The sequence below is a fragment of the Lycium barbarum genome, chromosome 1, assembly GCF_019175385.1.
Source record: "Lycium barbarum isolate Lr01 chromosome 1, ASM1917538v2, whole genome shotgun sequence".
Taxonomy (NCBI): domain Eukaryota; kingdom Viridiplantae; phylum Streptophyta; class Magnoliopsida; order Solanales; family Solanaceae; genus Lycium; species Lycium barbarum.
In genome coordinates this window covers 158492836-158564437 of record NC_083337.1, presented here as the reverse complement: position 1 = coordinate 158564437, position 71602 = coordinate 158492836, and the positions used below count along the sequence as shown (strand labels likewise).

At 35.1% G+C, this 71602-nt stretch overlaps 6 protein-coding genes across 12 annotated transcripts; 4 read left to right on the top strand and 2 right to left on the bottom strand.

Annotated features, from left to right (window-relative positions):
• Nucleotides 1–15969: 15969 nt before the first annotated feature.
• Nucleotides 15970–18495, bottom strand: LOC132600606 (uncharacterized). Of its 4 annotated transcripts, none has more exons than XM_060313892.1 (3): nucleotides 18339–18495; nucleotides 16456–17169; nucleotides 15970–16200 (listed from the first exon to the last, which is right to left on the bottom strand). In XM_060313892.1, exons 2-3 carry the CDS (start codon nucleotides 17080–17082, stop codon nucleotides 16117–16119), a joined length of 711 nt encoding a protein of 236 aa, XP_060169875.1. In that variant the 5' UTR covers nucleotides 17083–17169; nucleotides 18339–18495; the 3' UTR covers nucleotides 15970–16116. The 4 variants fall into 4 exon arrangements, with proteins under 4 accessions (XP_060169875.1, XP_060169902.1, XP_060169885.1 ...); XM_060313919.1 differs by having other exon boundaries at nucleotides 16456–17154; nucleotides 18339–18483; XM_060313902.1 differs by having other exon boundaries at nucleotides 16456–17174; nucleotides 18339–18480.
• Nucleotides 18496–24400: 5905 nt separating this feature from the next.
• LOC132600628 (uncharacterized) lies at nucleotides 24401–25882 on the top strand. Its single transcript, XM_060313930.1, has 2 exons — nucleotides 24401–25216; nucleotides 25653–25882. Exons 1-2 carry the CDS (start codon nucleotides 24551–24553, stop codon nucleotides 25734–25736), a joined length of 750 nt encoding a protein of 249 aa, XP_060169913.1. The 5' UTR covers nucleotides 24401–24550; the 3' UTR covers nucleotides 25737–25882.
• Nucleotides 25883–28116: 2234 nt separating this feature from the next.
• LOC132624627 (gibberellin-regulated protein 6-like) lies at nucleotides 28117–29291 on the top strand. The gene is made up of 3 exons (XM_060339394.1): nucleotides 28117–28380; nucleotides 28473–28506; nucleotides 28749–29291. The coding sequence occupies exons 1-3, from the start codon at nucleotides 28279–28281 to the stop codon at nucleotides 28928–28930; spliced, it is 318 nt and encodes a 105-aa protein (XP_060195377.1). The 5' UTR covers nucleotides 28117–28278; the 3' UTR covers nucleotides 28931–29291.
• Nucleotides 29292–33038: 3747 nt separating this feature from the next.
• LOC132600586 (uncharacterized) lies at nucleotides 33039–41111 on the bottom strand. Of its 4 annotated transcripts, none has more exons than XM_060313880.1 (8): nucleotides 40917–41111; nucleotides 39432–39690; nucleotides 38290–38361; nucleotides 36843–36910; nucleotides 36493–36649; nucleotides 35365–35442; nucleotides 35161–35250; nucleotides 33039–33542 (listed from the first exon to the last, which is right to left on the bottom strand). In XM_060313880.1, the coding sequence occupies exons 2-8, from the start codon at nucleotides 39669–39671 to the stop codon at nucleotides 33351–33353; spliced, it is 897 nt and encodes a 298-aa protein (XP_060169863.1). In that variant the 5' UTR covers nucleotides 39672–39690; nucleotides 40917–41111; the 3' UTR covers nucleotides 33039–33350. The 4 variants fall into 4 exon arrangements, with proteins under 4 accessions (XP_060169863.1, XP_060169847.1, XP_060169856.1 ...); XM_060313864.1 differs by lacking the exon at nucleotides 40917–41111 and adding an exon at nucleotides 40821–40845; XM_060313873.1 differs by lacking the exon at nucleotides 40917–41111 and adding an exon at nucleotides 40707–40730.
• Nucleotides 41112–55722: 14611 nt separating this feature from the next.
• Nucleotides 55723–58443, top strand: LOC132600578 (protein EMBRYO DEFECTIVE 514-like). The gene is made up of 2 exons (XM_060313843.1): nucleotides 55723–56156; nucleotides 57853–58443. Exons 1-2 carry the CDS (start codon nucleotides 55800–55802, stop codon nucleotides 58174–58176), a joined length of 681 nt encoding a protein of 226 aa, XP_060169826.1. The 5' UTR covers nucleotides 55723–55799; the 3' UTR covers nucleotides 58177–58443.
• Nucleotides 58444–67181: 8738 nt separating this feature from the next.
• On the top strand, nucleotides 67182–69628 carry LOC132600569 (cyclic dof factor 3-like). The gene is made up of 2 exons (XM_060313833.1): nucleotides 67182–67468; nucleotides 68196–69628. The coding sequence occupies exons 1-2, from the start codon at nucleotides 67313–67315 to the stop codon at nucleotides 69387–69389; spliced, it is 1350 nt and encodes a 449-aa protein (XP_060169816.1). The 5' UTR covers nucleotides 67182–67312; the 3' UTR covers nucleotides 69390–69628.
• The last annotated feature ends 1974 nt before the right edge of the window (nucleotides 69629–71602 follow it).

Below are 71602 nucleotides of genomic sequence, written 5' to 3'. Positions count from 1 at the left end.
ATAAGCAATGAAGCGGCGGTCTACCTAACAGACATGAAAAAGATCATTTTAATTCTGTTAATAAAGCTTAATATTTAGTAATAAAAATAGAATAAGAAAAAATATAAGAAGTTGCAAAGTTCTACTTCCTCTTCCCAATTTATGTGGCAGATTTTGAGAAACAAAATCTGTTTAGTTTGACCATGAATTCGGATGTAGAATCTAAGTTTTTAGAAAAAAACTATAAGTGAAAAATTTAAAATTGAAAATATTAATAGACATATGAAAAAAATTGTTTTAAAATAAAATCATCTGAATCTCGAAATTCAAAAGATGCGACATAAATTGAGACGGAGGAAATATAATTATGTTTGAGATAAAAGAAATGGAAGCAAATAAAGTATGCAATACGAAAAAGAAGAAAAGAGGAAGAAAGTCAGAAACATAGAATGGAATTTGTAGGGGTATCAAATGGGCGGGTTGGGCTGAAATTGGCTCAATCAAAATGGGTTGAGGTAATGAATGGGTTGGGTTAACATCATTTTTTTGCACGGATTGCCCTTCGTTTGGGGTGGTCTTTAAATTTTGCCCTTCATATTTGTGGTCTTTAAATTTTGCCCTTTGCTTGGAAAGATGAGTGAATACATAAAGTTCTGGGTTCGAACCCCCGCTCAGGCATAAAATAAAAAAATAATTTCGCAAGGCAGGACTGGGGGAGTGTATGCCGGATCCAGCATACAATCTTTAAGAAAAAGTTAAAGTTATGCCGGATCCAGCATAACTAAAAGTCATACAATCTTTAAGAAAAAGTTAAAGTTATGCCGGATCCGGCATAACTAAAAGTCTGCCCCTCAAGGCAAAGTCTGCCCCCTCCGGCAGACTTTTAGTTAAACATAACTAAAAGTCTGCCGGAGGGGGCATACAAAATTTAAACTTTGCCTTGTAAGGCAAACTTTTAGTTATGCCTTAAGGAAAACTTACGCCTTATGGGGCATACTTTTAGTTATGTTTTATGGGCACACTTTTATTTATGGCATTACTAAAGGTTTACCTTGAAAAGTTAAAAAAAAATACATATATATATGCTTCAAGGCAAAGTTTGCCCATAAGGCATAAGTTTGGTAATTCCTGAACAAGTTTATGCCGATGGGGGCATACTTTTAATGGGCAAACTTCAAAATTTAAACTTTGCCTTATAAGATAAACTTTTAGTTATGCCTTAAGGAAAACTTACGCCTTATGGGACATACTTTTAGTTATGTTTTATGGGCACACTTTTAATTAAGGCATTACTAAAGGTTTATCTTGAAAAGTTAAAAAAAAATACATATATATGCTTCAAGGCAAAGTTTGCCCATAAGGCATAAGTATGCCCCCATCGGCATAAGTTTGGTAATTCCTGAACAAGTTTATGCCGATGGGGGCATACTTTTAATGGGCAAACTTTTATGTCGGATCCGGCATAGACTTATGAAGGAATTATCAAAGTTATGCCGGAACCAGCATATTTATGCCAAGTCTGCCCATAAGCCATAAGTATGCCGGATCCGGCATAACTTTGCTAATTCCTTCACAAGTGTATGTCGATGGGGGCATAGCGAAATTTAAACTCTGTCTTGCGATTTTTTTTAAAAATTTTGACTGTGTGGGGGTTCGAACCTGAAACCCATGGGATTTAGCGAAGGGAAAAATTTAAAGATTTCAAATATGAGGGGCAAAATTTAAAGACCACCCCAAAAGAAGGGCAATTCTGCGAATTGCCCGGTTAACATTGACCAAAGTTACTTGGGTTAAAAATGAGCTGGGTCATGTCCCGCCCAACTTGACCCAATTTTTTTGAAGGGGGATTTTCTAGATATTTTTCTTGAAAAATATTTGAGCGGAAAATATTTTTGAGGAGGAAATATTTTCGAGAAAAACATTTTTCATGAAAATATTTCCCTTCATATCAAACACACCACAAACTTATATGATACAAGAAAATGGTATACATTTTTTTTTAAAAAAAAAACAGAAGAAGGTAAATCTCAAGCAATAAATCCAAATTTAAATAAATCTTATGAATGGACTAGAATTGGCTAGTATTGGGCTAAGTTGAAAATCACTTTAAAATGGATTATGGTGGGTTGAGCTAAAATCAGCCCAATATGAAATTATCTTGAGCCCAACCCATAAAATTTTGAGTGAGCTGGGCGGGCCATCATCTTTTGTCCACTTCTTTTGGGGTGGTCTTTAAATTTTGCCCCTCATAGTTGAAATCTTTAAATTTTGCCCTTCGGCTAAAACTCATGGGTTCCAGGTTCGAACCCCCACACAGTCAAAATTTTTAAAAAAATCCGCAAGGCAGAGTTTAAATTTCGCTGTGCCTCCACCGGCATACACTTGTGAAGGAATTACCAAAGTTATGCCGGACCCGGCATACTTATGCTTTATGGGCAGACTTGGCATAAGTATGTCAGGTCCGACATAACTTTGGTAATTCCTTCACAAGTTTATACCGGGTCCGGCATAAAAGTTTGCCCATTAAAAGTATGCCCCCACCGGCATAAACTTGTTAAGGAATTACCAAAGTTATATCGGACCCGACATACTTATGTCAAGTCTGCCCATAAGGCATGGTATGCCCGGTCAGGCATAAATTTGATAATTCTTTAACAAGTGTATGCCTGGTTCGGCATACACACGACCCAAACCTTGCCTTGCAATTTTTTTTTTTTAATTTATGCTTGAGCAGGGGTTTAAACTCAGAACCTCATGATTTCTGCGTGAACGCTCAGAGTTGCAATGCGAAGGGCAAAAATTAAAGACCAGCAATATGAGGGGCATAATTTAAAGATCACAAATATAAAGGGCAAAATTTAAAAACCATCCCAAAAGAAGGGTAATCCGCGCAAAAAAATGGTCCATATTTGACACCCCAAGGAATTTGTATCAAGAAGACTACAGTTAAAAAAAATTTTATAAAAAAAAAAAAAAAAAAAAAAAAACTCACATTGAGAGAAGACATGCAACAACAAAAAAAAAAGTTAAACAGAGGAGTGCCAGGAACAGAATTAGCAGCAATGAAGTTACGTACGATACAAATGCGAGGAGGAAAAGAGTTCTTATATATATACTAGTTATGTGAGACCCGTGCTAAGCTCGGGCCCAAATTCAAGATATAAAAGTAGATATTTTAATTAAAGAAATATAATTTGTGTTAGTACAAGTGTACAACAACAACAATCATATACCCATTGTAGGCCCACAAGTGGGTAGTTATATGAAAGCAAAATTTTCATTATACTCCTTTAATATTTTAACTTCCATTTTGATGAAATTATTTAATTCAAATCAAATTCGAAGCCAGAATTTGACATTATAACTTATGTATCCTAATTTTCTGAAGTTATTTAGTTCTAAATAAATAATCTATACATAGTTAATGAACTTTTAAGACAAATACATAATTTAATTTGTGCAGCGGATGAAGCTGCTCCTCTCTTAATTAGAGATTGGGGGTTCGAAAATGGATATGGAAAAAAATCTTTGGAGGAAGCACTCCCCCCGAATAGGCGCGATACAGTGCGAATTATCTGGATTAATTGGGCTCAAATGCGGATATCGAGCACCAATCAGAAAATCAAAGAACGTGAAAAATGAGGTAGGAGGTTCAATAGCTTTTGAAAAGTAGATTTTAAAAACAAAAAATAAAAAAATTGACTTAAATAAATAAGATTAGGACCTAAAAATAATTAATTAAAAAGTTTTAAAAAATTTAAAAATTATTGTGAGGACTACAAAAGTCTCCAGGTTCGATAGCTTTTGAAAAGTAGAATTTAAAAACAAAAAACAAAACAATTGACTTAAATAAATAAGATTAGGATATAAAAGTAATTAATTAAAAAGTTTTTAAAAATTTGGGAAATTAGTGTGAGGACTACAAAAGTCCTCACATTTGCTCTTATATAATATAGTAATATTTCAAAACAGGAAAACGGGTAGAAAATGCTCCTTTACTTTGAAAAAAAAGATAAAAATATTCTTCCTTACAAATTTGGATAAAAATACTCCTCACATCTTTCAAGTTTTTAAATATACTCATGTCTTAAATAAAATCTCCAAATTTCCCAAAATAATGCGATTTTATTTTTAAACTTGCTCCATTTGAACCCGACTCAACTATATGAAAAATTCATATGCGACCAACTTGTTCTCGAGTCCTACATCTGGAGCCACTAGGCACAGGAGCGGGTAACCCATATGGGTTTTTTATTTAGTAGGGTAGCATTTAAATGGAACAGATTTAAAAATGAAATCGAGTTATTTTGGGATTTCCGTTAGGACAGGTATATTTAAAAACTTTAATGGCGGGAGAGGTATTATTTATCCAAATTTATAACAAATGATATTTTTAGCCCTTTTCCTAAAGTTTTGACCCTTTTCCCTTTAAAAAAAAAAAATGGAAAAGTCGTTAGTAATAAAGAATTCCATTAATTTTCCCTGTTCGGTTTTGCATCCAAGTTTTTGGATAATTATCCTTTTGACCATATGCACACTTCTGCCCCCATTGTTTGGGCCATGCATGATCCCTTTCATTTCTTCTGAATGAATTGTGATGATCATTTGATCCAATTACAACCCGCCCAAGTCCCTCAAGAAAAATCAATCATTTTCTAAAAGCTCTTACCTAAATTAACAGAGCGTCTATATTAATTTATTCAAGTAATTAAATTTATAATTCAAGTATTTTCCTCACCCTAATTCGCCTAAAATGCATCTTTATTTATTTATTTATTTATTTATTTTTAATACCAATTTATTTATACATAAAGAAAGGTAATTTATGATCAAGTATACTTAATGTTTTGGGAAAAGGGCATGATTTACCCCTCTACTTTGGAAAAAGGTTCATATTTACCCCCCTTATACTATCAGCCCATTTATACCCCTACCGTTACAATAGTTGAAACATTTGCCCCTATTTTTAAACTCCTGTCCCTGATAGTATAACGGGGGGTAAATATGAACCTTTTCCCAAAGTAGAGGGGTAAATCAGGCCATTTTCCCTTTGATTGCCGATTCTTTTATTTTTAGATAACGTTGCAGGTTTCCTAACTAGTTCCGATTTGCTAAAAGAACAATATACACAATAATTTTATGCAAAAGTAAGACATTGCTTCATCCAAAAGAAGGTTTTACAATGGACATATTATAACAACAATTTATCCAAACGAGGGCATTACATTACATTCATCCAATTTGAGGAAAGAAGTAGCCAAATTGGAGGCTATAAGTCATTCTCAAGTGATTAAAGTGTCAACTTTGGAAGACAAAGTGACAAAGATGTGGATGGTAATTATAGTTTCATTGGCATTTTTCGTGGGTTTCATTACAGCTCCAATGATGAAGTGATTGCCCTTATGAGACTAGTATTTATGTTTTTGGTGTAACTTGAAAAATATTATCATGAAGTTGTTTTAAATGTCTTTGTTTGGATGAATGTAATGTAATGCCCTCGTTTGGATAAATTGTTGTTATAATATGTCCATTGTAAAACCTTCTTTTGGATGAAGCAATGTCTTACTTTTGCATAAAATTATTGTATATATTGTTCTTTTAGCGAATTAGAACTAGTTAGGAAACCTGCAACGCTATCTAAAAATAGAAGAATCGGCAATCAAAGGGAAAAGGGCCTGATTTACCCCTCTACTTTGGGAAAAGGTTCATATTTACCCCCGTTATACTATCAGGGACAGGGGTTAAAAATAGGGGCAAATGTTTCAACTATTGTAACGGTAGGGCTATAAATGGGCTGATAGTATAACGGGGGATAAATATGAACCTTTTTCCAAAGTAGAGGGGTAAATCAGACCCTTTTCCCTAATGTTTTTGTGGGTTGAACCAATAGTATTGCTACAATATTCACTGAATTTGGTATATATGAAGTTACAATAATTTACTGGAATTTCATATTGCTAATTGAGCATGAAACTTTTGATAGACACTAAGGCTAAAAAAGTACTATTTGCTGAGGTTGAAAAGGATTGTGTTTGATTTCCTGTTTCACATTCTCTCATTGCCTGTGGGAACTGTCACTAAGCTTCTTAAGGAGAAAGGAATGAGTGGGTGCTTGCATAACATCTACGAAAGCGTAGGGAATCTGAATGACTTCTATATTAACTCGAAGGATATACTTTTAAAACCCGAGTGTCCTTTTAAAATCTGTTCACTTCCTCTTCAATTGCTTAATGACGTTCCGACTCAAAGGGCTGTTAATAAATGTTTCTTCAACTCCAGCTGCTCTTATGCTACCGATGACCCTAGTGCTATCTGTCCAACTTGTAAGTCCTATATGTCAAGAAAGTTGAATTATGTTGCTCCAAAGTTGAATTTGTAACTTAACTTGTTTTAGCCAACAGTTCCATATATATTTTCTTATGTACCATATGTAATTTTTTATTTAATTTGTCGGACAGTATTCTTACTTGAGAAAATTCACTATATCATTTTGAAGGCGCTGAAGTTGCTGAAAGCATCTTTTGAGTCGAAAGTAGTTCTGACAAGTGTATTCATTGGCCGCGTAAAAGAGGAGAAATTGCTAGTCGTTAAACATAATGGAATTGGATGTTTCAGTTTAGTAAATCGCCTTTTACTGGTTTTCTTTTGTTTCATTTCCATGATTCTGATTTGTAGATTCAGTTATGATTACAAAATCTTACTTTATATCTGGTTTGAAATCGTTTATGGGATGTTATCTTGGCGATTTTGATTGAAAAGAAAGCTAGCTCATGCAAATTATTACTCCATATTGCGTCAAGCCCAATTAAATTGACTTAAACCAATGTGTAGGTTGATTGGTGTTAGCATGATGTTAGTAATATTTGTACTCATTGTGATTGTTTTTGTTGGTTTTTACCAAAGAAAAAAGTTTTGGTGTGGTCATATTTAGTAGTGAAAGTTTGCTTGTTCAGCTACTATCTCTCTTATAGTTGCTTTACTTCTTTTTGTTCTACACTCCGCTAAAGAAAAACTTGAGCTAAGCCAGAAAACGTGTAAGCAAATAAATAGTAGTGGAACAAAATTCAGGTGGGGGAAATTAAAAGACAAGCTAAGCCAGTCAAAAGAAATTACAATAAGGAATCATGATCAATAAAGAGGCGGTCTATCTAGAAGACATAGAAAAATATCATTTTAAATCTATTAATAAAGCATAATATTTATAAATAAAAATACAATCAGAAAAAATAGAGAAGTTGCAAAGATGTAATTTAAGATTTTGGTTTAGCTTATATAATAGTACGTGTGAAGAAATTTTAAAGTAATATTTCTGGAAAAGTTAACTTGATTGAGAAAGTATCATATCAAATTGTTTTTTATTTTATTTTTACAGCTGACTGAATTTGAATCTTGAAGTCATGCATGGAAGTTGCTTATAATAAAAGGTTGAAAGGTCTCTTCTTTTCTTTTCACTCATCAATAGCCAACTAACTAATCTAATCAGTTAATAAGACGTTGGCTTCATTCAATAGTTTCCTAATAGAGTCCGGAATCAACATGACCCATTAAAAGAGGGGTTGAACCAAAATACTTCAGAAAAAAAAGTGTGACAAAATTATCTTTAACTCAGTATTTTACTGTGTTAAAGGAGCTCCCTTTTTGTCTTTGCTTTTTGTTTTTTTTAAACTCTCTTTGTTTTACATTTCACACTTTTTTACGTACTTTAGTCATAGATTAATCATGCTTTCGGACTCCGGAACTTCAATATTTTATATAGAACCCGACTTATTTTTGTGTCATTAATAAGGTAGGCTCAATACATCAAGGATAAGCAAAACTTCGGATTATCGTTTTAGTGGTTAAAAAGTACTCGAAGTCCATTTTTGTTTGAAGACTTGTTGTCACTAGCTTTAAGTTATTTATGTTTTAAGGTTTAGATTTAAGCGTGTTATTTTTTAGTTGAAATTGCATCATTCATACCAATCTCAAAATAATTAAATTGCATCATTCATAACAATATGAAAATACTTAAACTTGTTCATTAATAACAAACCCAAACTTGTTAAAATACAATCAACAATGAAAGAAAAAACTTAAAATACATTCATCAATCATGTCGTTGAGTTGATCATCTGCCACCACCGCGAGATGTGCCACCACCACTAGATCTGCCACCACCACGAAAGTTTCCTCCGCCACGAGAAGTACTTCCACTGCGAGATGTATTTTGACCACCATGTTGTAAGGAACACTTACGCTTATCACAACAAACATAATTGCAAAATGAGCATTTTCGAGTGTATTTCCCTAGTGGAACATCTATTTCATTAGGAATATGGGAGTATGCTTTCTTTTAGAATTTATGAATAAATGCTTTATTTGCAACCATGGAAAATGGATCCGGTGTCCAATAACTCTTACTACCAATTGGGTAGAACCTTCCAGCACACGTTTTTGCATAATTTTCAAGTGTATATTCCTTAGCCACGTACGTGGAGGCATTCTTTCCCATTGTGATAAAACACTTGAAGGCATGAGAACATGGCATGTGATATCATTGTCACTTGCCACATGTGCATGTTCTTGAAATCTCACAAATTGTGTGGATGTTACCTCATTTACCATAGTGCACACTTGTTGTGAGTTCAAATATGCGCTCTGCATAGTTGTATTCCATCCGGTCGTGTTGCTGAGACTTAAATTTGTGATACTCGAACAATTGTGATAGTTTTGGCATCCATTTTAGACCGTCTACCGCAAGTCCTTTGTCCTCTTTTGATCTAGTGATGAACCGCTCCACAACCTGCTTAAAAGTCATTCTCACTATTGCGGTGACGGGTAGTCCCCGTGCGGATTTCAACAAGCCATTGAATGACTCAGAGCTGTTTGTTGTCAGCATCCCCCATCGCCTACGTTCATCCTGGTGCAATGTCTATTTATCTTTATCAATTGTATTCAACCAGTGGAAGGTTTCCTCATCTGCCCGCCTAATAATCTCCATCTGCAGGTGAAACTTCTTCTCGTAATGCTCTATTGCAACAGCCCACATCCAATTGCAAAGTGCTGGGCTTCGGTATGCCTTTTGGAAGTTTACCTTCAAATGCCTTAAACAAAAACGATGGTAGGCAAAGGGCGGCTGTCACCCATGCAAATGAAACATATTGCTCAATATGCCAACATTTCTGTCTGATATAACACATATGCCCATGCGATCCTTAATAACGTGTTGCCTCAAGTAGTTAAAAAACAAACCCAAATTTTTATGCTCTCATTAGCTGCAATTGCAAAAGCTAGAGGGAATATAGATCCATTTGCATCTATTTCAACTGCAATTAGCAGTTTTATGTCATATACCCCGTACACATGTGTTGCATCTATTGATATTACTGGCCGATAATGAGCAAAACCATCAATGTATGGTTTGAATGCCCAAAACACAAACTCAAAAGTATTACCGAGCACACCAGGTTTCGATTTGAGCTCCCATTCAACAACAGTACCAGAATTGAAGTGTTGCAGAGCCGCCATGTATCTCGGTAAGGTCTTGAAAGAGCCCCCCCCCCCCCCCCAATTGCCGTAGACTATCTCATGTGTACGCCTACACCCAAGGAACATCGTATAGCAACGAAGAACATCGTATCTGGAGAAGTTGAAATATCAGCATATAGCAACGAATAACATCGTATTAATATCAAAATTAAAATAAACTTAGGCGAAAGGGAGACCATGGGCTTTTTGCAATGTCGCCAACTAACACAGCAGCCTCCTTACCACAGAGCATCTATTGATAACCTTGATTTTTTCGCTTGCAGACCGATAGTCAAAGTTTCTTGTGGAATCGTCAACTTTGAACTCCCTCATCCCCTGGATGCAATAAATCTTAACAACCCTTTGCAATGACTTTTTCGAGTTGAAAATCATGTCTTTTTCAATAGGAACCATTTGTTTTACAAGATCAACTGGCTATTTCCACAAACTTCGCTGAATATGATCATCATTCTTAGTAAAGACAAAGGCATCGGGGCATTCTTGAAAATGATCAAGATAGGGGATCTCATCGGAATGCCACTAAACCGGGGTCGACTCTTGCTGTTGATATTGTATTTGTGGCATAGGCTCTTGCTGGTCAAATGGGTGTTGTGAATTCAGTTCTTCCTAGTGTGTCGGACTATTCATCTTGTCTTGCAACAATTTTACTTGATCTTGAGGATTAGTACCAACCTCGATCTCATCCTCACTTTCTTTATCTTCACTTTTGTTACACCTCGTAGTCGCGTACGTGGAATCTATTGGGCATTATTTGGTTAAGTCTAGACGTGGTGCATTCATCTCATGGTTACGCGGGTTTGAGTTCATATAATAATTTATGGAAGACTCGGGGACCAAGCAAATCAAGGAAATTGTGTCGAAAAATTTGAAACAGGATTTTGAGTCAACTTTGGAGGGGTATATCTCCATGAATATTAGGAGTTTTAAGGTGTTTCAAAATTCTAAGATGAAGTTCGTCGAGTCTAGTTTCTAATGCAACAAACCACTTGTTGATAGGACATCGGAGTAGAGAATTATAGACGTTACAAACTGAGCCGACAAGCAGAAACAGCACTGCTACAGTACTGTAGATCCAGTGATGCGGCCGAGCCCCTGTAAAAAGGGTCAAACCCTCATTTTTTCATCCAAAAATCTCCAAAACCTTCCCGAAAATTCAGCACCAAAAAGGGACCTCTATATCACATAGAAGTGAAGATTTGAGCAAAAGTCTAAGCTACAGAGTACTAATTGAAGTCCCAACAACGTATAGTCGCGATTATCATATCGTTTTGTGTTGAAGCTAGATTGGAAACAAGTGAGTATTGAAGATCTTGCCACTTTAGTGAATATAAGGTATGAATCCTTTAATCTTTTTCCTTATCAACCTTGATTAAGGAAATAGTTATAAGAATAAAGGTTGTAGTTTGTTGTATTGATGTTGTTGATTTATGGATGAAGTTTAAAGAGGGATTTGTATGGAAATACATATATTTGTCTTGTAGAATGTTAAGGATGTGGTTGTTGATGTTGTTGGTATTGTTTGGGAGTTGTTTTGGTATTTGGAGGAAGCCGATGATATAGGGAAAATGCTGCCCAAATTTTTGTAACCCCAAATTGGACTTCCATAAATTGGTGCTCATGAGTTGATAGAAATATGCAAATTAGTCTTCCACAATTATTACTTATAAGTTGATGGATTTATGATGAATGTGTGACTAATGATATATTTCTCGATATATATATATATATATATATATATATATATAGGCTCGGGCGAAGGGCAAGCCTCGATATAAGGAATTCTTTAAGGGGTGGCTCGACGGATAATGTATGTAAGGTGTTTGTTTCCCTCTTTCTTTGCCACGAATCCAATTGGTACATAAACACGAGCGTTCCATAACAAATGCCACTTCATTCCTATGCTTGAAATTTCAATCTTAAGGTCTTGTTGTTTGATTGGTTTGAAGACATTATTTCGCTCATCGTCATCGATTATTCCTTTGGATTCGATATGAATTCCATAAACTATTCGGGGGTTAACGACCTTACGTCATCCCGAAAGGCCAAGAATTAGATCCTTGATTTTCTCATTCAAAACCAGCCTCACAACATTGCTGCAGAAGGAAAACAGAGTTCTGCGCAGAAAGCTTCAGGACATTGCGCTTTCCTTCCGCATCGCGGAAGAAAAGCGGAAGCCCTCAAAACCTTGCGCTTTCCTTCCGCATCGCTGATGCGGAAGGAAAGCGGAACTCTGCGTAGTTCTTTTTTTTTCCAGTCCAGTCCAATAATGGTATATACATATATATACATGTATTGCACTATTTTACTACACCGTGCCGTGCTATAGTCGGCCGGGCATGGCGCGTAGATGCGCACACCACTGCAGTGGGCATGTTATGATATTGCCCCAGACGCGGGCTAATGATGATAACACCGAGCCTTAATGGCCGGGCATGATTTTACATATATGACACCGAGCCTTACGGCCGGGCATGGATGCTATTTATTACATACAGATATATATACATATGAGCATACAAATGATTTTATCATGCATTGCATTTTGTGCTACTTCCAGATGTTGGATTTTTCTTTTGCCTATACTAGTGTCCCATTTTATCTTAATTGTGTTGTTGCCCTCCTGCCTTACATACTCAGTACTTTTATCCGTACTGACGTCCCTTTGTACGGGACGCTGCATTTCGTGCTGCAGGCCCTGACAGATTTGTTGAAAAGCAACCACAGTAGGACTTCCCAGCTTTAGCGATGCTAGCAAGTACCTCTACTCCGGGCTTGCTATCTTTTGGTATTTTTCTTTTGGTGTAATATATGTTCATAGGTATACTCCTAGAGGCTCATGGACATTGTGGGATATGTAAATATTATGTATGGCCTTGTCGGCCTTGTTTTGGCTTCTTGATATGTTTTGATTGCCTTGTCGGCTTTGAGATATACTTGATATTGTAGCGACCTTGTCGGTCTGCATGTGTATATATGTGTTGATTTATCGAATACCTTTATGTTGGCTCCTTTTTCGCGAGCAGACGTTCTTGAGTTATGGTATGTGATGTCCAAGTAACAGATAAGTCATGTGACTTCGGCTTACGGGTCGGAGCCTGTCATACTCCTCGTCGGGGGTGTGACAACTTTCCTCCACATTAGGTATTTCCTCATTATCCTCTCTATAGAATATGGTCAACATGGTTACGTCAGATTCAGATCCAAGTGGAATTCGTACTGTGAGATGTTTGATAACGATGATTCCCCATGATATTATTAATAGTTGTACTGTATTAAATAAAGTTGGTGGGGTCATAGTAATGATCCCACAACCTATTGAGTTTGATAACTATATAATAAGCAGCCTTTTGCTACTAAGTATCTACTTAAAATTCAATTTCGAATAGTAGAGATGTAGATTGGTCGGTATTTTTTCCAAAGGATTCGAATAGCAGTGGTGATGACAACCCAAATCAAAGCAACTATTCTGGTGATTCCTCAACAGGTAACAGTGAATTCGTGCTAGACGATTTCAAGCCCTACCTTTTAATAGAGCGTAATGACGATTTTCGCGAGCTGAAATATTCAGATCCATGTGAATATTATTGTGGTTTACGTCGCGAATGGGCATATCGGTACACCGAATTACAACGTCTTGTTCGTGACTTGGAAAATCTCAACGCTCCAATCCCAACAAGATTTTCATTGGGCATGCCTCGAACTGATCAAGATTCTTGCGAAGTTGCGGTACAAAGGATTAGGAAAGAGAACAACCGAATGCTAGCACGACGTTGTAGATTTTACATGGTCAAGTTGGCTGAAGAACAAGCATCATCAACTGCTAGGGAACTAATATCTACAGAAAGAAGATCTGTCTTAAGAAACCCAACTTATTTATCAAAGGACGATATTGAAGACTTCAGTTCTGATGATGATTAAGAATATTGTGATTTTAGTTATATGTTTAATTTATGATGATTTTGAAGAATATTAGTATGTTTAGTTTTGTATTGACTCAAGGGCATGAATTGATTTATGTATTTTAAGTTTTTTCTTTCTTTGATGATTGTATTTTAACAAGTTTGGGTTTGTTATTAATGAACAAGTTTAAGTATTTTCATATTGTTATGAATGACGCAATTTAATTATTTTGAGATTGGTATGAATGATGCAATTTTGACCAAAAAATAACACACTTAAAACTAAACCCTAAAACATAAATAACTTAAAGCTAATGACAACAACTCTTCAAACAAAAAATGGACTTCGAACACTTTTCAACCACTAAAACGACAAATACGAAATTTTGCGCATCCTTGATGTATTGAGCCTACCTTATTAATCGCACAAAAATAAGTCGGGTTCTATATAAAATATTGAAGTTCCGGAGTCCCGAAGCATGATTAATCTATGCCTAAAGTATATAAAAAAGTGTGAAATGTAAAACAAAGAGAGTTTAATAAAAACAAAAACAAAATAAAAACAAAAAAGAGGGAGTTCGTTAAAGGTACTTTTGTCACACCTTTATTTTTCTGGAGTATTTTGGTTCAAATCTTTTTTTTTTTGTTAGTCATTTTGGTTCCGGACTCTTCCTAATTATTTTCCTCTTTTTTGGCAATTAAATTAAAACTCACCTTATTTAGCAATGCAATGAGGAATACAGAGCTACAGGCGAATGAGCAAAAGCATGATTTAAACCACGGTCCTGCACTATATATTCACTGTTGACATGGGCCATATTTAAACTACGTACGGATGGCCTGGTATATGTCCAATCTTGGGCTCAACAGTGGAATCGTAAATTAAGCATTACTAACAGCTGTTTTGCAAGCCCCAAATTCAATTTGGACTTGTACATTTGTTGCCAGTGATGGAAAATGGAGGAGCATATAACGTGAACAATCTGCCTAATCACGAGGGATTGGAGTCGCAATTAATGGTAGTAAGAGTTTTAATTCCTGTAGAAACCACCCCCCTTTTTTCCTAATGAATATATAAAAATATCACTTGAAATTCACTTGCCATGGACCAACATATTTCAGATGCTTACAAAAGAATATAAGAAACAAATGCATCTACCTTTAGGGGTCGTTTTGTATCCTGATGTATAATTTGGTATAATTTTATCCAATGTTTGGTTGTAATCTCAATCATGTATAACTTAATACACCAATTGGCGTATTATTTTATAACACAAACAACATTGAATAACAAACCCACGTATATAAGTAGCAAAAGGACAAAACTACCTTTATATTTTTCCTAGAAATCAATGAAGATCAAGCATCTATGGGTATAATTGTAGACTCATTACCAGTGGCGGAACTAGGATTTTTACTGAGGGGTGTCAAAATATAAGAAAGTAAATATACAACAAAATTAAGGGGGTTCAACACATATTATATATACATAAAAAAAGATCTTTTTACGTATTTATACAGTGTAATTTTTGGTGAAGGGGTGTCGGTTGACACCCCTTGGATGCATGTGGCTCCGCCACTGCTCATTACTTTTTAGTTTAATAAATAAATAAATTATTTAATGATATCTTGCGTATCCAATTTTAGTACAATGAAGCTAACACCCGACAAGAAATAACTATGTATTACTAATCGCTACATAACTAATCCCTGCGTTATAATCCCTGTACAACTTGTCTTCAAACCAAACGCCACTTTAGTGACAAGTTCTTTCCGTCCATGCTTTAATTGGATTTAGGATATGTAAACAAGCTTGGGCTGGGAGGACACAAGACCATAAGCCCAGTCTATCAGCACTTCGGAAACTATTTTCCTGAAGTTACTCTGGCTAAGTTCTTAGACCAGGTCTTTATTGGACCCTTGCTGCAGAGCCCTGAGCCAACTTGTTAACTTTTGTCATTTAGACCTGAATTATGGAAAAAAAGGTCCTCAAGCTTACTCAGAGAAAATCTTCATACAGACAAGAATGTCTCAAGGTTGAATGCACTTTCGCGTACTAACGTAAACGAATGACTAATACTGCATTTTTCCCCCATCAATAGTACATAAAGTTCTACTTCAATTGATAGACCAATGGAGCCTTAGGTTGCCGAATACATTAGCTTCCAAGAGGATGATTTTGTGGAAGGGCAAAGTAACTCTGTATCTATTTGAAGGATCGCCATTTCTATTTCACATAAAGAAAGTTGGAAGATCTTGAAGAAAGGGGGGTTGACCTATGAATCGACGACGTCTGCAATACTATGGTATCAGTTGTTAATCGTTTTACAGGTTTTAGGAAGTAGAAAATAATGAGGTTAAGTGTACTAGAAAAATGAACTTGGAATTGCTTTACTACTTTGTTTTGATAGGGGCTTGGGAGGTTGAAGGCATCTCTTCAAATAATTTGTCCATCGTTTATAATGTTGGAGATAGCTGGAAAACCTCTAAAAATAAGACGCTTGAGAAGAGATTTTCTGTCACGATATGAAAGCAGAGAATATAACAAAAAGAAACTCAAAGCTATACACAAGTACAATTTAACAATAGATGTAACTTACAAAACAGAATAGACTCCCACAGGGATGAAACAAACGAAAGCCATTAATATTTAATACTCCTTACATAAGGCAGTTAATAAACTGAAACGTCCAATTCCATTGTCTTATGACTATTTCTCCACTTTTACGCAGCTTGTGAAAACACTTGTCAGAACTTCTTTCGACTCGAAAGATGCCTTCAGCAACTCCAGCGCCTGCAAAATGATAGTAGGAGTTCAATAAGTAAGCATACATGTCCAAAGATAAAAGGAAATACAAAAAGACACAAGTAAGATTTATTTGGTTTATTAACATATGAATAGTGCAAAATAAACTCTAATCCTATTATGTCGCCTAAAACACAACTAACTGGTCACAGAAAGTGAAATTAGAAACCGGCAAAGCATGCTACAACATGTTAAACACAGTGATAGTATAAGAGTTATTTAAAATTAAGTATAATTGATTACCTCATTCATTCCAAAACTTACTACTTCCTCCTCTAGTACACCTACATCCCTGACATTAAACTTGTTGAGAAGGGAAATGCAAGAAATGGAAGACATGGGCGTAACCACCAAGTCATCCGTCACCATGTATGTCACCAAATCCTTCACAAAACCCCCTGTTGCTGCCACAGCTCCATTTGCTACCGGCGGAGCAACATATGTAAACTTTCTTGACATGCTATGTCGACAGCTTGTGCAGAGAGCACTAGGGTCATCAGAAACAGTTGAGTGGGAAGTAGTGTAGGAACAGCCATAAAAAGTCTTCTCACGTGTTAGATCGTCATAATTAAGCAATAGAAAAGGAGCTGAAGAGATCCCAACAGAGGACTTGGGTTTTAAAAGGATATCCTTGCATTGGTTCGATTGGATATATACGTCCTTCAGATTTTCTACGCTTTCATAGAGGTTAGGCAAGGATCCACTCATTCCTTTTTCCTTGAGAAGACTCATAACAGTTCCCGCAGGCAATGAGAGAATCTGAAAGAGGAAATCTACACAGTCCTTATCAGCCTCAGCAAATAGGACTTTACCAGCATTGGTGTCAATCAAAAGCTTCATGCTCAATTTGCTATAAGAAGTAGTCGTCATTTTGGTTGGCTGATAACTGCTGCAAGTTTTGTTCTTGGAGAGGTAGTTTTCTCAGGCAAATCTCCTTGTGTGCTGGACGTTGAGGACCTACACTTTATCAAAACAGAAACACAATGAACAAATAACAACAACAACATACCCAGTATAGAAACACAATGAACAAAGAGACCTAAATCAGGAGGACAAGTTAGGCTATGTAATGAGACTTCCTTGAGTTTTTTCAAGTCCCTTTCATATCCTACTATATTAAGATTGCAGCATGTGTATAATTACAATTGCAACAACTATATGGTCCATAGTTGGAATTCAAATTCTGGTTACAAGAGGCAAGAGCTATGATAGGCACTATACTCTCCTAGGCGGGCGATTTAGGATTTCTTTCAAATTAAACTCTGGATAGGTGTGGTCCAATACACTTAAATATTTGCAATTGCTTCACCGTCATATAATTTTTCACACTGCAGTGAATCTGTCACCAATGTTCCCAATACACTAATCAAGATTCTCTTCATTAATATAAAAAAAAATGGAGAAATGGAAGTTCTCATGCCCACACGCACCAAAGAGAAAGTAAACCGTTTTCTTCGAGTCTTATGATTAAAGTATGAAAACAAAATTACATTCTTAACTCCTATTTCTATACATATATATACTCTTATCAAAATTACATTCTACATCCTTAACCTTCGTAGAAGTATGTTCTATCTAGTGACAGAGCCAGAACTTTTAGTAATGGGATCTAAAATATAAAGAAGTAAACATATGAAGAAGCCAAGGGATTCAACATTTACTATGTGGCCATAAAAACCAAATATTTTCCACTCTATTTGGCATATTTTAAGTTGGAGTTTGAAGATGAGTTGTACAATGTAGATACAATGTTCCAGATAGAGAGGCCATTGTGTTAGAAAATACAAAGAACAAACATCCACAAGTAATAATACTGGTAGAGAGGCCCCAAGAATTTTTATTTTTTTTTAAGGCAAAAGCAATCACCAACTTACTGGTTTAAATCCTATTAAACAAACGCCAAATTTCGTGCACCTCGACTAATTTCATGAGATATTTGTCACCTCTCACCACTGCAAGTATAAGTAACTATGTCCGCCAAGACTAAAAGATATAACTATCTTCAGAAGTCCAATACAGGCCAAGTTAACTTTTATTATATAACACCCAAAATTAATAATCTGAATAAGCGTGCTCGTAGAAGCTTATAAAAGCATTTTATGCCAATTCTACTGCAGAAAACTTACCTGCAAATATAAGGTGAAATGTTGGAGATAGATCATGAACAGGCGACCCTACGTTCACGGATGAAGACAAAGGAAAGAGTAAAGGGACAATACAATTCATTTATGTGGAAAAAAGTTCAAGACTTTCTACAACTGCACAAAGGAATACATGTATTTTCTGCAATAAAAATGAATATACAGCAAAAATAAAATAATGAGTGGGTCTATGGGCCAGCCCACTATATTGGGTCATCAACATTTGACTTGGGCAGGTTAGATTGGGCCTCATGACTGCTAAAACCCAACATTGTTCAGACTGATTTACACAAAAAGTCTATTCCTTATACAATCATTTAGATTTTGTTCCTCTTTTTTAAGATTATTCAAATATGACCCTTGAAAATTACCTTCCGAAAACATTAGACTCGAGTCTAATATTTGCTCCTTTGTTTCTTAATCTTACAAATAAAACATTAGGCTATCGTCTAATGTTTGAATAACTATATTTTTTACTATGCTCATTATTTTATTATTATACGTACCATAACATATTTTTTACTTTGCTCGATTATTTTATTATTACATGTATCATAATATATGCTTGAAAACTGTTTTCACTTTTTTCATTTTATAAATAAGATTTAATTATTCTATAGTTAAGTCCATAATATAGATTAAAAAGAGAAAAAAAAAACATAATATTAAAAAAAAAATGTCAAGATTGATAATTTAAAAGGTAAAATACATTTCTGGCCGGTGGAGTGATTTTCTGAGTGCTATAGAATATAAATATAATTAAGTGACTTTTGTAACACAAACGAAAAAATGTCAAAAGAAATATTTGACGTCACTGTTTACTTTTCCTTTTTAGCCTTAGTTTTTTTTTCCTTTTTTGTCTTTTTTAATTTTGTCTTCTTTTCTTATTTTGTCTTTTTCTAGTTTTGTTTTTTTAATTTGTTTTTGTTTTATTTTAATATAAAAATTTAGAAAAACAATAAAATAAAAAATTAAATAATTAGACCACAAGAATAAGTAATTAATATAAATGCTAAAGTTACTAATTTATTTATTAAAATTAAAATTAATAAAAAATATATTCTTATGAATTTCTTTCTTTTGAGCACTGTGATTAGGCTTCTCAAGAAGAAAGGAATCAAAGGATGCTTGCCTAACCTATACGACAACGTAGAAAAACAATAAAATAAAAAATTAAATAATTAGACCACAAGAATAAGTAATTAATATAAATGCTAAAGTTACTAATTTATTTATTAAAATTAATATTCTTATGATTTTTTTTCTTTTGAGCGCTGTGATTAGGCTTCTCAAGAAGAAAGAAATCAAAGGATGCTTGCCTAACCTATACGACAACGTAGAAAATCTGAATAACACCTATATTCAATCAAAGGATATCCTTTTAAAACCCAAGTCTTACTTGGAATAACTTCAGACATTCCTTTTCCATTACTTGATGATGTTCCGATACCAATGACTTTTCGCACTAAATTATGTACTTCCATAACCCATATGCGCCCCCATACCAAGTAATTGTTGATATTACCCATAAGACACAAACATATTACTCGAGTGCCTCCACCCTCTTCATGACCGAATCAAACAATTTGTTTGAAGTCACTTTTTACTTTTCCTTTTTAGCCTTCGTTTTCTTTTCCTTTTTTGTCTTTTTTAGTTTTGTCTTCTTTTCTTGTTTTGTCTTTTTCTAGTTTTGTTTTTTTAATTTGTTTTTGTTTTCTTTTAATATATAAATTTAGAAAAAATAATAAAATAAAAATTAAATAATTAGACAACAACAAGAAGTAATTAAGATAAATGCTAAAGTTACTAATTTATTTATTAAAATTTAAATTAATAGAAACTATATTCTTATGAATTTTTTTCTTTTGAAAATAAATAAAACTTGTATTTAACTTTGACTTTATTGTTTGTAAATTTTTTTTGTAAAAATTAACTTGATAAAATTGATATAAAAATTAAGCTTAAACTCAATTTGATATATTTTTTATAACTTTTTTTTTTCTCTTGAAGGAATAAATTTGTCCTTTATGGTACTCTATCAGTATATAATATATGAGTATAAAGGATTACTGGTTTTCTTTTTTAAGGATTGAATCAGTTCATTATGAAACGTCATCAGTATATGATATATGTCATGTGGGTATCATAAAACACTGATGAATTTTTTTAAGGACCTATGATACCCTATATTAGTAGATGACTGAGTTCTTTTTTTAAGAAATATATTAGTCTCTATGATACTAGCTCTTTTTAGGCCAAAATGTATATATTTATTCATCGTTTGCCTCACATTTTAGTATTTTTAATTTTCTTTGAGTACTATTATACAACTTTATGCTTAATATTATATTTTGTTGTGTGGGAATAAAGCGGTGTGAAGATAAAAAAATTCGAAACGAAATTGAATAAAAAGTGAGAAAAGAAAAGAATAGAGAAATGAGGGGAGACAACATGGAGACATAATGATGGAGGATTTAAAATATAAAAATAAGGAAGAAGAAGACAACAAATAAAAAAGAAGAAACAATTCAAATTGAGAATGAAAAAGATACGTACCTCACGGAACGTGTCAAATGTTGACGCTGTGGACAGTGCACAGTGAAAAGGGTCCAAATAATTTTCGGATTCTAAGTAGGCGTTTGGTCATGGAAATCAAATATTTTTCACTTTATTTGGAATTTTAAAGTTAGAGTTAAAATTGGAGTTGAAGATAGAATTGTGTTTGGTTATAGTTTTTGCAAAGAGTATTTGGTTGTTTGAATGTATTGAAAGTGAAAAGGGTGAAAATAAGGTGTTTTCTAGATTCTAAATACAACTTCAAGTTGTATTTGAAATTTTCATGGTCAAACACTGATTTCCAAATAAAGTGAAAAAATATTCCGAAAAATAGTGAAAAAATCTCATGGCCAAACAGGTCTAAATATTTTCCAATTCTTTTTTGAACTCAATTATTTCGTCTGGGCTTTTTATTACACCTATAAATAGTCCATAAGACAGGATTTTACATAACTTTGGATAACTTGAAATTCGGAATTCACAACTTTTGACCTAGAGAGAGCTTGGAGCCGTCATGGAGGCCGTAGTTACAGGGTTTTACCTTCTCTTCTCTGTAGTACTCGTTTTTACATTTTTATTCGAATGATTTGTTGTTTTTCCTCCATGTCTATGTGGAGCTAAACTTTATAGTTCCAGGGTTTCGACGCTATCATGAAAGTTGACGTTTGATTATGTTTTATATCTATTGGTTTTTCATCTTTGGGGTTATTTATTTATTCTTGGTCTTAATTGTTTGATTATCTGGCCAATAGTTGAACACTATCTGTGGCGTGTGAATTGATCTAGGGATAGGAAATTTACATGCGTAATAAGAATAAATACAGCTTGTTCGAATAATCATTTTGCTAATGAGGATAGAAATATACCCTTTAGCCATGCTTAATTGAATACGGAGCTATAAATGTGTTCTTGTTATTTTCTGATGACCATAGGAATATAGGCGTTAGAGTAGCATCTACAGGCTTGTGAGCAACCCGGAAGATACTCATAAAGCAATAATTAACCCGTCAATTAGTAACCTAGGAAATAAAATAGATGTATGATTAGAAGACTCAACCGGATTGTTAGTGGCATAGCCCTAGATTTATCTCTTCTCCGATAAAAATCTGCTCTTTCTTGGTTGAAGTTCATTATTTGCTTTTATAAATATAGCTTTGGATTTTATTTCTTGTTTAGATAATTAACATTATTTTAATTTAATAAATAGTTAATGATAAGTCTCTGTGGGTACGATATTTGAACTTTAATCTTGTATTACTTGTACGACCGCGTACACTTACGTGTGCCTTTGGGAGCAACAAGTTTTTGACGCCGTTTCCGGGAACTTAGAAATTAACTGTTTATCAAGATTAGACTCTTTCTTTTGTTGTGTGGCTATGCCTGTTCACTACTTGAATAAAGATTTGAGTGCAACAGTTTAGTGATGAGTCACGTATAGTTGAAAAGGTACTTAAAAGCCAACTTGAGGAGTTAAAATTAGAGAGTAAATCATTAGTCCATATTTTTCTTGATAATGCCGATGTTGAGACTAAGGGTGTACATGGATCGAGTTGGTTCGGATTTTTTAGACACCAAACTAAACCAATTGCGTCGGGTTTTTAAATTTATACACCAAACCAAACTAATAAAATTTGAGTTTTTCAACCTCGGGTTTTCTCGGGTTATTCGGTTTTCTTGGGTTTTTCAGGTTTTTTTTTTTTGAATAGTCTTGATACAAAACATATAACATTTAGTTCAAATATTTCTTTAGTCCTAGTAAGATACAACTATACAATTAAGGTGTTTCATAAGAAAATAACACAAAATGTGAGAAGAGTGATGACATTGTATTAAAATATTCAACAAAAGATAATAAAATCGGTTTAAAAAAATATTGCTAATTAATAAGCCATAAAAAATGATCATAATCTAAAAATACTAAGTCATGCTAAAATAAGTACGACTAATAATGATTAATTACATGACAAGAAAAAAAAACTTAAGTTATGTATTTTCACTCTCTAAACCAATTATGCAAAACTAAAGAATAGATATCCAACATTATTGTCATTCCTAGTGGTAAATTGAATTTCTTTTGTTAGTATTATTGTTGAGTTGATTTTGGTTTGGACTTTATATGAGTTACTAATATCCATAGGATATAAAACTTATTGAAATTGAAAATTCTAAGTTCAAGCTTGAATAAAATGATAATAGATAAAAAACTACGAAAAAAATTAAGAAATATTTATAAGTTACATTACAAATAAATATTTTTATGTATAAAATATTTTAAAAATTGAATACATGTAATGTCGGGTTGGTTTGGTTCGGTTTGACATTTTTTAGCTAAAACCAAACCAAACCAATTATGGTCGGGTTTTTTTTTCAACACCAAACCAAGTTAAACCAAACCACTAATCGAGTTTTTTTCTTGATTTGACTCGATTTATCGATTTGATACGGTTTATCGGTTTACTTTGTACACCCCTAGTTGAGACAAGTGCACTACAGTCTTGTGAGGAAGTAGATAATAATATTTTTGATGACTCTAGCTTGTGTATATGAGAGGATGTAAATAGTTGTGCGATTCATGAGTTTGCGTGCATTGGACCTCATTTCAATTATTTTTCTACATTGTGTTTGGATAGTGAGATACTAATCAAGCGCAACCACAGGAATTGCCCCTTAAAATTAAAATAATTACCCATATGTGCCCCCATAACAAATAATTGTTGAAGTTACCTATGAGACACAAACATATTACTCGAGTGCCCCCACCCTCTTTTTGACCGAAACAAACAATTTGTTTGACGTCACTGTTTACTTTTCCTTTTTAGCCTTCGTTTTCTTTTCCTTTTTTGTCTTTTTTAATTTTGTCTTCTTTTCTTATTTTGTTTTTCTAATTTTTTTTTTGTTTTCTTTTAATATAAAAATTTAGAAAAAATAAAAAATTAAATAATTATACCACAACAAGAAGTAATTAAGATAAATGCTAATGTTACTAATTTATTTATTAAATTTAAATTAATATAAAATATATTCTTATGAATTTTTTTCTTTTGAAAATAAAATAAAACTTGTATTTAATTTTTAAAAAATTAACTTGATAAAATTGATATAAAAATTAAGCTTAAACTCAATTTGTTATATTTTTTTATAACATTTCTTTTCTCTTGAAAGAATGAATTTGTCCTTTATGATAATCACTATATAATATATATCACGTGAGTATAAATGATTAGTGATTTTCTTTTTGGGAAACCACAGGAATTGCCCCTTAAAATTAAAATAATTACCCATATATACTCTCATACCAAGTAATTGTTGAAGTTACCAATGAGGCACAAATATATTCCCCGAGTGCCCCACCCTCTTTTTGACCGAAACAAATAATTTACTTGACGTCACTGTTTACTTTTCCTTTTTGACGTCACTGTATCTGTTTACTTTTCCTTTTTGACCGAAACAAACAATTTGTTTGCCCCCGCCCTCCTTTTACCAAAAACAAACAATTTGTCCCGCCTCAACGCTCTCCTCTTTTAAAACACTGGTCTCATGTATGATGTTGAAGCAATTGGACTATAAATGCGTAGGTCTGCAACGACTGAGAATCACCTGATCCTAGAACCCCTCTCCCAATTATCAGTCAGCTAATCACAATGACGACTTCTGATACCAAATTGAGCATGAAGCTTTTGATCGATAGCGAGGCTGGCAAAGTACTATTTGCAGAGGCTGAAAAGGATTGTGTTGATTTCCTCTTTCACATTCTCTCGTTGCCTGTGGGTACTGTCATTAGGCTTCTTAAGGAAAAAGGAATGAATGGGTGCTTGCCTAACCTATACGATAGCGTGGAGAATCTGAATGACACCTATATTCAGTCAAACCAAGGCAAAGATATCCTTTTGAAACCCAACTCTTCAGTCGGAATATGTTCAGTTCCTTTTCTGTTGCTTAATGACGTTCCGACGACAGAGAAGATTTTTTATGGCGGTTCCAATGGCAGCTGTTGTTATAATTCTGATAACGGCTGTTATGTTCGTGATGATTACTGCAGTTATGTTTGTGATGACCCTAGTGCAAGATGCCCAAGGTGTCAAAATCTTTTGACAAAAAGGTTGACGTATGTTGCTCGACCGACAGTGGATGGAGCTGCTGGGAAAGCTGCAAGGGGTTTTGTGAAGGAGGTGGTGACATACATGGTGATGGATGACTTGGTCGTTAAGCCTATGTCCACCATCTCTAGCATTACACTTATCAACAAGTTTAATGTCAAGGGTGTTGGTGTCCTGCGCGAGAAAGTGGTAGATTTTGGAATGGAAGAGGTAAACACTTTAATTTGGATTTAATTATTACACTAGCAATGTAAAGTCATGTCCTTACTCTATCGATTGTTATATATGTAACTACTACTAGTACTGTTCTTTTACTGACTTGGTTAGGGTAAAAAAATTAGACTCAATAAATTTTGCCTATGTGTTTTTCTTATTTCCTTTTTTTGGTTAATTATTTACTCCCTCCGTCCAATATATGTGATATAGTTTGACTAGACACGGAGTTTAAGAAAAAAGGAATACTTTTGGTCTAAAATAAGTCACCGATATTTGTTTGGTTGTAAATCTTTTAGGTTAAAAGGGGAAGCTTCATGTTAAATTATTTCTAATTATAGAAATGTATCATTCATTTTGGTACAGACAACAAAAAAAAAGTGTATCACATAAATTGGGAGTACTTAATTAGAGAGTTCTTATGATTTTGCAGGCACTGGAGTTGCTGAAAGCATCTTTCGAGTTGAAAGCAGTTCTGACTAGTGTTTTCATGAGCCGTGTAAAAGGGGAAAAATAGTTATATTAGACATAATGGAATTGGATGTTTCAGTTTAGTAAATTGCCCTTTAATGGCTTTCTTTTGTTTCATTTCCCGCTATCGTTGATTATGCTTTGTAGGTTCTGTTGTCTATGATACATCGCAAAATCTTACTTTGTCTGGTTTGAGAATGTGTTTGTTATGTTGTCTGCTTTCACCCTGTATTATGGAGCATCTTTTCTCAAGCATATTATCTTTAGAGATTCTACATCAATGTCCAACATTATAAATGTTGCACAAATTATTTGAAGAGCGTACTGTTTATCGTATTTTCATTAACGCAGAGGCAACTTCAAAAATAAATGGTTTTCATTATTGCTAAGCTGGCTTGACCAAATGTTCAAGATAGCCTTGAGTCCATTTGTCATAAATAGCTTCTGAGTTATTGAGTAAAACTTTAGTTAGCTTCTTATTCAATTAGTTACAGTGGCCCGTTAATCCCAATTTCGCGCTGAACATCTCGGAAAACCGGTTTATCAGCTGAATTACTAATTGCCCTCCATTAGGGGGTTTTCCAGATAAATGGGACCAAATAAAAAAGAGTCTTAAAAATCAACACACAGTTTCATTTGGTGTTAAATCTTGAAACGTGTTGTTTGTGATATGCTGTTATGTTATTTTGATAAAACCAAATATGAAACAACTAATGTTGCTATGGAAAAGCTTATGCCGCTTTGCACTCTTTAAGAACATGAAACGAAATGTAAAGCAGATGAATAGTAAAGGAGAATTCAGTTGGGAGACAAACCATTGGACTCTAATTCAACAAGATGTAATTACTAGTCAAAGGAATTAATGAGAGCACATGAGCAATGTAGCAGAGGTCTTTCTCTCTATTGTGTCGTACTACTAAAGCTAAAGCATTAATGTCTGAAATGGAGAGGTTGTGTGCTTACCATTAAAAGAGTTTTCAAATTCACTGTCTGCTTGCCGCATGTGATGTGGCCTCACTTGTTTACTGTGCATCGATTAGACCACTTGTTTCCCTTTTTATTTTGCTATGATACTGTCCCCTGCAAGTGTCTTTCGAGTTTCCTCTTTTTTAGTCTTCCCATTATGTATATTAGGTTTTGGTCGCAAAGGATTGCCTATCCACATCTTCAAAATCGAACTTTTGCCTAGTGAGACATAAGTTTTTTAAGGGCATGAGCATAATTTGTGAATATTATGATGTATAACTTACCTCTAGACATAACTTCGATTTTGAAGGACCAAAATTAAATATCAGCCCATTTGAAGGCCAAAAATTAAAGACCAACACAAAATAGGGACAAAAGTGCAAATGATCCAATATATTAGGGTGTCGGCCCAATCTGTCCGGTTAAAAACGGTTTAGGTTACTGATTTACTTAAGACCAGATCAAATGTGGATCAATCCGTTTAACATGTAAAAAAGATGGGCAATTTGCACGTTGTCTTTATTCGAAAGTGGTCTTTAATTTCTGTCCCTCAAATTGCTGGTCTTTAATTTTTGTCCTTCGTCTAAAAATTCATGGGTTCCGGATTTGAATCTTCGTTCAGTCAAAAATTTTAAAAATATTCATAAGACTGAGTTTGGATTCGCAAGGCAGAATTTGTCTGCACGCAAAGTTTTGCTACCTTATAACGCAGAGTGTTGCACCTTATAAGGTAGAGTTTGCTACCTTAAGGCAGATTTGCCTTCAGTCATAAGTCAAACTCTACCTTAAGGTAGAGTTTAAATCCAAAACTCTGTCTTACGAATCCAAAACACTGCCTTGTGATTTTATTTTTATTTTTAATTTTTGACTGAGCAGGGGTTCGAACCTGAAATCCATGAATTTTTGGGCGAAGGGAAAAAATAAAAAACCAACAATTTGAGGGGCAAAAATTAAAAACTAGTGCCTTTGAAGGACAATGCGAGCAAAAAAATAAAAAAAAATGGGATAATTGGCGATAAAAATACCGGCGATTATATAACCCTTCTAATATTACAAAGTACGAACTAATTTCAACTTTACCTTCAAATGTTTCGTTTTCGACTTCAAAAAACTAGGGTCCAAAATCAGCCTACAAAAAATCTAGAACGTATCTCTGACTAAGAATGAAGAAATGTCTAATTCATTTACTGTCCATTCCTTTTAGGTACATAATTTATTGCCCAATTGGCCAAATGTATTCTCCTTTTTGCTCATCCAACCCCTCATCTCTTTTGCATTTATTTACGGCTCTGACTTCATTCTTCAACTACCATCAACTTAATGATTCACCGGCAGTTACATTTTTATTTATATCCCTTGCTACTCACCCAACCCCTAATACTTATGCATATACATATTTAATGCCCCTAACCGGCCAATAGGGAAACTGCAAATGCTAGATTTATTACTACTAAATAATTGTTGCCTTTTGGCTTCTATTTATATTCCAAACCTTCCAGTATATATCAAGCACCACATTTACTTCTATACTCACAAATTGGCCTTTCAATACACTCCTCTGCTTCTCTCTTTTAGCTGTGAATAGGCTTATTTGCTCCCAATTTTCACCAAGAAAATCAGCTATGGCCAAACTTGTCTCAATTTTCCTTTTGGCCCTCCTTGCCTTCTCCATGATTGCTACCACTGTTATGGCTACAAATGGAAAACACCACCATCACCATGCTGTAAGTTAATTCTTTTTACTGAATTTTCCCACTTTCTGTAACCATTTGAAGTCTAATATATCTTTGTTGTGAAAATTTACTTGTGATTTCAGAAAAAGTATGGACCAGGGAGCTTGAAGCCCTCACGTAAGTATTTCCCCTTTTATTTCACTTTGAAATAAACAACGACACGATTTGAAATACGAGAATCAAAACATCTAAAGATTTTTGTCCAGACCGCGTATATGTACTATGAAATGTACTAAATATCTGTAAATATTTGACTTTGAACTCGAAGTAACCATAATAACTTATTAACTTTAAATTTTGGATCTGCCTCTAATGTTTATGAGAGCTTTAAGTCTTGATTATTCTTTTGTATTTACCAGAATGTCTGCCACAATGTACGAGGAGGTGTAGCAAGACACAGTACCACAAGCCATGCATGTTCTTCTGTCAAAAATGTTGCAACAAATGTTTGTGTGTTCCACCTGGTACCTATGGAAACAAGGCTGTTTGCCCCTGTTACAACAACTGGAAGACCAAGGAAGGAGGACCAAAGTGCCCTTGAATTTCTTCTACTTATTTTACTTTCTAGTTTCTCTCTGTTTTCTTCATATGTCTTCTACTTTAATTTGTCTACCTAATGTTGTTGGTTTGCCTGCTCTTTATCCCCTTGTACTTTTGTCTAACCCAAGTATGTAATCTGACCAACAATTTCCAGTTTATAAACTTAAAAGAAAAAAAATTATCCGTATTAATTGTTTAGAAAGTTTTAATGCTCATTTGCGCTTCAGTGTGCTCCAATAAGAGAGATGTCTAGCTAATTATTTTGGTAGCGTATTTCTTTCTGTACAACAATAAAATTAGAGTACACCCATTTTTCAGTTCCTGTAATTGGAGTTACTTTTATAGAGTTTCAAATTCCAGAATATTGTCATGAGTTTCAACTTAGTAACTTCATCACAATAACTATTTTTTAAAGACAGGATCAAAAAGTGACAAATGAACATTACTTCGACATATCTAGCTTAAAATGAAAAGTGACCCGGGTTATAAATAACAAAATATTTATTGAGCATGGAAAAGCAATGAACAGTATAGGAGGTCTAATTAAATAGCAATGAACAGTATAGGAGATCTAATTAAAAAAGTAAAACTTACATAAATAACTATCTTTTAACAGCTTCTAACATGTTATAGCTACAAGTTGAAGATTTACAATTCATAGTTGTTTTTTGCTGTATTTCAGTTGTATCTCGCGTTTTTTAAATACATCGAAATACAGCGCGGTTGTTGAATAAAAAAAGGCTATATTTATGACAATAAAAATCTTTTTCAAATTATATGGTAATTTTTATTAATGGTTCCATCATTCATGCAAACCTCATGAGGTTCTTACAGCTAACGTCTCTCTATCACAATTACTTCATTCAAAAGTTTTTTGCTGGTTTTTGTTGTATTCACTTGTATTTCGTGTTTTTGAAAGACACGAAAATATAAAATTTGGCAGAGTAAAAATAGGTTGTATTTATGGAACATATTCTCTTCTTTCATTTTAAATGGTAAGTTAAATTAAATCAACCATCTATCACGCATAACAGCTGAAGTTCCATAACAACACACGTTTCTCTCTCCAAATTACTCCATTCCAGAATTTTAGAAATACTTCTAAATATAGAAAAATACACACTGGAATACAATCAAATATGGTTGATTGTTTAAGAAATATAAAATTGTAGTGTGCGTATATACAATGGAATACAATAAAATGTATCAGAAACTATTTCGTAAATTAGAAATACATTGAAATATAGCGAAATATACTGAAACGGTGCATTAAAATATACTGAAACAGTACATTGAAATACACTAAAAAAAATGATGAATATACAATCTCCACAACCACAAATCCTACCGAACCACCACAACTCTACCTTGATACAAAAATACAACCTCCACAACCACAAACTCTACCGAACCACCACAACTCTACCTTGATACTTCTAAAAGCTACTAGTTTTTATGTGCATTGCAGTGTCCTTTTTCTAACATGCTGCTTGGATAATTACTTATCACTAGCTTCACATCACATGCCAATAAAGAGGTTACAATCAGATAGAGGAACAAAGAAAAAATTCAATCAAGAAAGGGGAATTAAAAAAAGAAGTAAGTATTTGGGGAATTTGACGTTTGAAGTTCCTTAAGGAGAACGCTAAGGCCACAAAGAATCCTCTTAAGAAACTGTCTATGTCAAGTTAATGTTGTGGAATTGAAAACTTCAGAACAATTGGCTCATTCACTTAATTTTAATGAGACCTTTTGCAGTTAGAAGTGACCATGGCTGCATCCAAGCAGAGTAGCAAATCAAAGAATCCCATAGAAGAAGAAATACACAGGCAAATTGATAAAGACAAGAACCTTGAAAGGCAACAATAGTGGCCAGTTTCTCAAGAAACCTCCATGTCTAACAGGCCTTTCAAGATGATAAAAAGTCCTGAAAGCCAACAACACTCTTTCAATCTTCTGTTTCATATAGTACTCCCACATACTCTATTTTTCCATCCTCTGTTTCGTATAGTACTCCTACATACTCTGTTTTTCCATTTTCTCCTCCATCTTTATCGTCGTCTTCATCTAGCGTTGTGTTTCCTTTAGCCTTCGATGGAACTCAGCAATCCAAGGAAAGTTTACATCAAATGAGATCAAATAACACGCCTCTGTTTCACCCCATGCCTCAAGAACATCAGCAAATGATCTCACGCATAACAGTTGGTGGTGGTGATGGTGGTGTTGACGGCGGCATGGGTGGTGTAGATAGAGAAGGGATGGAAGGGTACGCGAGGGGAGGGGAAGGAGAATAGAGGCTGGAGATAGAGAAAGGGAGGGAGAGAGGCGGAAGTGAGGGGAAGGGGAAAGAGGAGAGAGAATTTTTTTTAGGGTTTGGAGAAGATGTGAATCTTAAATGTGTAGTGAGGGAGAATAAAGAGGTACATGTATTTCAAAAGTTATTGGACCAGTTATGAAATGTAATTTTGGAAAAATAAAACTACAAAAATTAAATAAAAAATAAGGTAGTTATTATTTATAAATAAGTTTTAGAGATGGCTATGACAGATAAAAAATCCATTAATATAATCTCTCTCATTTTGTTCCCTAATCCAACTTAAGTAGTAATTAATTTGGGTTTTAGTCCCGTCGAGTCTCAACTTGCTACAAGTTATGGTAAGGTGAGTCACTATCACGCCCAATGGTCCATTTGAACTTCATTCAAAACATTTAATTTGGATAAAATGAAATAAAGAATATCAGATGAGCTAATACAACACGTTGCGTACTTGCATTGGCAGTAGTTACATGAAGCGAGGATTCTTCTGATCCTATTTTCTCTCTTTTACATTTACCACACTTCTTTTTGCCTAGCTTGAGTTGGGTAATTGGGTTCAATTAACATAGTATAATTGCTGGCTCTAACCACCATAAATACTGTAAATAATTCTGTTAAAATTACGACACATCTTTTGCCTAGCTTCTGTTGGGTTCAACTAATACGGTATATTTGCTAGCTCTAACCGACATAGATACTAAGTAGCTATGGTATAATTACCACACGTCTGTGCCTAGCTTGGGTTGGGTTCAACCCAGTAGTAGAGCCACGTACTTTTTTAAGGGTGTCAACGTACATCCCTTACATCAAAAAATTATATTGTGTAGCTAGGTAACAATAATTCTGTTTATGTATGTATATTACATATTGACACCCTCTTGACCTCTTCATGGATTTAGTTCTTTATATCTTGACCCCACTTAATGAAAATTATAACTCTGCCACTAATTCAACCATTCAACTAACATTGTGTACTTGCTAGCTCACACCAGCATACATACTTAGTAATTCTTTCTATAAAGGCTTCGGTTGATAGAAACAATTCACTTAGTGTTGCCTTTGATGAGATTCTACCCCTCTTTTACAATATCTTTACTCCAACTCTTCCAAGACGAGATAATCTTGATAATATATTTATGTCGTTTGTAGCGCATGAGCTACGAAAAATTGCAAGCAGTAAGTAGTTGTGTCATTATACATGCAAGATCTGATGCTTAAGTGATATATTCCATCCGTGAGGTGGTCCAAATGAGTATGACAGAGAGCATGAAAAACTTAATTCATTTCACCGTGGCTCTAGCATTACATAACATATGTAGTTGCTAGTTTACCCAAGTCTTCCATCTTCTGCTTTAATTTTTTTTCTTAAAAAATGCCAAGTAACACAAGTATAATAACTTTGAGCCCGTTTGGATTGGCTTATAAGTCACTTATAAACTGTTTTCAGTTTTTTTGAGTGTTTGACTGATCAGCTTAAAGTCATTTTGTGCTTAAAATAAGCTCAAAAAAATAATTGGGCCCATTTGACTTAGCTTATCTAAAGCAGCTTATAAACTGAAAACAACTTATAAGCCAAAAAAAATAAGTAGACTACCCCAACTTATTTTTTTTAGCTTATAAGCTGCAAACAGCTTATAGGCATAAGCCCATCCAAACAGGCTCTTTGACAACAGAGGACGTAGAATCCTGCTAAAATCACAGTGATAGAAGTCGAGCTTGTCCTCTCTTCTGTAGGATTACTGCAAAAATAATGTGAAATATGAAAACTAAAAGCACGACACAACTACATCACTTGAGAAGAATAAACGATATTGATAACAGTAATCGATTAATATGATGTGACGATATGGTATCTACACCATTGAAGCAACGACCTGATAAAGTTGTAACTGACCCATGGAGGGCAAAGACTCCCACGCCAACCTACTGGCTGCAATGTTTTGATATGTACAAACATAACAAAATAGGAAATTTGGAGCTTTTGCGTGCAAAGATACAGCTGGTAAATGATTAAAAACGAAACGAGAAAAATCTTTCCCCGCCTATGTAACTCATCAGTGCAATCAACTTATCAAACAAATAGATAACGAAACAAAGACAGCTTTTATACTGGTTGCAGATGAGGAGTTGCCACCTGTTCCGGTGGTACTGCCGCCTGAGGAGTTGTTGCCCGTCCAGGTGTTGTCGAAGGCTCTGTTGGCAGTGCGGGCCCAGGTGCGACTGTGACATGCAAGCCCCTGTGTTGCCCAGCCTGTACCAAGAAAGCAACTTCAGCTGCTGCCAATGCTGCTGCCTCCTGCATTATAGATGTGAAAAAAGAAAATGCATAAGCATATATTTGACAATTACACACTGACATGTTAAATGAAGTTTACCATTTACACTGTCAACTCACTTAAAAGGCAATGACAATTAAAGATACCTGCATATCCTAAGGTTGGATTGGTAACTAAGAAAATTTGCAACTTAACTTACTATAAGCATTAGTACACTGTCAGAGTATAAAATTTAATTCTATATAGCACATTACAACAAAAAAGAAACTTACCTTTACATGTCTCACGTAATTACTTTTTTTTTTTTTTTTTTTTTTTGAAACTGGTAAATTTGTATTCCTCAGCATTAAGGATATGCTGGAGACCTTCAAAAGTGTTAGTCTAAAAACAGAAAGAGAAAAGAGATACTTACAGGGATTTTAATAAGTCTACAAAATGATCTATATCCTCTAATCCTATTTCTTTACAAGCCGTGGAAATAGCCTCTTGCAGAAATGCAAGGTAAGGCTGCGTACAATAGACCCTTGTGGTCCGGCCCTTCCCCGGACCCCGCGCATAGCGGGAGCTTAGTGCACCGGGCTGCCCTGCCTATTTCTTTACACCAAAAGTAGAAAGATGCTATACAACTTCATTTTACTTTCTGAATGGAATTGGATCTATCTTTAAACACCTCCCATTCCTTTCTTTCCAGATGGTCCACCACATACAATGTAGGATCATCCTCCACCACTTCTTTTGACTCTTGCTGCCTCCTCTTCTCACCCAACAACTTAGTAGAAGTTACTTTCTTTTCTTTCTTTCTTTTTTTAACTTTTAAGTGTCTATTTACCTAAGAAAGGCATCTACATACTTATGAAAAGAGACCCTAATGTTGGTTACACCAAAAGTCGAACATAAGCAAAATTGTATAATAATAAACTGCGCCATCAACAATCAGTGGGCGTGATTAACTTCTTCACGGCTAGAACAGGTGGTGAAAATTCTCAAATGTTGATCCTGCTCTTAATTCCTATAATTTTTTTTATCATGTTAAAGACATGCTCTGATCCTTATTTGATTAGCAAAAAATGCAGTGCTGAAATCACAGTGGAACCTCAAATCTCACAGATTGAAAGTAGCTCTGATGTCTCTCATGTCGAAGATGACCATCGAATAACTTCCACAGTGTATATAACCATTTGCCTACTGTTATTTACATCATTATCAATATGAAATATGAAAGTGTGATGTTCAACACTTATTGGAAGAAAAATTTAAGAGAAAAACAAGCATGCCAATTAAGGTTTTGTGTACTTTGGAAGTTAAAAAAGTATAAAAGTAAGACAGGCTTTTTAGGAAAAGAACCAAGAATAATTGTGTATTTCATTCGTGAAAGTTGGACTTTTAAACAGCCAAAGATGGAACTCAAATAGTTGGTTAGGCATGGAATAAGCATGACTTATAAAAGTTCACAAATGTGCATAAATATAGAAACTACTTAACCATTACCACCAAAAGAAAAGCAGAAAAAACTAAGGGATTTGTACCATAAGACTAGCGCACTTGGCATGAACATGAAGTATCACCAAAATGTGCAAGATGAAGACAAAGGTAAAAGAGTTCTGAAAGTTATAAAAAGGCAGAAAAAAAGTATATAACCTGTCTTTGCCTGCGACGCTGCAATATACTGATTGCCCAAGCTATGATGTAACAAGGTAAAAGGAAACCAGCAGCACGGAGCAGGAAAAGCTGTGTCAAGAATCAACTAGATCATTAGTCCCACACACCGTACTAACTAACTAAAGTAGATTTTCATAACTTATCATAGAAAGTAACCAATGGAAAGAAAACTCATTGACTTACAGAGAAAAAGGTGGAAACATCATCCTCATCCTCATCAGCATTTCCAATAGCATGCCTCAATAACAGAAGGGCCATTAACTGCAGGAAAACAGAGTAGATTGAAAACAAAAATGTCACCAAGATCTACTGGCATTTAAAATATTCTACCCTAATCTATTCCAAATCCATAAACATGTAGTTTACATGCCATACATAATGCGGAATCTTTAAATATTTAGGAAAGAAGCTAAATCTCATTTCTGATCCAGTTGGACAACCAGAACAAAAATAGCATAAGAAACAAGGCAGCGTAATAAGAGAAAAGAAAAGAAAAGCATGCAGTCTACCAAAAGACCATTGCAGTGACATAATATCTTACATACAACAACAACAACAACAGCCCAGTGAAATCCCACATCTTGGGGTCTGGGGAGGGTATAATGTACGCAGACCTTACTCCTACCAAGGTAGGATGGCTGTTTCCGAGAGACCCTCGGCTCAATAGAAGCATAAAAAGGGGGTCAGATAAGGTTAAAAGATTTAAAACGATATTGCAATGAAATAATGCAAGCGACACAGTAAAACAGGATAATCAAGGAATTCAAAGCGATATGGAAATGCAAATCACGAAAGCGGCACAGATAAAATAGAGTAATCAAAGTACAGAAAGTAGCAAATAATAACATAAATCAAAGCACAAGAAATTATAATGCGCTAATGCGCCTACTAATAAGGAAAGATAACGAGACTTATATACTAGCCTTCTACCCTAATGTGGGTCCTCCACATAATATCTTACATATCATTACTAAATATGCCTACAATGAGATGAAAATCCACCCCCCCCCCCCTTTTTTTTTTTTCCTATAAAGATGGAACGGGCCTAAAAATGCATCCTTGATAAAATTCTGCTACCAATTCAATTGACTCTACCATTACAAAGCTTAACGTGAAAATTCATGTACCACACTACCAATGTCACCCCCACCCTCCTCTCCAGAGAAACTTTCTATCTGTTCATGTACATACCAACCATAAGAAAAATTCTAATGCATGCCCAACATCACTACATTCCACTACTTAGAAAAAAAGTTTGCACTGCAATGAAACAAAATGAGTAAACTATATGATGTAGCTTCAGTTGCTTACAATTAAAGCGGCAGAACGACAAAATGCAGCTCCACTAGCATTTGAATCAGCATATTCATCATAGTCAGCCTCTAGAAGACGACGTTCCGCAGCAGCCATTGCAAGAAGTCGAGGATCATGCAAGTCAACTTGAGTGCCACCCACTGTCCAACCTCTACTTAAGCCATAAGACAGAAAAGAAAATTTCAGCACATCAAGATTGTAAAGGATGTTGTATTTACGTTTCAGAGTGCTACATGACCCCAAAACCAGCACAATATCAACAGTCTCTAGGTTATTCAAAGGGAATGACTGGAACGGTGAATAAAATTTGGTGCACAGATGATAAAATAGTCATGATTTGAATATACCTGATGTCAATGGCTGTATCATCAGATTGAGGAGGCAGGGGCGGAGCAGTGTAGCCGGGTTGATATGACTGCAGGTTAGAGAGAAAATTTTCTATGTTTGGTAAGTCTGCCAGCTAGAGAGAAAAATTTCGGAGTGTAACTGAATTAGAAACTCTTTCAGCAAGTATTCACTGGCATCCAAATTTTTTTTTCTAAAGTATCAATTTCCTATATTCTGAAGTTAAAAAATGAACAACAACAACAACAACAACAACAACCCAGTGAAATCCCACAACGTGGGGTCTGGGGAGGGTAGAGTGTACGCAGACCTTACTCCTACCAAGGTAGGATGGCTGTTTCCGAGAGACCCTCGACTCAATAAAAACATAAAAAGAGGTCAGATACGGCTAAGAGATTCAAAGCGATATGGAAATGAAATAACGCAAGCGACACAGATAACATAGAATAATCAAAGCACAGGAAATAACAGATAATAGCATAATAGCATAAATTAGAGCACAAGAAATTATACTATGATAATGTGACTATTAATAAGGCAGGGTAATGAGACTATCTACTAGCCTTCTACCCTAATATGGGTCCTCCAAACCCTCCTATCTAAGGTCATGTCCTCGGTAAGCTGTAACTGCGCCATGTCGTGTCTAATTACCTCTCCCCAATACTTCTTTGGCCTACCCCTACCTCGTCTGAAACCATCCATGGCCAACCTCTCACACCTCCGCACTGGGGCATCCGTGTCTCTCCTCTTCACATGCCCAAACCATCTCAATCTCGCTTCTCGCATCTTGTCTTCCACCGAGGCCACTCCCACCTTGTCCCGAATATCCTCATTCCTAATCCTGTCACTCCTGGTGTGGCCACACATCCATCTCAACATTCTCATCTCAGCAACTTTCATCTTTTGAACGTGAGAAACCTTAACTGGCCAACACTCCGCCCCATACAACATAGTCGGTCTAACCACCACTTTGTAGAACTTTCCCTTAAGTTGTGGTGGCACCTTCTTGTCACATAGCACTCCGGAAGCAAGCCTCCATTTCATCCACCCTGCCCCAATACGATGTGTGACATCATCGTCAATCTCCCCGCTGCCTTGCATAATAGACCCAAGATACTTGAAACTACTTTTCTTCTGGATGACTTGGGTACCAAGCCTCACTTCCAAGCCAGCCTCCTGAGGTGCTTCACTAAACGAAGTTAAAAAATGAACATACAGCTGAATTGCTGCGTAGGCATGAGTGACACTTCCTCTAGCCAGGAAAAAGTATTGAGGAAGGAAAGCACAAGCACACATCAAAGAAATACAGGACAGACTCAATTATGCTATCTCACCCTTCCCTCATTCTTTTCTGGCTTATTTGTCTTATACTGGTTTGGGATGGGGATAGGCAAAAGGTAAATCATCATGCTCAATAAAATGAGGTAAATAGAATATGCATTGGAGTACCTGATGGCAAATCTCGCAAGTTATATCCCCCTTTTCATCACACCATCGCTGAACACATTTTCTATGAGCATACTGGATTTTGTGACAAATAAAAAAGATTAGTCAGGTTACCAATAAAAACTCATATAAGCACACAAAATAGTTGTTGGACATTGTAACACACAGAGATAATTAAGATCATCTATGGTTCCCAGCTTATAAAATTATAAAACAAATCAAAGAGAATGTAAAGAACCATAGCAGTTTGGTATACCAAAACATTATCTGAATTGCTTAATTTAAAAAAATTGTTAGCTTTAGTAGGTCATTGGAGCAACTGATGTTTAGCACACAAAAGGCCTGGCTATACCTAAACAGAATTGCGATTGAGTGTAAGTATCCTTCCCATAGATTGGGCGACTTTAACACACCTAAATGGCTAGGAAGATGAGCATTACCACCGCATCTGCATGTTCATCATTTTGAGATGCCTTTAGAAACTGAAGAAGATGCATGCTAACTCTTAAACAAATAGACCCTTCATTACTCAGAGGTCTTATAGATGAGAAGACCTCATAAAGTCAATTACTACAACAATCAATTCTAACTAATATTTGTTTCATGCCACACAATTAAACTAAAGAACAAGACAGAACAGCAAAGAGAAGGACAAAAATAACAATGGAAGCAACAGTGCTCAGGGATAACGATGCTCTTCAACTACCAAGCAAAAGAAACTAGGTGCACCAACCAAAGATAATGACCAAAAAGGGGCCAACTGTTCAAATACAGGTATACTGGAAGCGTATAGAAGTTTAGCCTCTATCATTGCTTAGTATAGAAAAGGAGCAAGGATAAGAATATGTGACCAGGTATTCAAAAAACTTAATTCAAAATAGTGATTTCACTGATGTGAGGCTTAGCTGGGATACACTGCTTTAAATTTTGTTGAAGAGTACAGAAAACTTAAATACCAAGCTTCTGTAGAATGTCGAATCACGAAAATCTTAAGTTCTTGAGAGAACATACATTGGGTATTAGCAGCATTTATGCTTAAGCTAAAAAAGTATGTGATTGGCATAATATTCAAGTTATAAGCAACATCTAGCAGCTCATTGAACACGAAGAGCGAGCACAAAAATTTACCAACTTCACCAAGATACCTTCAAGCTGCCATTGCAACGACAAGGAATCTCCAAATTTTTCAAGCTATCTTCTTCCTGACATATCCGGCATTCCACAGTCTGAAGTAATGGCTCTTCTTCATCTCCAGCTCCTGGATTTTCCTCCTCCTTAGTATCAATAGCTGAGGACGTACCAACTGCATCCTCAGACCGTGACAGAGAGTGCAAAGATTCAGGTGTGATGAGATGGTCAACACGCAAAACCAAATGTTCTTCCATTAGCAGTTCACAACTTATCCTACGATCATCAAACATCATCAGCCATCTCACATGTCAAAAGTATAAGAAGAAAAATTCAGAGACTCTAAGAGGAAAATTTCAGACTCACTAAGCAAAAAGAACATTCTCCAACCATCGAATGTAACAGACTACTAGAGATATAGGTTTTGGTGAATTTGGTATACTTTAGTGTTGTCTAGTTTTTCTTTAGTTTGTATAGCTTTGCACAAGGTTATCCCCCCATATCCCCATAATAAAAAACGAATCTCGTTACTTACTTGAAGGGCCATCATGTCAAGAGAAAGGGATTTGAAAAGCATAAGATGTACACTTCCCTTTAATTTACGTTTTAACAAGGTTTAGACTCTTCCCATTTAATATAACAAAATCCACAATACCACCTAAGCAAGCCAGGAGACTGGATCTCCTAGTTTATATTCCCAGGCGCAGAGCTAGAGCTTCGCCTACGGTTCGGCAGAACCCAGTAACTTTGGCCCAAACCCGATATTTGTGTTTACAAATCCACTTAATACGTATATATAATTTATCATGAACCCAATAAGTTGCATATTCTAGAATCCACCAGAACACATAAACTCAAATCCTAACTCCGTCTCTGTATATTCCCAAACAGATATCCCACATTCCCACTACCAAAGAACAGAACTCTTGAACAGAAAATTGGGGGATAGTAGCTAAACGAGCTTGAAACCCAACATCATATTAACCCATTGATCTATAAGAAAAGGTCCAAAAACCCAACAAAAAAGAAAGAAAAAAAAAAATCCAAACTTTGGAGCAAAACGCTTTAACAAACACATGAAACAGCTTTCTGAGTTACCCAGTATTCCCTTTTCCCCTTTTTTCTCACAGGCAAACAATCTTGACAAAACCAAGACCATAAACTTCCAAAGGGGGTAACAAATGGTGAAAGCTTCAAGCTTTGTAGATAAAAAAGACTGAGAAAACAACATCTTTTATCATCAATTTCAATAAATAAATAACAACCCAAAAATCCTGGACCAATTAACTCACCCAATCATAGAAATCTTCAACCCAAAACAAAAAATTACAATCTTGAACTAGGAATTTAGATTAAAGTGTAGATTCAACATATGATTTCTTGGTATCTGAACTAAATCAACTCACCTAAACATAAAATCTTAAACCCCAACAAAAAAAAAGTAATAATCTTGATCAAATTTAGGATAAAAAAGTAGATGAAAAGATAGGAATTAGAGGTACCTGAAAATTCAATTCTTGTGTTTACCGTTTTCTGTAGAAGCTAATGACTATATACCAGTCTTTTTCAGAGTTAGAAAAGTCGCAGTACGTAACACTTTTTTCTTGTGGGGTTTGCTTAGAAAATTGATGATAAAATTGATTACTTACAAGGTAATGTATTTAATAGTCTTCTAGTTTAAACTTTAATGTAGAGAAGTATTTTTCAACTCTTCTATTATTGATTGTGTCGAAGCTTATGGTAATTTATATGTGCGGGTTAGATTTACATATACTTTGTCTAAATTCACAAATCTTCTTTTATTCTTTCGCTTTGGTAACGTTCGCCTGAAGACAAAAAGAAAACAACGTTTTGTGGTAATGGACAAAGACAATGTCGTGATAAAAAAAAAATAAAAAAAAATGTATTAGCAATTGATATTTATATCAAATTAATGAATGTTATATAATTATATATCTTATATAATCAAGAAAATATTAGATGCACATGTTTTTACATTGAGCTCAAACCTTTAACCATAAAAGTCATAAACTAAGGAGTATTATGTCTCATAGGAATTTGGGAGCAACGATAAATTTATTTTTGTGGGATTTATGAGTCACGAAATCGGCGGTGAAATCAGCCACTACATACGTCAGTAGATTTAGTAGATTGTCTTTATCGCACTCCCTTTGAGTGCGGCCCTTCCCGAACCCTATTTTAATGCAGAACGTTTTGTATATCGAATTATCCTTATGTTTTACTTAATCAAACGTTATTATTTTTTGTACAAATTAAAACATGTGTTGTGCATTATTTACTTAGTGTAAATAGTAGTACACATAAATTTTTTGTAGCAAGTAATTACTTAGTAAAACCTTGGGGCATTGGGTAAGAAGGCTCCTTCCTATAAGTAGCACACTGCCACCATAAGTAGTAGTCATAAACAAAGACATTTGGACATCTTCAATTGTTTGGTTTCTAATGCTTTCGTCTCTTCGATGGAGTTGCTTTGGCCAAAAATAAGCATGAAGAGAGGAATAAACGGTAAGTACCACGTAATTTCATGTTTCCTCCTTTCTCTAACCCCCTCGTCCACACACACAAAAATTCAAAAAATTATTACAGAAAGTCCAATGGTAGCCTAATAGTATGAATTAGCGGAAGAAAAAGGAGGAAAAGTTTCGTAAGTTGGCTTTTAAAGAGTTGATGTGACTTGATGACTTGGTAAAAAGTGAGGGAAAATGGGGTAGTTGGAAAGAGCCAAAGAGAAGAGAACGGTGCATGGCCATTTCTTAATGATTTATATTTTCTAGAAAGCACGCTAGAGTATGCTATTTCATGGGAATTAAGTAATTAGTTTCTCATTATCTCTTCTCCTCCCCCCGGCCCCCCTCCCCCCTTATTTTTTTTGGCATACCAGTTACAACAACAACATAACCAGTGAGTCCCACAATGTGGGGTCTGGAGACGGTAGATTGTACGCAGACCTTATTCCTACCTTAGGTAGGGAGACTCTTTCCTGAAGATTCTCGGCTCAAGAAAAAGCATAGGAAAGGTTAGATACGGTTAAACAATTCAAAGCAATTATGAAAATGAAAACAACGAAAGTGAATAAGCCATGATAAACCATTCTGTGCAAACAGATACTCGCAAAAATCAAGAAACAAAAAACAAAAGATCAATGCAACTACTCGCAAGAAAGGATAAACGCGACTACCTACTAGCCTTCTACCCTGATCTAAGTCCTCCATACCCTCCTATCTAAGGTCATATTCTCGGTAAGCTGAAAATGCGCCATGTCCTGTCTAATCACCTCTCCCCAATACTTCTTCGGCCTACCTCTACCTCTTCTGAAACCGTCCATAGCCAGCCTCTCGCACCTCCGCACTGGGGCATTTGTGTCTCTCCGCATCACATGCCCAGACCATCTCAGCCTCGCTTCCCGCATCTTTTCCTCCACCGAGGCTACTTCTACCTTGTCTCGAATAACTTCATTCCTAATCCTATCGTTCTTAGTATTCCCACACATCCATCGCAGCGTTCTCATTTCCGCCACTTTCATCTTTTGAACGTGAGACTTCTTGACTGGCCAACACTCCGCCCCATATAACATAGTCGGCCTAACCACCACTTTGTAGAACTTGCCTTTGAGTTTTGGTGGCACCTTCTTGTCGCACAACACTCCGGATGCAAGCCTCTATTTCATCCACCCTACACTAATACGATGGGTGACGTCATCATCAATCTCCCCATATCCTTGTATAATAGACCCAAGATACTTGAAACTATCAATCTTCTGTATGACCTGGGTGCCAAGCTTCACTTTCACGTTAGCCTCATGCAATATATCGCTGAACTTGCACTCCAAGTACTCTGTCTTGGTCCTACTCAACTTGAACCCTTTAGACTCTAGAGTTTGTCTCCAAACCTCCAGCTTAGAGTTAACTCCGCTTCGAGTCTCGTCAATCAGGACTATGTCATCCGCGAATAACATACAGCATGACACCTCACCTTGAATTTGTCGCGTCAATCCATCCATCACCAAGGAAAATAAAAATGGGCTAAGAGCTGATCCCTGGTGCAACCCCATCATAACTGGGAAGTGCTCCGAGTCTCCTCTCATAGTCCTTACCCTGGTCTTGGCCCCATCATACATGTCCTTGATCGCCCTAATGTACGCCACAGGCACACCTCTAGCCTCCAAGCATCTCCATAGAACCTCGCTCGACACTTTGTCGTATGCTTTTTCCAGGTCGATGAACACCATGTGTAAGTTCCTCTTCCTCTCCTTATACTGCTCCACCAATCTCTGTACAAGATGAATAGCTTCTGTAGTAGGACGCCCCGGTATGAATCCAAACTGGTTCTCTGAAATAGACACGTCTCTCCGCACCGTCATCTCCACCACCCTTTCCCACACTTTCATAGTGTGGCTTAGCAACTTGATCCTTCTGTAGTTGTTGCAACTTTGAATGTTGCCCTTGTTCTTGTACAATGGAATCATTATACTGCATCGCCATTCTTCGGGCATCTTAGCCGTCTTAAAGATGACATTAAATAACCGAGTCAACCACTCCAGACCTGCCCTGCCTGCAGTCTTCCAAAATTCCCCAGGAAACTCGTCGGGCCCGGTCACTCTTCCCCTACTCATCCTACGAACAGCACCCTTAACTTCCTCAATCTTTATACTCCTACAATAACCAAAATTACGACATCTCTCGGAGTACTCCAAATCTCCCAATACAATGTCTCTGTCCCCTTCGTCGTTCAAGAGTTTGTGGAAGTATGACTGCCATCTCTGTCTAATGAGAGCGTCCTCCACCAGTACCTTGCCATCCTCATCCTTGATGCACTTCACCTGATCTAAGTCACGCGCCCTCCTCTCCCTCGCCTTGGCTAGTCGATACAACTTCTTATCCCCGCCTTTGTCCTCTAGTTCTGCATACAGGTGTTTAAAAGCTGCTGTTTTTGCCGCTGTAATCGCTAACTTTGCCTCCTTCCTCGCCATCTTATACAATTCCCTATTCGTGCGCTTCTCCTTATCATACCAGTTAAATTCTTTAAATTTGTAACGAATTATTACTTGTATACTTAAATTATTCATAGTCTTAATTACCTCAAAAACTCTCAGGGAAGTAAATTGTAGACTAGATGCAATTACTATGGACATTATATATTTTTTATTTTTAGTTGCTCTAAATTTTTGAAGGAGTCATTTGAAATCAATGAGCACTCAAAGTATTATTCAATTCACTGCATATTAAGGTGGTGTTAAAGAGCAATTAAACGAAATCTCTGAAAAGCTAAGGTTGAACACCGAGGTGATTAACTCTAGGTCATTTTAAATCCATTAAGAAATTCATATTATGAGGGTTGCAAAACAACATTTAATCAACAGAAATAAAAAAAAAGAGTTGGAAGGAAGAGGACAAATACATAGAAGGAAAAAGTTGTGTGACAATATCATTGACTCTATGATGTGTGATCTGTAAGACTTGTTTATTGTCTTTTGGACCTATACGAGTCATGATAGTTTTATATGTTTGCTTATGATCATCATTCTTCATTACTATTATCACTTTTCCTGTCTATGAGCTGTTCTTTTTCTTTTTCTTTTTCTTATATATATTTTTTTTCGTGAAAGATATATTGTAATCTATACAATCAATTGACCACCTTCTTCATCAAGTATACTGATCAGTATTCTATTCTTGGCATATTTAATTTATTAGTTATATCAGCTTGATTGACAATGCAGCAAAGTGGCAATTAATTAAAATTTTCACTTAAAAAAATATGTAATTTGCGGATGTTGAAAGTTGCAATTCGCGGAGGTTTTAACCTCCACTAGTTGCTAGAGGAGGTTAAAACCTCAGCGAATTACAATTTTCAACCTAGATGAGGTTAAAACCTCCGCGAATTACAACTTTCAACCTTCGCAAATTACTTTTTTTTTGTAGTGTTTGTTCAATGCTTTCGATTCAACATAGTCATTCTCAACTTAAAGAACCGGTTTTTCTGAGATGTTATAAGTACTAATGAAATTGAGATTTGTTGGTCTGACATGTGATTCTTACACGAGAGTCTTGGTTTAGCAAATTAATGATAGCTATCTATTGAAAGTTATATACTACTATGATACTGTCAGTTTAATAATTGAGAAATTCAACACTACATATCTTGGTTTAACAATCAAGAAGTCGATGTTTTCTAGCTTCAAAAAGTAGTAGACAAAAACCGTTCGTTTAGCTTTTCTTTTTTTTTTTTTTTTTTTAAAAAAAAAGTCACTAGGTGAGTCCTACTGACTAATTTTTATTTAATTTAAAAAATCAAAAGAGGTTCAACAAGTAAATACAGAAAAGGAAAGTAAAGGAACACAAAAGTAAAAAAGTTGGCTCTTAAAATCTAGGGTTTTATTTGATCTTCAAATCGGTGATTCTTTTATCGCTGATTCACGTGAAGATCGATGCTTGTTCCCGTAAATGCCTTATTTATCATTTCCCATTTAAATATCATACATTTGATTCACCAATTAAGGTTTGACAAAGCAATATGCATTTAATATGCAAGTTGCGGTGTACTACCGGTTACCACTAAACATTTTCGGTATTTTATTGTCATAAAATAATTAATAAATTATCATATAATTTTAAAACATAAAAACAAATAGGTTAGAAAGTAATCATAACAAAAGGTGTAAATCAAAATTGATGGTGCGTTGGAGATGCAAAAAGCAGATAAATCAGAAAACAAAAGAAATTACACCCAACAATCTTAATAGTATTGTCTAGGTAAAACTTATTAAACTTGAAGTTTTGAGACAAGTGGTGTCAACTCAAAACTTGCACTTCCAAAACCATTCTTACAAATCCCTCCAAAAAATCAAAAAAAAGAAAAAAGAGAAGAAGAGAAATCGGGTTTGTGTACAAGTCCAATCCCTACTAATCCTTCATCGCGCTAGTCGTGGCACGAACCTTGCTAATTGCATCTCAAAGTGAGGATTTAAACCCTACGTCAATACCCTAGGTTTTCGTTACTGTACTTCCAATTTCAGTTGCTCTCCTGAACATACACAGCATAGTCAGAGGCGTGTACCGGTAATCTAGGCAATGACTCATTGTGGGCTCGTGAATCTATTCATCAGTGATTTTCCAGTCAGCAAATTTGTCAAGATAATTGTCATCAAGAACTGTGATTTCATTATCATCAAGAGTGTTGTTTAGGGCATCCAAAAAGTCGCGGACCCTATAAGATGTTCAAAACAGAAAAGACGATTGGTAAATCCATCTAGAAATACTACTGATGACTTCATCATCTTTGTCACCCACCGGGTCATTTTCATCACCCACTCGATCATCTTCGTCACCATATCATTTTCATCACCAATCAGATCATTTTTGTTACCCATCGAATCATTTTTGTCACCGTGATCATATTTGTAGTCATTCAATTCTCTAAATATTGACAAATCATTCTGTCCTCCTCTGCAAGAAAATTCGGTCTATTCAATTTCAGTGCCTCATCAATAGATTTAAGATGTCGTTGAAGTCATTTGTTAGTATGTATTTCAATTTTGCACTACCTTGTTCTTCGAAAGAACCCGGGTCCATATATAAGAGCCGGATTTTCTTATGATCATCTAACATGACTCCATAATCCATCAAACTATCGTTTGTGTACACCCCCAATATCGTCAAAAATACTATCTGTGCGACTGTGCCTATGCAATTTCTACCCTTATATTTCCACATTTCAGATTTTTTACATTTCATCCATGGAAGGAACGGAAAGGCTTCGGGAATGCCAATTCTAACAGTTCGTCTGGTTCATCAGATTCATCATGAAGATAGTCATTAGTTGTTCAAGGATTCCGATTAAAGTTTTGTAGCATGCTAACACATGCGGCAGTAGCATCCCGGTCTCAAATTTTTTGTATACACACTTCATTCACTTTCTTCCCATATACAAGTCTTTCTCCATACGAGTTACCTTCTATTAATTCGTCAATAACATATCTATTTTCAAGTTTTTCAGTTGAAGAGAATGCTAGGTAAAAATATGATTTCGCCTGCTAAATGGTTGGAGAAGGGAGAGAGTGTGCATTTTGTTGAAAAATGCAATTTAACTGGTCACGAACCTTGACGCACAAAGTTAGAGTTTAAACCCTACATCAAAACCCAAGAACTTTTTAATACCATACTTCAAACTATTTTTAATACATCTTCAATATTGATTCCCTTTGTCAATACATTTTCGATATTGAAACATGCTCGATTTCGATGATTTTAGTTACATATCATGGATTCTCGCTTATTCAAATGTTTGCTTTATCATATTGGAGTTCATTATTGGAATGAACCTTTTTGTCTTTTGAATTGGTATTATTCATGTTTTTGTGTTTGGAATAGTAACTTGAGAGAATCTCCGCTGAGTATATGAAGTCTTGAGGGGGAAAAGTTAGTTTTAAAATTTTGGAGTAAAAGCATCTTACTTTTTGGGTACATTAAAGGTGGGTTTGGTACGATGGATAAGGAAAAATTGTCCTGAGATTAAAATTTAGTATCACCTTATTTCTTGTTCGGTTAATAATTCTGGGATATATTATTTCATGATTAAAAATAGTACCAAGATAAGTTATCCTTAGCAGAGCGTGGATTAGTTATCCCAGGATAAAACAATCAAAATGACAAATATAGCTCTGAGGTCCCTCTAACCTCTTTTCTACTAAATAAGATGGAGGGTATTTTTGTAAACAAGCAACATTTTCTTATAAATTATGCAATGCATGTTACTTTTAATACAACAAACCAAACAATCAATAAGAAATAATAACAGGATAATTAATCCAACATAACTTATCCAAGTATAACTAATCCCAGCACAACTTGTCTTCAAACCAAACGACCCTTAAGGGTTATCTTTGCCTCTTCTATCCCTTGTCTTTAATTTTGCTCCTGTTGTTTATTTAATGAAAAATTATGAACGGATATACTCTTACCTATCCAGACCTGCTTCATTCGGCATAAATTCTGTGTTTTTCATTGTCACGACCCAACTAGAGAGCCATGACGGGCACTCGGAGCTAACCTACCAAGCACCTCTTAACATATCCTCATAATCACATCTAGGTGAGCCACATGGCTAACTCATAATTACCATGTACCAAATAACACGAATTTCACCGGAAGTAGGCGTCTTTATATAAACATCTTTAACTATGCCCATATGCACACAAGCCGGCAAGGCTATCAAAATGATATACAAAATATGAGCCGCCAAAGCTGAGGGATATCTAGCTATACACATCTGTCAACGAGCCTCTACGAAGAGTATGTAATATCATAAAGACGGGGCAGGAACCCTCCATACCCATATATACACAAAAGAATAGTACCAACTACTGCAACTCCGAATCAAATGGAGCTCCTCTAGGCAATCTCTGATGAAGCAGCCTAAGGGTCGAGTTTGTCTCCCTGTCTACCTGCGGGCATGAACATAGCGTCCACAAACAAAAGCACGTCAGTACGGATAATGTACTGAGTATGTAAGGCATAAGTAGTAACAGGATAAAAACATGAAGGATATATAACATGAGATAAAAGAACCATTTATATCTCTTGAGACGTTCATCATACTTACTTAACCTTTCTCTAAAGAGAACCTTCCATACATATACATATACATATAATGATACCATATCCGACCATGTAGGTTCGGTGTTATCCATACCCGACCATAACAAGGCTCGGTGTTGTCCGTACCCAACTGCAGTGGTGTGCGCGCAATAGATATCATACCCGGCCATACAAGCTCGGTGTCACAAAATAGCTATATATATCTACATATATGAATAAACAAGTAAAAGCAACATCATCTTCATCATCACTATATCTTTCCTTAGAGGGTCACTATATCTTTCCTTAGAGGGTCAACTATCATAAAACGAGATCAGCGACGATAAACAATATTAACAAAATCATGAGAACTTTGAGAATCATGAGCTTCTAGCTTTGCTATGAATAGGACATTTCAAATATCTTAAATGGATTCACAATAAGGAAACTATGCCTTTAGAAAGAAGAGTTAGGCCTTACATACCTTCACGTCTTCTTAACTACTTAACGTTCTCCTCCAAAGCCTACGAAATCTACATTCAAGAGGCTTCACACTAAGATTAAGTCTTAAAAATACTCTCAAGTTCAAACTAGGGTAATTTGTGAGCTACCGAAAATTGGGCAGCATTTCCCCTATTTCATCTACTTCTACCAATTTCCAAAACACTCTCAATCAACAATAACATCATCACCAATACCATAATTAGGAGACTTCATTCAAGTTATGCTCCATTCAATCCGCAAAACTCCTTTTCATAATCAACCCATAACAATAATTTCAACACAACTCTATATACACTTGTATACAACACTTCCTCATCGTCATTATTACCACTCATAACAAGATTATACTCACAACATGCCAAAAATTATAACTCAAATTAATTTATAGCTCAAGATATCCTCAAATTTATATTTGAACTCTCTTTTCATTTTCCTCCTTCAACCAAATTGCATAACAACCAAACAACCTTAGCTACATGCAATAGATGTAAGAACTTACCTTAATCACACAAGAACAAGCCTTGGATCAAATTATTCCACTAGAGTGAAACCTCCAACTTCAACACCAAAGGAATCCTTGAACTCTACAAACCCTAGTAAGCTTCCTAGCACTTGAATGTGTTATAGCCCGTAGTTTGTACGTTCGGATATTTCGAGGTAGTCGTGGTAAGTTAAGGAAATGACCATCTTCCAAAAAAATTTTAATGTACAAGTTGGTTGTGAATATTATTTATGAATACTATTAGTATGGAAATATTGAGAAAGGCTAAGGGTAAAAAGGAAAATTCACAAAGTGGTTCATGGTAATATTGTGGAAGGCTAGGGGCAAAATGGGAATTTCACAAAATATTCATGAAGGTTTTTGAAGGGGCCATGTTGTATGTGTGGTATATGTCCACATTTTATTTAATGAGGACTAAAGCTTATATAAGAAGACACTTAGTCTTCTTTGTTTAATTTCAAGAAACTTCAAGAAAAATAGAGAAGGGGACATGTGGCCACCCTTGTATGGGTTATATATATATATATATATGAGAGAGGGACACTTTATTCATCAATTTAATTTAGGAAGTTTGAGAGAAAGAAAAAAAAAAGGAAGAGAAGAAGAGAGAAAGAGAAGGGTACGGCCATGGTGCAAAAATTTAGCCATGGAAAATTGATCAAGAAAAATTATTTCCTCCTAGTATTCCAACTAATTTGAAGGCCCTAATTAACATGGGATGGTTGTTGGAGCAAGCAAACCATTCAATGGTGCAATTCACAACCCTAGCCAAGTTGAAGAGCTAAGAGGAAAAGGTAAGGTTTAACTCTCTTTCATATGTTATGGATGGTCTATGCATGTTGTTGAGTGTTGTAGTATGTGTAAAAGGGTGAAGTTCATAAAATATGTGTGTATGTGGTATGACCGAATAGGGTGGTGTTGTGTAGAAAAGATGAAATGATTTTATTTAGTAGTTGATTGTTGCGTTGTGGATTTCATGATGTAAAATGAAGGTTTGGTGGCTTGGAATGAATTTGAAATCGTTTGTGCATTATTGAAGAAGTTAGTATGACATTAGTATGGTTTCTTATACTTGTAGGAATGATAGTCCTAATGTGTAAGTTGTAAATATAATTTATGAATTTGGAAGTGAGACATGTGTTTGGAAGGTTGTAAGTTGGTTGTTGTGATTGAATTGAATATAAGAAAATGTTGTCGAATTATGTAAAAGAAGTTACTAACGTTAGAAGGTATTTGGAATTGATCGACAAAGTTGTTAAAGTGTAGATTGTGGTGTAGTTCATGAATTTGGAAGAAAACAATGTGTTGTTATTGTCCATATTAAGTTTGGAAGATTTCGGATTATTGTGGATAATGTGGCCGAGTGGAATTCTCGGATTTGTTGTTGATGATTTGGGCCGAGTTAGATTCTCAGGGATGTTGTATTTACAGGGGAAATGCTGTCGAAATTTCGGTAGAATATAAGTGAATTCATTTGAAAGACTAAGACAAGTATATGTCAATGAATCTAATGATTATGTGAATTCTTTTGTGTGTAGACTAGCAAGTTTGGACAAATAAGCGTAGCTAGTTGGTCGTGGGACAGGTATGTAAGACTTACCCTTTCTTTCTTTGGCATGTCCTAGAGCCAAGTAAGGTATGATATGCATCTTGGGGTTATTCTATTCTGTGATTCCGAGTTTGTCTATGATTCTTATTCACTTTTGACATGTTTTTAAAAGAGTTCTGTAAGTATGACAGCACGTTTGATTATTCCATCGAGTCTTTGATATGTTTTGATACGTACATATGATTCCAAAAGCTCTATTTGATTTGATCCGTAACGTTATCCGAAAGGTACTTGATATGATTGTTGCTTCGATTTTCCAAAAATGGCTTCTGAAATGTTCGTAGAAGGTTCTGTACTTCAAACGCTCATAACTTTCTCATATTAAGTCGGATTGACACGAAACTTGTTTCTGAGCCATCAGATGTCAGTAAGTGTACGTATCTATCGAGTCATGACTTATGTGCATATGGTTTCGCACTACTCTGTTCGTGCAAGTCTCAGTATGTCCTTCACTGCGTCCCGGGCCAGGGTATGTTCTCGTGCGTACTTCTCTGCATTGTTCACCGCGTCCCTCTCACTTGCGGGCCGAGGCATGTTATATATGATATGATGACGGGGTGGTGGCCAGGATGGCACATGATCTCATTCACCGCGTCCCGTAAAAGAGGGCCGGGGCACGTTACATGCATATATGATACATGACATTGGCATGCATGATTTCATTCACCGCGTCCCTCAATGGAGGGCCGGGGCACGTTATATGTAAATGTGATACATGATTTCACTCACCGCGTCCCTCAATGGAGGGCCGGGGCACGTTATATGCGTACATGATATACGGTGATGACATGCATGAACTTACTCACCGCGTCCCTCACTATAGGGCCGGGGCACGTTATATGACATATGATATACGATGATGGCATACATGATTTTCATTTATGATTTATGATGACATATCTGATTTTCTTTTGAAAAGGCAAGTACTGTGATGTTTTACAAGTTTATACTTGATTCTGGTAAATCTCTGTTTCAGCTATGATTCTCTTTTACTGTGATCCTTGCCTTACATGCTCAGTACATATTCCGTACTGACCCCCTTTCTTCGGGGGCTGCGTTTCATGCCACGCAGGTACACCCAGATGAGTAAAGGACATTGCTAGAAGATGCTTCAGCTGGATTGGCAACTCCAATTGCTCCTGGAGTGTTGCCGAGTCAGAGTATATGTGCTATGATGTTTTGTTCGAAGTTAGAGACTTTGCAGACAGAGTCGTGGGTATGGAATGTCCGTGTTGTAAGCGGCCCCATCAGCCGATGTGTCATTCTGTATTATGTGATAAAGTCCATATAATTACAGATTTGTTGGATTTGAGAACAAAGAAAAAGAATATTTCTGAAAGCTTTACCATGTATTTCATGTTTATTTGATTTAAAGGTCCAATGAGGTCATGTGTGTATTAAGAGTCAGAGGGTTCGCTCGGCTCTAAGTAAGGGTCGGGTGCCCATCACACCCTAACGAGATTAGGGTGTGACAGAATGTCTTGATCCTCTTGGGTTTGACCTTGATTAGCATATGAACTTGAGGAGAGGGTTTTGGAGAGCCTTAGGGTTTGACCTCTTGGGTTTAAAATCCCGCCGACATATTCTGACGGCTACTTTGACGGACCGTAAAAAATTATGCGGTCCGTCAAATGGACCGTCAAATTGCCCAACCAGCCAGACCTCTCTGTGACCATTTCACGGTGGAGGATCCACCATTTGACGGGCCGTCAAATATTTTGCGGTCTGTCAAATTGGGCGTCAAAATGCCCTTCCGATAAACTTGCTCTCTTTGATTCGTTTGACTACCAATCCTTAAGGTACGCACTTAAAGTTATCAAATTCCCTCCTTCACCTTATAAGGGCTTCATGTCCACTTTAGGCTTGCGTTAGTCTACTCATAATGCAAACGACACGAAATTTGCAAGATGTAACATTTATCTTTTGAAACTGCACTTTTGCTCCGCTCGGCATAAGTTCTTTAGGAATTAAGTTAGCAGCAAAAATTGTGTAGTATTTCTAGAATTTATTATAGTATTCAGAAACTGGAGTTATACTTTTTGGGGAATATCTTCTTTATCCATTTTCGAGAATTGGTTTTGATAGTAGCTAATGTTGGATAGTCGAGCAGTGTTTTCAGAGGCGTTTTCGGGGCGAGCCCCGGGACGAGGCATACAAAAAACGCTTCGGGGCGCAGGACGTACGCCCTAGAATTTGGGGCGTAAGTCCCGAGGGGCAAAAGCATAAGCCTGGGTGTAAAGTCGTACAACCCGGGCTTTAAATTTGGTTTTTATTGTATTAAAAGTATTTTTGCTATAAATTATGATTTTTATTATTGGTATAATGATATTTATACTTTATGTTATCATGTTGTAGTGATTTTTCCTAAAGAAAGCAACTCTTAGAAAATAAAATGCCATAAAAAGTTTTTTAGATGATTATGCCTGAAATTGATATGATAGAGATTTCATACATGATACCACTATGTTCCTCCAACAACTATCCATTTTTTATTTTTATTCTTACACTTATTGCCCTTCCTTTTCTTTGAATGTATAAATAAAAGTCAGTGCAAATATTAATTGAGGGCGGGAAGGACTGATAGATCTGGAGAATGATGATGAATTGAATGAATATTTCATCTTAAAGATTATCTAGCCAATTATCATGTTTTGTGTTGTTACCTTTCTCAAATAATATTTATAATATTTTTAAAAAAAATTATTGGTGATTTATTTAAATTTATTTGCTGAATTTTAATGAAAATACTTTTGCTTATTTTTTGAAAATAAAATTATAAAATTGTAGATACAACATACGCCCCGTAGATCAATGGGACTTATGCCCCTTTGTCTCGGGGCTTACGCCTCGCCCGTACAACGTAAAACGCCTCGCCTCGCGCCCCTGCCTTTTAAAACACTGCGGTAGATCTAGTATATGTGTGGGTCTGTGTTGTTTTTATTGAAACACATTATGCTCTCCCAGCATAAATTGCGTAACATTTGTTGAGTTTTCAATCTTTTGAAACTGAACTTTTTCTTTGATGGACGTAAGTTCTTTGGAAATTAAGTTATGCAGCATAAATTGTGTAGTATTCTGAAAGTTTTGTCGTGTCTTGCATAACTTGTGGGATATTATGATGCGAAAGTACAAAACTTATGCCTCGTGAAAAGAAATTTATACCTTGAGGAGGGATACTTTTCATCCTCCTATTTTTTACTTAGGACTCGTTTGGCTATGAGAAATTTTCACTATTTTTTGGAAAATTATTTCACTTTATTTGGAAATCAACGTTCGGCCATGAAAATTTCAAATACAATATATAGTTATATTTGGAATTTGAAAAACACCTAAAATCTTGTTTTAACTTTTTTCACTTTCAAAAATTAAAAGACCACATATTTGGGGCAAAAATTACAGTAGTCGTTTGTCCATAGAAACCAAAAACAATTCACTTTTTTTTTTTTTTTGGGAATTTTTGAAGTTGGGGTTATGTTTGGCCATAATTTTTCTAAAAAAATATTTGGTTGTTAAAATGTATTTTTTCTAAAAAACATGAAATATGATTTATAGCCTCTAATTTCTAAAAACTAGCAAAATCATCCAAAGTAATTAATAAACATAATCAGTGCAAGAAATATAACAACTATACTCGAGATCAGCTTATGAAGTGCTCAAAACTGATGGTTTCTTTCCATCAAAAGGCTACAACTTGGAGGTTTGCTACTGTACACAGAAAATATAGCATCTCTAAATATGGCTTTGTTGCAAAATTCCCACCCTTTTTTGTTTTTTTTTTGTTTTGAGCTTTTTAGCACATGATATTGAATGTTTTTGGAGTGAAGAGCAACTAGGCAACATAATAGTTGTATGAATTTTTAGGGTAAAAATTAAACAACATAAAAATTTTAGGTGTAAAAGTTGAAATAGAAAAATAAAGTAATCGCCCAAAAAAGAAAATGAAAAATAAGATTTTAATTGTTTTTTAAATTTAAATTTTTTATGACCAAACACTGTAAAGTGAAAAAAATAAAAAAATTCGGAAAAAATTGAATAATTCTCATGGCCAAACGGGTCAAAGACTACCTTAAACAGGGGCATTTGTGTGAATGAGATAAGTACATTCCCGTAGTAACTTGCCACAACAAAGGAGAGGTCAAAACCCTAGTGTAACTGCTCCACTTCCTTGTTGAACATGGCAGAAACAGAACTTGAAGCCGCCGCCAGCGAAGCCGTAGTAGAGGCCGAGAAAGAGGAAACTTCGGCGGCTCAGGACATGGATGTTGAAGCTGAAGCCGCCGATGATACAGAAGAGAACGGAGGGTCGAAGCGTGCAAGGGAGGAGGAAAACGATGAAGAGGCCACAAAGAAGCTGAAGGTGGACAAGTCTGTGGAAGAAGAAAGACTTGAGAATTTAGAAGAAGAAAAGAAAGACGTCGGGTCGGGGGGTCCGGTTAGTGTGGGTCCTAAGAACTTTGGGTCGTCTGTGGAGATGTTTGATTACTTTCATAAGCTTCTTCATTCTTGGTCTCCCAATCTCAGCCTCAACAAGGTTACTTCTTTTTCTTGGTTTTCTTTAATTTTGGAGTGAAACAGAGTGATAGTTATAGATATTACTGCATTTTATATAGATGTTTGAATGATTGGAATCTTTTGAGCCGATGGTCTATGGGAAACAGTTTCTCTACCCCCCATAAAAGTAGGGGTAAGGTCTAGCCACCCTCCTTGGACTCCACTTGTGGGATTACACTGGTTATGTTGTTGTGTGAATGATTTGAATACCGAATTGTGCCCACGTAGGTACGCCTATATCACTAGGCAAAATGGATATAGATGATTCATGTAGCTAACATTGACCCTAGTAATTTGGTATTAAAAGTTTAGTTGTTTGACTGTATGTATAGACGCCAATTCAGCATAGTCATAAAAACTTTAGGGGATTGACTTTGCATTGTTCTATAAAGCAAGATTTGGTCTTTGTAGTGTTTTTGGGTCTATGGTTTTAGTTTATCATACGTAGGCTGAAAGGGTCTGAAGTGCGTTTCTTTAGAGTATTAAGCTGAATTTTATGTTTTTATCAGTCAATCAATTGCAGTATACTCTGTTTTGTTCCTTTGTGAGGCTTTGTGGTACCAATTGGGGTACTTGTTTATTCAACCAAAACCTGCTTCAGCTGTAAAGCATCCAACATTTAGATGGTTTTCTGTTTGTGTATACGACTATAAAAATTTACCTAATCAAGGATAACTCAGGTAACCAATTTCTTGTAAGACGTGAGCCATGCGATACTAATTGTGAGATTGCACCTCTCCTATTTCCTATATATTTATATGGTTTTAGCAAATTTAAAAAGGTAAAATTAGAGAATACTTAACTTCTCGCTAAAGTAATGGGCCACAAGTACTATCACATGGACCACACCTTTCATTTCTTTCCGTCCCTGGTGAATCGGAAGTAAAATGCATTTAGTGTTGTATTATGTGACGCGAGTATTGAATGGTACATTTGTTGTATGACCTCCATGATTGGGTAAATTGTTGTAGTTTCCATTCCTTGTATAATAATACTGATTATAATTGTGTGCTGTGTTCAAAGGTGCTGGGTAATGTATTTTGGTTGGTTAGTTACTCATCGCTTCAAATTTTATCCTTGCTTTCTGATACCTTTTCTTGCTGGCAGACTGTGTTTTCTCATCTGGAACATGAGATTGTTGTATTTGAAGATGTTCATCTGTTTGGACTCAGGATGATCATCAATATTATGCAGAGTTACTTTTATTTTTTGAACTTTCCAAGTTTCACATCTTTTCGGCATGGTGCTTGCTTCATGGTTCTCTTTGATCCTCAGTTCTCAAAACTTTTTTTCTAAGGCTCCAATTTACTTCGTTGCTGTTGCCTAATTTCGCTTGTATAAGCTTGCTTACATTGCTGGTCCGAAACCAATGAACAAGGAGGGTTGCAGTAGGTTGACAACCAACATAAAACCTGTCAATTCATGATGAATCATCTAATACACAGAGTCGACTCGAACTTGTTTGCGACTGAGATGTAATTGTTTTTGTCATTGCCTATTTTATCTTTTTGATGGGGGCAAATTGTTACACTTATTTTGTCACGGTATTCAACATGCTCCAAAAATTGTGAAGTGGAAATTATATGAGTTCGCCTTCACCTTAGTATTTTTAAGTCACTTTTGAGTGCTTGATATGATGATCACTCATATCTTGTTTTGTTTGTTCTGTATTGCAGTACGAGCACATTGTTTTGCTTGACTTGCTCAAGAAAGGTCATTTAGAGCCAGAGAGAAAGATTGGTACAGGGATTCGCGCATTCCAAATCCGGTTTCATCCTCAGTTTAAAAGTCGCTGCTTCTTTGTCATTAGGGAGGATGGTTCTGTGGATGATTTTAGCTTCAGGAAATGTGTTGATCACATTCTGCCCCTCCCAGAGAACATGCAAGTAAAACATGAAGCTAACAAAGATTTGGCTCGTGGTGGAAAAGGTGGTGGCGGTGGAGGGAAAGGAGGTGGACAGGGGCGTGGCCGTGGGAAAGGAGGGAAGCCAAGATATTGAAGACAGCTGCATGTTTGTTAGAATTGACTGCCAATTGTTCTGTATGTTAACCGCTGTTTAGTCCACATTTTGCTCAATACAGCTTTCAATCCCGCAGTTTGTGACATAATGATATATTGCTAGTGAAGTTACTTAACTATAGGGGGTGCATAATTCAGCATTTTTGTTTGGCATCAACTAGTATCATCTTATTTTAATCTGCGTTAAATTGATGGAGTGTATGAATGCACCAGATGAACCTATCATAATAGAATGTGTTAAAGTCTATTTTTGTCTCAGTTCATTTCAAAGAGGGGAGAATATATTATGTGAGGTGTTAACTAAACATGTTGCTCCCGTAAATTGAGGGCAGTGCATAGAGTTGAAGTAATTAACATGTAATTATTCTATTAAGGGGGAGGAAGGGGACTAACAAGTCACAAAGTAATGAGAGTAAAATCTTCGATTACAAATGAAGATTAATAATACAGCTTGTCCATCTACCTCCACAGTGCATTAGCTCTCACCAGCCTACCAATTGTATTCACAGCAAGCTTCAAGTCTTCAATAGGATTTCCAGCCTCCGGGTGCTACTTTCTTGTACAAATAGCTATCAAATGTCATCTTCTGCACGTATTCATGGAGAACATCTCCACAAACGCCCCTCTTGCTGGATTTGACCTGTGAAAAAACCTTGTAAGTTGCCCAATAAGGACTTCCTCAAATCACTCTCGTCCACCATTCTCTTCCCATTGTCTGGCCCTTCCACAATCGCCTCCGCCCACTTTTACCTGCAAAATATATATCCCTTCCCCCACTTTTAGCTGCAAAACAGATCCCTTCCCCTGAACATTTTGTCACGTATATGTTGAGACATAATATAATGAATTAAGGTTCAAAAACATACCTTAAGTATCACTTTTTTTTTTGAGTTTACTACTTTAACTATTAGGTGTGAGAGTCTCCTACTTAAACTATCACCAATTAGTAAGCAAAACATACCTCAACTACCAACTTTTCACTTTTCCTACCTCAATTATCAGGTAGGAAAAGTGCAACTAATAGTTGAGGTCTGTTTTCCTAACTAGTTGGTAATAGTTTAGGTAGGAAACTAAAAAAATAAAAAATAATACTTGAGGTGTGTTTTTGACCCTTATCTCTAATATAATCAGATAATTAAAGTATATATTTCCTCTAATAATTTGAACTTTTAAATAAATGATTTACACAATTCAATTTGCTATCATAGTAGGCATTGATCTTGATTCATATCTCACCCCACTCATAAAAACAAATTAGGCTCACACGTACCCTGCTGCATCACCATCCAATGCCACTCTATCTTGCAATTTTCTTGGCCATGAATGATCTAGAATTGGATGTGATTCAAGCCTTCAACCCTGATAATTTTTCCTCCAGTAATCTTGGAATCAGCTCTCAATCTTGTCGCTAGCTGAAACTTCTTTATATCAGCTTTGTGCGTCACTGTACCAGTTCCAACCACTACATGGTCACATTTAAGAAACCATGAACTCAGGCGAAACATCATCGCCAACATATATTTCGGGTAAATTCTCATAGTACTTTTTGGAGTCCGGCGCCGAAATAGCACGTTTTTGGAGCTTGAAGACAAAAATGGTATGTCTTCTTTTTTTTAATACCAAAATGGACTTTTCATTGGTTATCCAACGAAATGTTAACCCCATTTAACATTTCCGTCAAATGTATTAAAAAAAAAAACTTGTATTTCGTTACAATACCTGGCGAAATACAATTTTTTTTTTGTATTTCGCTAGGTTACTAGCGAAATGTAATTCATTTTTTTCATTTTTTTTTAAATCCACTTTTTCGTGTTTTTTTTTTAAGTTTCCTAAAATAAAATTATGAAAATATAAATTTTTTGGGACACAAAAAAATCAATTTTCCTGATTTATTGTTTCAGATATTTTAATTAATTAAAAAAAATCCAATTTTTCATTTCTTTTCAAAAAGCAGGTTTAAAAAATGAGATTCATTGTTCCTGATTCTAAAAAATCATTTTCCAGATTTTAAAAAAAAAATCCAGTAATAAAATGCCATAATTTACATTTAAAAAAAAAACAAATTAGTGTTGACTGTTAGTCAAAGAGCATAAATGAGCAAAAAAGTTGAATTGAGGGGTATTTGTAGCAAAATAGATGAATGTAGGGTATTTTTAGACATTTTCTAATAGTTCAGGAGCATTTTTGCCATTTTCTATTAAATTTTTAACAAACTATTTGGGAGTTGACTAAAAGCGCACCACTTATGCAAACATAATGCTCCATGTAAAAGAACGTATATAGTTTTAGGTCCAAACCTAAAGGTAATATACTATTTTGATCCTTTTCTCGAGTCGTGAATTAGGATATTCGATCAATATTAAAACCTCTTTTTTCCCATCCAATTTGAATTTTTCCCTAAATTATTGCACAATTTTCATTCATCTTTAGTAAAAATCTAGTGATAAAAAATATATCTCAAGATGGTAATCCCATGGTACTGATGTTTTGAATGTCAAATTCAAGGCTCGAAATTCAATTTATGAAAACAAGTTAGATGACATTAGTGAACTTTATAAATAATAAAAAATGTCCACATTGTCAATTTCACAAACTTGGCTTGGCGGTTTAGCCGTTCTTTTTTATCCCAACCACCATGGATCAAACCTATGCGGGTGCATGATTTAGTAAATATAGAGTATATTTTTTTGTGTATAATAAATCTTATTTTTAAAAGATCGCAACATATTCGAAATAAAGTTACGCATTAAAAAATAACACACTTAAGGAACACTTAGTGTTTTTTTTACCATAAAAAGATCGCAACATCTTATTTTAATTTTTTTTTTGGCAACACTTAGTGTTTTTTTTTCCATACTTTGACCAACGATTAGTCGTGTGTCAAGATTCCGAAATGTCAATATTTTATATAGAACCTGATATTTTTTTCTGCGTACAATAATGTAGGCTCAATACATCAAGGATACATAGATGTTCAGATCGTCGTTTTAGGGGTTGAAAAGGTGCCCGAAGTAAGTTTTGTTTGGAAACTTTAGGTTTAAGTGTTTTATTTTTTTAAGGTTTTGATTCAAGCGTGTTATTTTTTAATCAAGACATAACTTTATTTTGAATATAAATCTAATTCAATTAGATAAAAACATAGTTAAAAAATATAGGAGAAAGAGTAGTTGTAAATTGGTGGAACTTTAAACAGTCATAACTTTACGCTCGGATATCCGATTTATGCAAAAAAAAAAATTGATTTTGCATATTTTTCCGAGATCTAGCAGCGCAAACTGCCGCAAGGTGGTTTGGCCGGGCCGATTTTCTAGAAAACCTCTTTTTTCCCTTTCAATTTTAATTTTCCCCCAAATTGGCGGGAAATTTTCAGTTTTCTTTACTTATAATATGATGATGCGCAATAGACTTCAACATAAAAATTTCAGAGTAATGTAGCTGTGAATGTCAATTTCACTTATGTGGTTTCAATTTTTGAAAATAAAGCTGACTAATTTTCTCGACATATAAAGTTCTAAAATAACCTTACAAAAATATAACACTTAAACCTAAAGTTTCCAAAACTACTGCAGTAAAATACTGCTTTATACAAAAAAAAAAACCTTTAACGTAGTATTTTACTGTGTTATTGGACTTAACCGCGCCGTTACAATTTAGTTTTCGAGAAAAGGATCAAAATAGTATATTACATTTAGGTTTGAACCTAAACCTATATACGTTCTCTTACATAGAACATTATGTTTGCATAAGTGATGTGCTTTTAGTCAACTCCCAAATATTTTGTTAAAAATTTAACAGAAAATGACAAAAATGCTCCTGAACTATTAGAAAAGGTCTAAAAATACCCTTCATTCATCTATTTTACTACAAATACCCCTCAATTCAACTTTTTTCTCATTTATGCCCTTTGACTAACAGTCAATACTATTTTTTTTTTAAATGTAAATTATGGCATTTTATTACTGGCAAATTATTATTATTTTTTTTAAAATCTGGAAAATGGTTTTTTTAGAATTAGGAAAAATGAATCTCATTTTTTAAACCTGCTTTTTGAAAAGAAATGAAAAATTGGATTTTTTTAATTAATTAAAATATCTAAAACAATAAATCAGGAAAATTGATTTTTTTGTGTCCTAAAAAATTTATATTTTCATAATTTTATTTTAGGAAACTTTAAAAAAAAAACACATGAAAAAGTGGATTTAAAAAAAAAAGGAAAAAAATGAATTACATTTCGCTAGTAACCTAGCGAAATAAAAATAAAAAGTATTTCGCCAGGTATGTAACGAAATACAATTTTTTTTTTATACATTTGACGGAAATGTTAAATGGGGTTAACATTTCGTTGGATAACCAACTAAAAGTCCATTTTGGTATAAAAAAAAGAAGACATACCATTTTTGTCTTCAAGCTCCAAAAACGTGCCATTTTGGTGCCGGACTCGTACTTTTTGTTATCGTCCGACATTTTGTTCTCGAAAGGGAATTGCGCACTTGTAATCTCCCTCTAAATTCGATTTCTTCACATTTTCATGGATAGTTTAGCTCATATAAAGGGTTCGAATCAAAGTTATTAGTTTCATAAAGTCAAGGAATACAGTAGACTAGATCTCATCCCTGAATTTAAAATCTAAGATTCTCAAAAACCTTAAAACAGATAATACTATTTTACGATAAGTGGTAACCCCGACGAAAAGCTTAATTCAAATTATAATACGTTTGACCAAACTTTTAAAATTTGCTCAGTTTGTAATGTGCTTTTCCAAAAAGTATTTTTGGAGAGTATTAGTTTGTATTTGGATAATCAATTTGAAAAACACTTTTGTAAAATTAGAGTAGCAAGTTGTGTTTTTCCAAGGTTCCAAAAGTTCTTTCTTGGAAAACTACTTATTTTAGCTTATGAAAAATAGCTTCCAATACTAATAAAAACTTCTTTTTTCCCCTAAAAAACTTGACCAAACACCTTAACTCTTTAAAAAAAAAAAAAAAGCACTTCCTTTAAAATAAAATAGCACTTTAAACTTGGTCAAACATGTTATTAATTTGCACCAAAGTTTGCTAGCATATACTACATATCTTACCTCTTCGGCTTCCGAATTTCCATGATTCTGCTAAAGATTAAAGCATGAAGAGGAGTGACTACCTAATTTTGGACTAATCTATATTTACTCGTCCATTGGCCCCAACGTGTCCAAATTGAAGGGTCCAAATGACTCCTAGATTTTAGAAAGCTTGTGGGGTAAGGGAGAAGGGGGTGGGTGGGAAGATTTAAATTAAAAGGTCTCTTTCTAAAGATTATGCTAAAATTAATCTTATATAGACACAAATAATCAGCTGGACTTTACACCTAAATAGGACAAATGGATATGTCGTGCACTTTTTATATTAGGAATTTTAAATTGGACATATGTTGATCTCTCCAATGTTCCTAGTAGGCAGGGGAGAATATCTCGGATTTACAAAGTCTAACGTAGTTGCAATTGATTAGTACTAGTTGTTATGGCTGCATAGCACGTGCCATCCACTTAAACTAGTGTCTTTTAATTAATGACATTGATTAAGATACTTATGTTAAATTGGTTTCCTAGTTTAAGAATAACATAGTTTTTAATCCTTTCTTCATATCGAGCTGTCTATCTTACGTAGCCAACGCACTAGCTGATTATTAACTTAGCTTGCGAGTTTTTTTTTTTTTTTTTCAAAAACTTATGAATTAAATGTTTTACTAAAACAAGAAACTTAAAATCTATTCATAGTTTATATCGTTCTAGCTGATAATTGAGGCATCGACACGTATGGCCATTTGAAACAGCCTATGATAAAGATTGACGATTTAATTGAAAAAAAGTCTATTGTAGAAATGTTGATCAGTGATTGATATTATATGTTTGATAAAAAGAAAATTGTGATATAATTGACAAAGAAATAGTATGTATCGGTAATATGTTTTTTCTTTTATTTTTCCGGAGCAGTTCACCCTTCTCGCATACAATTACAACTTTCACATGTATTAAGTGATTCAAGTGTAACTTCACGGTTTCTTCTTGTAGAAGCTAATAAGTAGTAATCATGACTTATCAGTTGATCAGAATTATCACAAAGCGGGAAATTTCTTGATTTCCACAACCTAGATATATCCTCTTGTAGATGCGAGGAATATTTTTGTGGACATAAGCACCCTATTTCTCTACCCCTTAATATGGTGTGTATATAGGCAATCAGTTAGGATTTACATGGAAGTTTAACTACTGAGATGACGGGCTAACTAACACCCTTTATGGGTAGATCTGATGCAATACATCTAGAATTTTACATTATTATTTTTGCCTCCATTCGATAAATCAGTATGCATTAGATATTTAGATTAAGAAGATAGTCAAAAAGGATGATATATAAAGATAGGTGGGGCGTAAAAAGTACAGTAAAAGAGATTGAGGGAGATGATAACATAAAATAAAACAAATTGCAAAAGAAGAAGATCAAATTGATAATTAGATGAGGAGAGTTAAAAGTGGAAGGAATTAGATAATTTTGCATCGTTCTTATCTTCTCATTCTTTACCATTTACACATTATAAAGTGGCCTGTTATTTTGATTCTTATCATGCTCTATCTATCGAAACATATAATAAAGTTAAAGGCCCCCCTAAAGTAAACGAATCGTATAGAAATTGAAGTGAATGGATAGTTAAAAAAACATTGAGTAATAAATACTCCAGAGATGCAGGGTCTTTCAGCTTCAAATATTTAGTTAACTGCAATTTTATCATTTTTAATCCAATTAAACTTACACACGTGGATCGACAATTAGGGTTCTTTGAACAGTCTACGGTGCACCATAACTACCGTACAACTACCGAATCTATTGAGAACTGAGGGGCCATGAGTAGGGCTAGGAACGATGTATATTCTATCAAAAAGAAAGTGCTACGTTTTTAAAAATAATTTAATTGTATTTTTTTAATTCTTAATAAAATGATTTGCAACCATACAAATATTATGATTTATTTTAGATCACAAATTTCAAAAAAATTTATTTCTTTTTTAAAATCTGTGCCTATTCAAATTATATCACATAAATTGGGACCGAGGGAGTATCAATTTTCCAACTGATTTATGAGTATAATTTTATTTCTCAATTAGTGCAAAGTAACTGATGATGGGATGTGATTAGAGAAAAGATATCATTTGACCCTTGAACTTGGCACGAAAACTCAGTTTGACAATTAAACTTAACTTGTATTTATTTACCCCTCGTAACAACTTTCATTTCAATTATTTACCACCCTGAAAAAATAATACCACTCTCACAATGGGAGGTGTATTACACTCGCGTCATGTCATTGCCACGTCATTGCCATGTCAAAAATTACTAACCCTTCATTTTTTGTTTTTCTTTTATTATTTTTTCTCTTTCTTCTTCTTTCCCCCTTTTCTCTTTCTTTTTCTTTCTCCTCAACCCCCCGTTGCCGCCACACCTCCGCTGCCGCCGCCGACGCTCATCCTCACCATGTCATTGCCATGTTAAAAATTATTAACCCTTCATTTTTTATTTTTCTCTTTCTTCTTCATTTTCCTCATCCTATCATAACCACCCATAAGAACAACACCCACATCTTTAACCCACCACCACCACCACCACCATTATCAACCCACCAAATTTCATCCCATTCCTTCTCAAATTCGTCCAAATTGGTTATTTTGGTTGTTATTGTTGGCTATTATTATTATTATTATTAGCAACCCCATTTCTTCCATAACTTTATTTTTGAAAGAAAACAAAAATCAAAATCAAGAAACCAAAAAATGGTGAAAAAAGAATGATGAGAATATAGAGAGAAAGAGGAATTTGTGAAGAAGAAGAAGGAGGAGGAAGGTGGTGGGGGCAGGGCTGTGGCGTGGGGTGGGGGTTGTGAAGAACATGAAGGTGGTGGGGGAGGGGCTGTGGCGTGGGGTGGGGGGCTGTGAAGAAGAAGAAGGCGATGGGGGCGGGGCTGTGGGGTGGGGTGGGGGTTGTGAAGAAAGAGATGGTGGTGGGGGCGGGGTTGTTTGGTGAAGAAGAGGGCCGGGGCTGTGGGGTGGGGTGGAGAGGAGCGGGTGGGGGTAGGGGGTGCATTTTGATTTTATTTTTCAATTATATATTATTTTGATTTTATTTTTTAATATATATATATATATATATATCAGCGGGCTCACCTTTTTATATTTTTCACTCTCTTAATTTTTTTTTTACTTTTTTTTTGCCATGTCAGCATTTAGGGTTGTATTTAATTAAGATGAAAGTTGTTAAGGGGGGTAAATAAATACAAGTTAAGTTTAGTTGTCAAACTGAGTTTTTGTGCCAAATTCAAAGATCAAATGATGTCTTTTCTCTATTATCATTAATTTATAACTTATCATATTACGTGTTTTATGAAATTTATTTTATCATTGTAAATCAATTTAATTTAATTTCACTAAAGAATCTATATTATTAGTGTATAAAATTTAAATTATTATCGAAGTCAAATAATTTTTATTACCGGAATCTTTTAAAAATTTATACTAATATTTTAGTAAAATTATGACTTAATGCTGTATGTACTTTATTTTATATGAATGTTTGAGCGAGTAAGGAGTAGAAAGAAGAAAATATTTTTGATATATTAGCAAAATATATACTACTATAAAATATCAAAATTATTCTGAAAATCATGTCATTAAAATATATTGGAAAGTTAATGTTAAAAGACTCTCCCTTTTTCAACGGACCAAAAGGTAATGTTAAAGACTCACTCACCTTGTCATATATAAAATTGAATAAGTGACTAGGAATAATACCTTTAAACAATCTTTTATTTATTTTAAACAATAAAAAACCATTATCTGAATGATCAAGGGAAAAGGAAAAATTAAAATTAGTATAAAGGTCCCACCATTAAAACTTGTGGCTGAGAAAATTAATGGGTAGTGACCTGGCACCATGTTTAAATTAAAGAATATCTAAATCCCATTCTATACAACGCCAACAGGGTTTTTGCTTGTAAAACCATATCTCTGAAAGAAAAAAGAAAAAAAAACACTTTTCAAACAAGAAGTGTTACAAGAGTTTTGCTTTTTCATTTTACTCTGGAAAAAAAAAATGACGTGTGATTCAGAGATTAAGTTGTTTGGTAAGATACTTCCGGTGGTTGTCTCCGGCGAATATTCCGGCGCCGGTAAGACTTCAAGTGGTAGTAAAGCAAGCAGTGAAGAGAAAGATGAAGGAAGTGATTATGAAAATCAAGAAACTGTAAAGGTACAGTTTTTAGAATGTTTATTGAGTATTTTTTGTTGAATTAGATGTTAGAGGGGTCATATGCTAGAGACCCAAATGAGTTAATTGTTCAATTTTAAGTTTTTAGTAATTTGGAAAGAATGGATCAATTCCATAGCTGTTGTCTAATTGGTGATTAATTGTTAAAGTAAGTTCTCCTAGAGGTAGTTTAAGTCAGAAAAGTAATTGGTGTGAACATACCTAACAAACCATATGAATTTCTAGATCTGTTACTACTTAATTTCTTTTATTTCCTATTTACCAATATAATTGGTGATTTAGCTTAACTCATTTTTGCTTAAATTGTTAATAATTAGTAATTTTTAATGTAAGTTCTCCAGGAAGTAGTTATAAGTAAACATAGAGACCAACCATATGAAGTTCTAGATCTGGCACTGCTCAGTATTCTTTTACTTGCCTATTCTATCTGGGGATTATTGATTAACTTGAGAATTTAAAGCACCTATTTAGATATTCCAGCATCATAATTTATGTGTTTATTCGATGATGTTTTACCCCCTTTACCATATAATTTGTAGCCAAAAAAATTGGAGAAAGAATCAGCTTTTTGTGCTGTTTACAATAGTTGAAGAGGGATACTTTATGAAAAAGTTTCAAACATGTGGTGAACTGCATATGATAGGTTTGTAGATTCGATTTTAGCTCACACCGTGTATCGTAGCTCATAAAGTTTTGTCTTTTATTTTAGGATGATATAATAGGAGAGGAAAATCAGATGATGGAAGAATCAGAAAGTCCTAAGACTTCATCAGAATCAGAGAATAGTCCTAAATCTTCTACTGATGAAGACTCTCAAGCAGTAAAATCATCCGAGATTGAAAATGAACCGACTAACGCCACAAATTCTGAGCAGAACAATCTGAAGAAGCCAGACAAGATTCTCCCGTGCCCTCGTTGCAATAGTTCGGATACAAAATTCTGCTACTATAATAACAACAATGTGAACCAGCCTCGTCATTTCTGCAGGAGCTGCCAGAGGTATTGGACTGCTGGTGGTACTATGAGGAATCTCCCCGTGGGAGCTGGTCGTCGCAAGAACAAGAATCTTGCATCTCATTATCGTCATATAAGTATCTCAGAAGGATTACTAGGATCAAGAATTGAATCTCCAAATGGTTTAATTCATCATCCAATATTCAAATCAAATGGCACTATTCTATCCTTTGGTCCTGACTTGCCCCTGAGTGAATCTATGGCTTTAAATCAAGCAGAGAAAAGGATATCGAATGGTAGCCAAACTGGTTCTCACAAAGTAGAACACGAGAATTCTTCTTGCATCCCGAATTCAAATATGATGGTGGAAGAAGGTAAAAGAGAGTCAAACGAGGCAGTTATGCAGAACACAAATGGCTTCCCGTCTCCAGTCCCTTGCCTGCACGGAGTACCTTGGCCTTTTCCATGGAATGGTGCAGTTCCAATGTCGGCTATTTGCCCCATTGGTTTCCCTATGCCATTCTTCCCAGCACCTTATTGGAATTGCAGTGTGCCTCCTTGGAGTAATCCTTGGCTGAGTCCACCTATGCAAACAGCAAACGAGAAAACATCATGTTCTGATCCTAATTCACCTTTAGGGAAGCGTTCAAGAGAAGGGGATTTGCTTAAGCCAAGCAATCCTGAGGGCAAAGAACAATCAGAACAAAAGAACTCTGAGAGGTCTATTTTGATCCCAAAAACATTGCGGATTGATGATCCTGATGAAGCTGCAAAGAGTTCTATATGGTCAACACTTGGGATTGAATATGATTCTGCTAGTAGAGGAGGATTTTTGAAGGCCTTGCAACCAAAAAGTGATGACAAGGACTACAAAGCTAATACATCTCCAGTATTGCATGCTAACCCTGCAGCTTTATCTAGATCTATCAGCTTCCAACAAAGAGCCTAAGGATGATCTTATGGACCTCCAAAGAATTCTATATGGTCATCACATGGGGAAGCTTTTGTAGAAACCAATGTTTATAGTTTCTTGGTTACCAATAAGAGCTAGCGTCTGGCTTGGTTTTACTTTTGTGTGTTTTCTGATGTACATATCTTTTTACAGCTAACACTAGAAGGAGGATCACAGGGATGTTTAGATCCACCAGGTGTAACATATTTAAAGTAATGTCAAAGTTAGTTTGGAGAGCCCAGCTCTATTAGTACCATTTTTCTTGGTGGCTTAAAGTCTTTATGATCTTAAGAGAATGTGTCTGTTCTTGATGTGTTTCAAAGGAGACATTACAAGGACTTAAAGATATAAAACTATATCAACAGAAGGGCTTTTCAGAGATTATTCTTATGGAAAAATAGAACTTACTGTAGAAACGTGTTTACAATAACACCAACTGCTAAGGTACTAAGGGCAGCCCGGTGCCGAAAGCATCCAGCGTTAGCAGGGTTTAAGGAAAATTCACACCCCAAGGGTGTGATGTAGACAACCTATCCTAATGCAAGCATTTGTAGCTGCTTATATAGCTCGAATTTGTGACCTATAGGTATAACGGATACAACTTTACCCCAATGCTAAGATACATTGCACAAATAATTTAGGATAGTCAATTCATGCAGATTATAGCTTCAGCCTCTAAAGAATCTACAAAAAGGTCGTCAAGTACTATTCCTTTTCAAATCCAAACAACTTAGTGGGAGTTCGGCCATAAAAATTATTTACTTTTTTTTTGAATTTTTTTTTTCACTTTTTTTACCTTTAGCGTTTGATCATAAAAAATATACACTTTTTTCCGGAATACTACTCCGGAATACCAAAAACGAAAAAAACTTGTTTTTCAAATTTTTTTTACTTTTTTACACTACATTTCACCAAAAACTACAATTTCCAAAATTATGACCAAACACAACTCCAACTCCAACTTCAAAAATTCCAAAAAAAGTAATTTCTTTTTTATATTTATGGCCAAACGGGGCCTTAATAAAGTAAGTAGAAAGATAATTCTTCCTTCTTTTGTTTCCTTTACCAACCCCAAAAAGCCAGTGTGAAGTGGCCAGCAAAGAGAGGTCACTTCAAATTCTTTTTATTTATTTTTCTTTATTATGTCGACATATGAAATTTTAAACCGCTTCTCAACCTCAAATATCATACAGAACCAAATTGATGGTTTGTTACCTCTACTTGACCCTGCAGTTTCAAGAATTGCTTTTATCTGTTAATTAGACAAGAAATGAATTAGTTGACATTCAATCAATTAACTACACTTCAATCCCAAATAAATTCAGATCGGCAAATACCAGTGGAACTATTTCATCTGATCTGGACATTTGAATATGGCCTAGGTACCAAGATAAAATCCCTCCACGCTTAACCAGAGGTCTCGAGTTTTAGCCCTATAAATAATAAAAATCTTGGCAGTTTGCGCTCTCGTTTAATGGGTCTTAGTGGTGCAAATCCGAATTATTCAGGATTCCAAAGCAAATACCGAACACTCAGGATAAAGAAAATAAAAAGGTCTTATTAGATAGAAAATCAGAGCATTTTTGTGTTACCTGCTGGATTTAGCAATTTGTCAATTAGAAAAAAAGTAGATATTTTTTATGGGGCCGGGCAACTCTAAGCCACATCTTTTGATTATAATAAGTTGGGGTTTGGGTCCCAAATTCCATATGCTGATAATGACACTAATGCATTTGGCTTTTTCAATTAGCTTTTGGTTTTCTTTTGGATTTTCCCTTTTCCCTTTTTAGAGGCATTTATATGTATGAATGTACCTTTTCTCCATCTGCATGTTATTTGCTTTCTGTTTCTTGGACAACTAATAATCCAAGATTTAGATTTTTCGTGGTAGGGTTCATCAATTTCAAGCCATTCCTTTTTCCTTACAAAAAATCTATTTATAAATATTACAGCTCATATTGTGGACAACTATTGTTGGATAAACTTCCATAGACCCCAGATAAAAATATCAGAATAAAATGTTTCATAATATTATATGTGTTTTTCTCCTGTCTCAAAATCAATTATTACCTCTTGAATTCTTAAATCGAAGTTGTAAAGAAACCTCAAAAAATTAAAATAAATTATACTAAACATTCATCTAACATGACTCAGTTACAGAAACATATCACGTATTCTAAAATCAAGTAAATATACCCCTTATACTATGA

Excerpts from the sequence above, each read along its gene's own strand:
- LOC132600606 (XM_060313892.1), bottom strand. The coding sequence starts at position 17,082 with ATGACGACTACTTCTTATAGCAAATTGAGCATGAAGCTTTTGATTGAC. Across the intron at positions 16,201-16,455 it reads TAAGTTTTGGAATGAATGAG|GCGCTGGAGTTGCTGAAGGC; the intron begins GTAATCAATTAT and ends ATCATTTTGCAG.
- LOC132600628 (XM_060313930.1), top strand. The coding sequence starts at position 24,551 with ATGACGACTTCTGATACCAAATTGAGCATGAAGCTTTTGATCGATAGC. Across the intron at positions 25,217-25,652 it reads TAGATTTTGGAATGGAAGAG|GCACTGGAGTTGCTGAAAGC; the intron begins GTAAACACTTTA and ends ATGATTTTGCAG.
- LOC132624627 (XM_060339394.1), top strand. The coding sequence starts at position 28,279 with ATGGCCAAACTTGTCTCAATTTTCCTTTTGGCCCTCCTTGCCTTCTCC. Across the intron at positions 28,381-28,472 it reads AACACCACCATCACCATGCT|AAAAAGTATGGACCAGGGAG; the intron begins GTAAGTTAATTC and ends TTGTGATTTCAG. Across the intron at positions 28,507-28,748 it reads AGGGAGCTTGAAGCCCTCAC|AATGTCTGCCACAATGTACG; the intron begins GTAAGTATTTCC and ends TGTATTTACCAG.
- LOC132600586 (XM_060313855.1), bottom strand. The coding sequence starts at position 39,710 with ATGATGTTTGATGATCGTAGGATAAGTTGTGAACTGCTAATGGAAGAA. Across the intron at positions 36,650-36,842 it reads GATACAGCCATTGACATCAG|TAGAGGTTGGACAGTGGGTG; the intron begins GTATATTCAAAT and ends TTATGGCTTAAG. Across the intron at positions 35,443-36,492 it reads GTCGTTCTGCCGCTTTAATT|TTAATGGCCCTTCTGTTATT; the intron begins GTAAGCAACTGA and ends GTTTTCCTGCAG.
- LOC132600578 (XM_060313843.1), top strand. The coding sequence starts at position 55,800 with ATGGCAGAAACAGAACTTGAAGCCGCCGCCAGCGAAGCCGTAGTAGAG. Across the intron at positions 56,157-57,852 it reads CCAATCTCAGCCTCAACAAG|TACGAGCACATTGTTTTGCT; the intron begins GTTACTTCTTTT and ends TCTGTATTGCAG.
- LOC132600569 (XM_060313833.1), top strand. The coding sequence starts at position 67,313 with ATGACGTGTGATTCAGAGATTAAGTTGTTTGGTAAGATACTTCCGGTG. Across the intron at positions 67,469-68,195 it reads AAAATCAAGAAACTGTAAAG|GATGATATAATAGGAGAGGA; the intron begins GTACAGTTTTTA and ends CTTTTATTTTAG.